The sequence below is a fragment of the Muntiacus reevesi genome, chromosome 3 (genome assembly GCF_963930625.1).
Source record: "Muntiacus reevesi chromosome 3, mMunRee1.1, whole genome shotgun sequence".
NCBI classification, from domain to species: domain Eukaryota; kingdom Metazoa; phylum Chordata; class Mammalia; order Artiodactyla; family Cervidae; genus Muntiacus; species Muntiacus reevesi.
The window spans coordinates 105,683,761-105,754,350 of record NC_089251.1 but is presented as its reverse complement, the minus strand read 5'-3'; the positions used below and the strand labels follow the sequence as shown (position 1 = coordinate 105,754,350).

The following is a 70,590-nucleotide window of genomic DNA, read 5'->3' as shown; positions in this document are numbered from 1 at the left end:
TCAGACCTTGTTGGTGAAACCCTGAAACTGTGTCTGCTGGATGGGAACTGCAGTTTAATAAAACCCAGGGTACTGTGCCCCACCCCCACCTCACCCCCAAAGACTGATTTAAAGGGTGGTGCAGGGATCTGGGGTCCCTCTTCTGAGCTGCAGTGAGCCAAGTGCATGTCCCTCTGTGAACACTGCCCAGGTAGGCGTGATGGTTTTCCAGAAGCGCACACAGCATCTCTGAGAGGTGACGTGACTCGCGCAGTTAGTGACAGGCAGAGGCTGGATGGAGTGGCCAGCCCAGAAGCTCACGTTTTTTTCCACTACCCAGGGCCAAACCTCTGATTGATGGTGGCTGTAATTTCATCAGGCTTCTGGCCCTGCGGGATGTTGGGGTGGCCGCAGAGCCTTCTGGAACCGAAGCTGGTCGATCTGCCTGGTTGGCGGTTGCAGGAGGCTCTGGGCATGCTGTGTACACTGGACATTCCCCAGGTCCCCAGAGCGTGTTTCTCCATGCCTGGACCAGACTCAACCTTGCCGGGTGCTGTCCCCTGAATGCTGGGGGCCTTGTGGTCCATGGGGAGGAATCCTCATCCCCAGGAGAGCTGACCCAACCTCCCCAGGGCTGAGAGTCCAGGGTTGGGGAGGGGGGAATCCCTATCACCCTTTCATCCTGGAATGTTCTGGAGTCTGGGATCAGGATGTTAAACTCACAGGTCTCAGAGGTGAAGGGAATTTTGAAGCCTGTCCAGTCTTCTGTCAATGCTGCCACTGAATGATTGCTGGGAGGTGCGGATGGCCCTGGGACTTTCCCGGTGACTCAGCGGTTAAAGAGTCCACCTGCAGTGCAGGCGACGAAAGAGATGGGAGTTCGATCCCTGGGTCTGGAAGATCCCCTGGAAGAGGGCATGGCAACCTACTCTAGTATTCTTGCCTGTGGAGCCTGGCGGGCTATAGTCCGTGGGGTGGCAGAGAGTCGGACACGACTGAGCGCACACGTGGATGATCCCTCCCTCATCTTATTTCAGCCTCGGGGATCTGGGCTTTACTACAGAATGGGGAAGGCCGAAAGATTTCTTTCCTGTATTTCCCAGTCTTCTTTCCAGCCCTTGCTCCCCTTCACCCAGTCCTCTCGGTGGCCTAGGACCCGTCCTCACTGGCCTAGATTTCTAGCTTGCGTGTATTGCCCCTCTGAAATCACCTGTCTCTAGCTCTGACCTGCACATACATGTTTTCCCACACCCAACAGGGGCAGGTTTTGCAGGACCTGAGTGACTTTGGTTCAGGCTCTACCCCTCTCCGGGCCTCAGTGCGTCCATCTGTAAAGTGGGGTGCTGTGGACATTTGGAGGTTCTTAAGCACCCTTTGCAGCTCTTCCTTCTCAGGACTCACCATGGGAGGAGCAGCTGGGATCTGGGTCCCAGGCCAGGGTGGTGCTTCCCGTCCTGGGGTGTAAACAGTGGAGAAAAGACAAGGGCCTCTGAGCCCCAGGAAGCAGCGTGAAGAACAGGGAGAGGCAGGAGCTGTTACCCATTCTGCTCCTGTGTCTTGAGCTTCCTGGCTCCTGGCTGCCTCCTGGTAACAGACAGCAAGAGCTGGGCTATGGTGGCCTTCTAGGGATGGTGTGGGCGAGAGAGGACTCAGTGGGCAAAGGGGCAGTGAGCCTGAAATCCCGGGACCTGAACTCAGAAGGGCAGTTCTTCATCTAATGTGGAAAAAGTGAAGCGCTCTGAAATAAACACTTCCCTCTTCTACTTGGCTGGGTTAGCTTAGCCTTGGGGTAGCCGGCGCTCAGTAGACACGGCCGAGTGAATGAATGAGTGGATGTCCTGGAGTAAAGAGACCTGGCCTTAGAGTTGGGCGGACTTGGGTTTGGGTCCTGTTCCACCAGTTTCCAGTAGGTGAAAATTTCCTTTGTGTCTCTGAGCCTTGGTTTCGTCACCTATAACATGGAAATGGTACTTCCTAAGGTTGTGAGGAGTGAACAAGATGAGTCAATGGGAAGGTCTTAGAATCATGTCTTAGAATCCTTATGACATTTTGGATCCCTCAAATCAGAGCTTCTATTTATTTTCACTAAAGAGAGAATGACTGGGTTGCCCTCTAACCTTGCACTTCAATCTGCAGTTACTGAGCCTGTATGATGTTCCAGGCACTGCAGAGGATCTAGGCGTGGCTGAGGCCCAATCTCTGCTCTCAGGTTGCTTATAGTCTGAGAAGGGAGACATCTGAACATACAGCCTTGAAATATCCCCTGAGAAGTGCACATAACAGCTGTTACCAGGAGTCCAGAGGGCTGTGGGAGAGGCTGAGGCTGCTCTGGGGTTGGGGAGCGCAGGTCAGGGAAGGCTTCCTGGAGGAGGTGTGCTCTGCACTGAGCTTGGAAGGAACTTTGCTTTTAGTGAACCTCCATCACAGGCAGAGAAAACATGGCAGACATGAATGGCTTGCGTGGGGAACACTCAGAATCCTGTCTTTGCTCTTATGTCACTTTCCCAGAAAGTCTTCTCTAATTGCGCTTGAATACATGGCACCCTCCCTTCCCTATTATTACCTCCCCCTATACGGCTTCATCTTTCTGCCTTCCCTTTGGCTCCAGTATATATTTATTTGATTTTGTGTTTCTTGTGTCTCTTGGCAATAGGACATCAACCCCCATGAGCCCAGTCCTCATGGATTTAATTGAGTCTCCTCCCACCAAAAACATTTTCAGATATTGAATTCCTAACCCCCACTACCTAAAAATGTGAATATATTTGGAGACGGGCTCTTTACAGATGTAATCAAGTTAACATGAGGTCATCGTGGTGGGCCTTGATCTGGTATGACGGGTGTCCTTATTCAAAGGGGAAATTTGGAGACAGGCATATACGCAGGGAGGATGCTGTTTGAGGATGGGGGTCATGCTGCCCCACGCCGAGGAATCGCCCAATGCTGGGAGAGGGGCCTGGAACAGATCCTTCCCTCGGCCCTGAGAAGGAGTCAGCGCTGCAGACACCTTGATGTTGGACTTCTAGCCTCCAGAGCTGTGGGACAACACTTTCCTGTTATTTAAGCTCCTGGTCTGTGCTGCCGTTAGGGCCGCCCAAGTTCTTTCCCGAGTGTATCCCCAGTCTAGTGAGCTGTTCAGTCTCAGTTGTGTCCGACTCTTTGCGACCCCGTGGACTGCAGCATGCCAGGCCTCCCTGTCCATCACCATCTCCTGCAGTTTGCTCAAACTCATGTCTGTTGAGTCGGTGATGCTGTTCAACAATCTCATCCTCTGTTGTCCTCTTCTCCTCCTGCCCTCAATCTTTCCCAGCATCAGCATCTTTTCCAAGGAGTTGGCTCTTCACATTGGGGGCTTCCCTGGTGGCTCAAATGGTAAAGAGTCTTCCTGAAGTGTGGGAGACCCTGGTTCGATCCCTGGGTCAGGAAGATCCCCTGGAGAAGGAAATGGCAACCCGCTCCAGTATTCTTGTCTGGAAAAGCCCATGGATGGTGGAGCCTGGCAGGTTACAGTCCATGGGGTCGCTAGGAGTCTGAACATGACGGAGCGACTTCACTGTCTTCATATTGGGTGGCCATTAAGTACTGGTTCTTCAGCTTCAGCCTCAGTCCTTCCAGTGAATATTTAGGATTGATTTCCTTTAGGATTGACTGGTTTGATCTCTTTGCGGTCCAAGTGACTCTCGAGAATCTTCTCCAGCACCACACTTCTAAAGCATCAATTCTAGTCTAGAATGGGGCCAGCATTTAGTAAGTAACACATAGTTGCTCATGGTTCTCGAATGAATGAACCTTGCTTGTGACGTGCGGTGAGGAGGACCAGATCCCGGATGACCAGGTAGCTGCAGGAGGAGACCTTCAGGACAGGACGGAGGTGTGCCGCAGACCAGGGGCTGGTGGCTCCAATCCCTCACAAGCCTCCTCTGCCCGCGTTCTGCTCTCCTTTCCGAAGTGGCCGTCTCTTACTGATCAAATCCCATCATTCTCTTGCCCAGTGTGCCAAGCTCATGGGACTTGCGGGCAACTCAGATGCCCCCACCCTGGGGACGTGGGGGAGGGGGATTGGCCCCGGTCTGCTCAGAGTCTGAACAGAGTCCTGAAACGGGGGCCATGGGCTACACCGGAGTTGCCTCAGAGAGTGCACCACCCGAGGGCGGAGACAGAGCCCTGGTTGGGAAACGCCCTGGTCTGATGGAGGAGATGAGATCGGTGCCCCTGGAGAGCCGCCCACCTGGTGTGCGCGCCCAGCCCCTGCCCTGGGGGAAGAGGCTTTCAGGGACGATGGGGAGACATACGCGCATGCGTTCACTAATAAAGCCGCCCATCAGAAGCTGCTCCCGGGAGGCCTGGAAAGGCTTTCTGAAGGAAATGGATTTGCACAGAGTTGGGGTGGGCAGGAGGGGGTTCTACGTGGTGGGGAGGGGGAGGCGTGGGCAGAGCAGGGAGGGACCAGGTTGCCACCTCTCCTTTGCAGGCCCAGGTGAGCTGTCTGGTGTCTGGACACGCGGGTGAATACGGGGCCGGCACAGCCTTTCAGTGGGCTTCTTGGCCATCACGAATCACCCATTTTTAGGAGAGAAAAAAAGACTGTTGGCAGGGGACAGGAATAGCTTCTAAAGCCTCCCTTCATCCCTGCTGCTCCTCTTTTCCCAGATGGCTCCGCAGGCCGGGGTCTGGAAGGCAGTGCATGCCCACAGCACCCTCTGCTGGACAGCCAGCCCCCTGGTTTCCGGCTCTGGGGGAGAAATGCTGAAGTCAGGTAGGAAGGACAGATAGGCCCTGGGTCCATGTCTGGGAGGATCTGCGACCTGGAGGATCTTGGGGGCTCGAGAGTAGTGAAGGGAGAGGCTAGTTTGGCTTGGGATGACCACGCGAGCCATTGGGTTGCCTTGTCCCCCCAGATCTCAGGGGGGTTCAGGAGCTGGGGTGGCCACCACCTTGGGTATCCAAGACTCCTTCTCCACCTCAGATCACGAGAGAGGATCCCCTCCCAGCAGATCCCCTATGTCTCGTTACATCCCAGGGGATGTGTGTCCCTTTCTTCCTCCAGCCTGGCATCTGGGCTGGCTGGACTTTGGGTGGGTGGTCGGGATGCTTCCAGGAGGGACTGACGGTAGGGAGACTCAGATGGGGATGAGAGCAAGTGTGCTGGATGGAAGAACAAGAGAGCTTGGCAGAGCCGGGCTGGGATTCAGTGTTTTGTCTCTGTTTCAGGAGAATGGAGTCCAGAGGAGCTCAAGTGGCATCTTGAGGATTTCCCAGATGGCGCTAGTATTAAAGAAACCTCCTGCCAATGCAGGAGACATCAGAGACGTGGATTCGATGCTGGGGTTGGGAAGATCCCCTGGAGGAGGGCATGGCAACCCACTCCAGTATTCTTGCCTGGAGAATCTTATGGACAGAGGAGGCTGGCGGGCTACAGTTCATGGGGGCGCAGAGTCGGACATCACTGAGCGACTTAGCACACAGCATAAGGGAGTTCAGAGCCTTGGAGTGGGAGAGAGGACTTCAGAGGCTCAGAGACCATGGGGTTCACTTCATTCTGTCCTCCTGCAGAGCTCCTGGGGAGACCCCGAGTCCCTGCTTCCCTGCGCATGTTTTTCCCTGTGTGAGGGACCAGGAGACCCTGATGGCCATCCCAGCGGGATGCACATGTTCACACACACACACACGCCTGGCTTTTGCACGATGAAGAGGACAAAGCAGCCAGCTGCGAATTTCCTCCAAAGGCGGAGGTGGTGCCTGGCTCACGTTAAGTCAGTGAGGTCTGAAAGGACTCCGTGTCCTCCAGCAGCTTGCTATGGTGGGGAGTAGAGAAAAGGGTGGGTCTACCTTAGTGAAAGCTGTTAACCGGGCTGAGAAATCACCCATAGGGGCTGCCCGCGAACAGTGTTTTGGTTGACCATTTAAGCTCAGCCTCTTGGCTCCTGGAATTGTTTTCATGAGGGGCTGTTGGCATGATGCTTCTGGCCCATTGGGAGTTCCTGTTTTAATCAAGTGTTCTCCCTGGACTCTGCAAAGCGATGACTGATTTTGAAGAAATGAGACCAGCTGGTAGAGGACTTCCAAAGGAGCCTTAACATCTTGATTCGGGGGGTCAGTGTGAGTGGATTCCCAGACAACATGGTGGCCCTCAAAGAAACATATTTTGTGGGATCCCCAGTGGCTGCTAAGAAAAAGCAGAAATGAAAGCTGCTCTGCAGAGATGCTGCAGCAGGTGCAGTCAGCGCCTCTTGGGGTCGGCATCCTCTCAGCTCCGTTCAGCTCGGTGCACCGGGGCTGGACACCCAGAGGCAGCTGTCCTTTGCCAGGCGGCTTTCTCCAGCTGCAGAAGTTCGCTCGGCTGGTGCACCCATGGCTGGCCACGGATGCCGAGGAATGAAGGTCCCTGGGAGGGACCCTCAAGCAGTGGCCGAGTGGAGCTGGTGCACCGCCCCCCATCCCTTCCCTGTGAGCTTTGAGATGGGCATCCACTCTCCTTCCTAGAGAGTTTGAAATTCAAAGTCCCACATCCTGGGAGGACACCCGCACCCCCAAGTTCCAGGCAACCTGGGGGTGAGAGAACCCAGGTCAAGACAGATGTAACCATACTAAGTGAGGCAGAAGGATCGCTGAACATAGTTTGAAAGCCAAGCATGAGCTCTGAGAACAAAAGAGGATCCACACCCAGAGTCACAACCTGGTTAGTAAGATCCCTGTATGGGTGTCCTCTGGGCTGTTATTTTAATTCCTCACTTGCCTAGGGTGTTTCCTGGCAGCACGTAAACACAGTATTTGCACTGAATCCTCATCTCAGGCTCTGCATCTGGGGGAACTACTGTGATCAGCTTGTCCTGATTTTCCTGGGATCGTCCCAGTTTTGAAACTCAAAGCCCCACATCCTGGGAGCCCCCCCCCCCACAACTCCTAAGTTCCAGGCAACTTAGGGGGACAGTTGGTCACCCAAGACAGAGTCCACGTCAAGAGAGATGTAACCGTACTAAGTGAGGCAAACAGATCACTTGAACCTAGTTTGAAAGCCAAGCGTGAGCTTCCAGAACAAAAGAGCAGACTCGAGTATAATTTTTGTCATATTGTCAACAGTTTTTATGAGCTACAAGCCTTTAAGAGAACAGTAGCCACCGTGTAATATACAAAGAAGCCATTCTGTTGAGGACAGGCAGACACACACAGCTCCAGGCTGGGATGTACTGACTACTGGTGGACATTGGACACTGGTGGCCAGGATTCCACAATGCCTACATAACTGGCTACTGGGCAGAAAGGTGAGACGTGGTCCAAGGACGAGAAGCGTGGGGACTAGTACAGGTGAGCAGGCAAGGGGGTGGGGGGAGCACGGTGTAGGCACTTGAGGCTCTGGGGGGGGGGGGCAAGCACCGGCCATGCCACTTGAGCTGAAGCCACCTGGGCGATTACTGAGACCACACTGTAGATGCGCCCGCATTCAGCCACAGCGAGGCACGGCGCTTTGCCTTGGGAAGCGGCTGTAGGCTCAAGACAGCTGGCTCCTAGCCAAGGAGATTTGCAGCATGAACAGGAGAAATCCCACCTTGTCAGGTCACCTGGAAGGCAGTGCCATGGAGAGGCTGGGGGCTGGGTGAGCACGTGGGTCAGGGAGCGCCATCGTGGGGGCTGGAGGCTCGGCCAGGAGATGCTGCCGAGTTCCTGACCTTGGGACGGATCTCTGTGGATCAGACTATCCAGCTGCGAAGTGCTGCACCCGCCCTGCCCTGGTTATTTTTACCCTGGCTCCGCAGAGCGTGCCACAGCTGAGCCATGCGCCCATTTTTGTTGTTTCCTCTGGTCCCTGCTAGATTGGTGGGAGAGGGGTGGTAAAAAAAGATCTTCCAAATGCCATGGCAGTGAACACAAAACCTACTTCCAGGAGTAGCAACTCCCTTCTCTTTCCCTCCCCAGGGCACCGTAAGGATGCAGAATGCATTTGTGTCTGGGGACCGCCTACATTCCAGTATGCAAATAGCTTGAGGCAGTATTTGGACCCCACAGTGGAAGCTGCCGGGAGTGTCACGCAGGTTCCAGCTAGGCAGGTGAGCTGAGTGGCCGGTCCCCTGGGGTAGGCTGCACTCAGATCTCAGGAGACCCCTCCAAATAAGGGTAGGAACAAAACCTAGTCAGGATTTGGAGGAAACTTCCAGAGGCCTTTCTGAAAGCAGGGAGAGGAGAGGGGGAACCTGGCTTTCTCAAACATCTGAGAAGCAGAAGAAAACCCAGCAGCTGGTTTGGGAATCCACCACTCTTATCATCAGTCACAGAAGTGGAGGATAGTCGGTGACACTGGTTTGGTCCTCAGGCAAGGGACAGGCTGGGAAACCATAAGTACTGGCTGGAAACTGATGCTATGTATTTCCAAGTCCAGTTCAAGTCTGCCTATGTGAGGGGCCCAGCTTTCCTGGGATTGGAGCTGGTCTCCTCGGGTGAGGGGGTCTCAGAGAGAGGGCTCTACTCTGTGTGTAGCAGCAGGTTGGACCCTTGAAGCAGGGACTCCTCCTACTTCACCGGACAAGGAGGCCCCCAGCTGTTACAGTCAGCTTTACCCCCACACACACCAATGAGAAAGCAAGCGTAGGGCCGTCTTCAGGGCCAGTGGGGCCTGAGGCCACACCCGCAGGTGGCAGGACCACAGGGAGGGGCGTGGCCTGTCAAGACACGCCCACCTGGATTGCCAGGAAGTGATGGTCTCTGTGAGACCATTCACAGAGGAGACATCCTTCAAATGCTTCTCTCCAGCCTCCAAAAAGAACAGGAGCACCGCACTGCCCCATTGTGTCTGGCAAACAGTAGGCTTTCAATAAAGGCTTTTTATGGTGACTGCAGCCATGAAATTAAAAGATGCTTGCTCCTTGGAAGAAAAGTTATGACCAACCTAGACAGCATATTAAAAAGCAGAGACATTACTTTGCCAACAAAGGTCCATCAAGTCAAAGCTATGGTTTTTCCAGTAGTCATGTATGGATGTGAAAAAAGTGATGCTTTTGAACTATGGTGTTGGAGAAGACTCTTGAGAGTCCCTTGGACTGCAAGGAGATCCAACCAGTCCATCCTAAAGGAAATCAGTCCTGAATATTCATTGGAAGGACTGATGCTGAAGGTCCAATACTTTGGCCACCTGATGCAAAGAACTGACTCATTTGAAAAGACCCTGATGCTGGGAAAGATAGAAAGCGGGAGAAGAAGGGGACGACAGAGGATGAGATGATTGGACAGCATCACTGACTCAAGGGACATGAGTTTGAGTAAACTCGGAGTTGGTGATGGACAGGGAGGCCTGGCATGCTGCAATCCATGGGGTCACAAAGAGTTGGACACGACTGAGTGACTGAACTGAACTGAAAGGCTTTTTGAATGTCAGTGCCTGAAGAACCTGAAGGGAGATCTAGCAGCATGTTCCCAACTAAATAACCTGGGGAGAGAGACCCAAATCACCTCCTGGAGACTGATAATGCATACTTATATATTCATGGGACTGAGTTGCCCTGACTTCAAGAAATCTGTTTTCTTAGTGCTTCCCTAACATATTTGCCTGCTGGACAGTTTCTCATGAATTGCTAATTCGCCTATCCACCAAAAAATAGTGCTGGAAATGCTGAGCTAGTGCCACCTCCTCCTCCTCCAAAGGATGAAATGGGGCCCAGAGGAAGTGGGCAACTTGCCAGAAGTCACACGGCACACTAGTGGTGGAGTTTAGAACGACACTTAAATCCCCCAGCTTTCAGCTCCGCATTCTTTTGAGCTGGGCCATTAAGCATTTGTATCCTCCTGATTCTTGAGCCAGGCAGGACATAAATGACCTTCCACATGACCTAGAAAGCAAGGACCAGGTTAACAAAGAATCCAGATTAATCCACATCAATCCTGGTTACAGGGGCAATGGTTCATCTACACAAGACCTTTTGTACTATTTACCGAAGGTTCTTCCCTCTTCCTTAGAACTAGTCCTTTTGGTCCTTTGCTTGGCAATCCTGGGGGCAGATTTCTGAGACCCGTGTCATGTCAATACCACTGGAGTTCTTTAAACAAAGTATCTTATCCAGATGTCCCCCAAAGCCCTTGAGTTATCTGAAGTCAAGGAGGATTTGCTCTTCTGCATCTTTGGGTGCTGGGTAGGGGAAGTGGTAAGTGCATAGGTCAGCAACTTGCTTGTGCATCAGAGCTGTCCAGGGCTCCAGCAGCTGCTCCTGGGGCAGGGTCTGTGGTGGCTTCCTGCTGGGCTTCTCAGTTCCTCCTTCCAGGGGTCTCACAGCACTGGATTTATACTGGGCAGGTACTGGACCACCTGAGCCCAGGTCACTGTCTGCACTGAGCTTAGAGACCCAGAAGCAGGCTAACAGGAAGCTGGACAGCCCCGTCCCAAGCTGGTCATGGTGGAGGGGGAAAGAGGCCCAGAAAGCACACGGGACTTGTTCAAGGTCACACAGACAAGCACGTCAAGGTCACCATCTCAGAGGTGGAGAATTTGGGACTGTCGGAGCAGGAGAAAGCCCCTGCTTCCTGGATCCAGGGCACCCCTAGAGGGGAAGCCACTTGCCCAAACTAGTGCCAGGCGTTTCAGCTCTCAGCCTGACAGTAGTTCCATTCACGGGGGATGGCATGCCCGTCTTCCCTCCCCTGAAGCTGGGGCTGCTGGCTGCATTGGTGACGAGGTCCGGAGCTAGCTCCCAGCCCTCCATCCCTCTTCGGGTGGGTGACTGCCTGACTGGGTTCTTCCCCAGCGGGTGGGTCTGAAGCACAACGGCCAGCCAAGCGGCAGATGGGACCTGATGTGAAATCTCCAGCCCCATCCCCGCCCTGAGGCGAGCGTCACCAGTTTCTAGGGGAGAGCCTCGAAGGGCGAAGGGCGGGTGAAGTGAGAGCCGGCCTGGGAGACCTTGAAGCCCAGCAGGAGGCCAGGGCGGGCTCTGCAGCGGGATGGGGGCGGGCGGGCGGGGCACCACGTCCTGAGCGGGCTGCCTCTTCTCCACGTGCGATGGGGGTCCTACTGACCCGCTCTCTCTCTCCCGCCTTGAGACCGGGCACTGGGTCTTCGTGGGGCTTCATGAAGGTGTCTGATCCGTGGGGTCATCCAGATGTCCTGAAGGGGGACGTCTGGCAAGGGGGGCTGGGTCCTGGGCCCAGGGACCACTTGGTGAGGACAGATTAAGGCCTTAGAGAGGCGGGTGGGCAAGGGTGTGGACTCAGCCTGGGGTCTCAAGCTGTGGGCTTCCCGGTGAGGTCCAGACCCACCCCCACGGGAGTCTGCGGGCAGAGGTGGCTGGGCACGGGCCACGGGGGAATCCCAGGCTGGGACCCACCTGTCCCCACAGTCGGCCCGAGGGAGGGAAGGCCCCAGGGGCTCTCTGCTTTGAAGCTGCAAGAGTCTTTCACTTCACTGACTAAATGGCGGCCCCCAGCTGAAGCCAGCATCCCCAAACGCACTGCAGCCAAGCAAGGGGCTCTGTTGCAAAGAAGGCCCCTCTCTCCCTCACCGCGCGCTATGGCAAGAGAAGGCCTCCACTATCCCAGAATGCAGCTGACACCGGGTGCCTCTCTAGCCCCTCAGGACAAGTGGATAGAGCTTGCACTACGTCTCTCTGGAAAGTGTATGTCGATTACTTAAGGACTCCTCTGACGTCTCCACTGACTTCTGTGACCATGGCTCTTCTTTTGGGACTGGTTTTGCACAGAATGTGGCTTTATGCTAAACCTCAGCTTGCAGGGAATCTTCCCTTGTCCCCTTTTTAAATAGGAAGTCACAATCTGCAGACCAACACTAAAATATAGGAAGGGCTTCCAAGCCAAAATAAAAGTTCCCTGGGTGACTGTCGTAAAGTGCTGGGGAGGATGGCTCTCCAGGCAGTTTGTCAGTGGGATTTAGGGTCCTGGACTGTCACCATGGAGTCAAGGGCCTGTCCCAGAATGCAACTGGTGGAGGTGGTCTCCCCCTGCCTAGATGCAAGCTTGCAGGTCTGGTTACTTTCAGGTTTTGGGTCTGTTTATCCATCCTTTATCTGGGTCGGGGGTCGGGGTGGTCTGCATGTGCTCCTCCTCCGGAGAGAACTGAGATTTAAACTGTATATAGTCTTCCGCAACCCCCAGTGACAGTCAATTCCGTGGCTCCCGGGAAGTCCAGGCAGAAAGGAATCTGGACATTCTCGAGACCTAGTCCAACTCCCTCCCCTCGCCCACTTCTTTTACAGGTGGGGACACTGAGGCCCACAAAGGAGGCGGGGCTGGCCTAAAGTCACACAGGTGGGTGGTAGCAAAGCTGGCGTTAAATTCAGGCCTCCCGATCGCCAGTCTGGGACTCCTTCTAGCAGCAGTATATTGGCTGTAGTTTTCAGGAGTGCTGCTTACCAGGCCCACGGGGCTCCCCTCCCTCTCCCACGCCACCCCAGCCTCCCCAGCGCCCCCCTACACGTAATTCGGGTTATAGCAGAGCATGTTGAACTCCAGGTTCTCGTCCCAGTGCCGCAGGAGCACGAAGAGCTGGCGGGCGGCAGCCTTGAGCGTGTCCTGCGTGCGGCCCTCGGGCACCGCCTGCTGTTCCAGCCACGAGCTGGCCTTGGCGGCCACCAGCTCCCACTCGATGAAGTAGGAGGCGGAGCTGTGCTCCAGCCACGCCAGCGCCACCACGGTGGCCCACAGCTGCCCCACGTGCTCCGCCACGGCCCTGGGCTCCTGGCCTGGCCTGCCCTCGGCCAGGGGCTCCTGGGAGAGGCCGTCGTGGGAGGGGTGCAGGGGTGCGGGGCTGGCGCACGGCTGGGGGCTCGGGGGCTGGCGGGCGGTGAGCGACACCCGGTGGCAGGTGAAGGGCGAGGTCCACTTGAGCTTTTCCATGGGGACGCGGACGGCCTCGCAGAAGGCTTGGTTGAGCAGAAAGGCCCCGGAGGCCCGCTGCAGAGACACCTGTGTGTGTGTAGGGGTAAGCCCTTCAGTGGGCCTCATGCTTTTCAGCCCACAGAGCCCCAGGCCACGGCCGAGCCTGGGCGCATGGAGCGCACCTCTTCACCTCCCCCGGCCAGCTCACCCTCCCCCCCCGTGGGATTTGTGGGACCCCCCAGATCAGCTGGGCATTGCCGCACCTTATCCCGCTGGTGCTCACACTGATGGCTGTCCCAAGTCCAGCTCAACGTCTTCACTCCACACCTGCCTCTTGTCCTGGGCAGCTGGACCCACCTCGGCGCCTGCGACCATCCACTGTGGTCCAGGCAGCTCACCACCAGCTTCCTCCCTCCGCCTCCACTGGTTTCCGAGTCCCAGTGGGCCCACTCTCTAGATGGCTCTGCAGCCTGCCGCCTGCCACTTCATGCTGTCCCTGACCCCTTACCTCCCCTGTCCGCCCACCCCCACCCCATCCTTTCTGCGTCCTGAGGGGTCTCTGTAAGGCACAGGGCGCGTCACTCTTTGGAGGCCATCCACTCGGTAGTTTCAGTTTTCTTCCGGGATAAATCCGAGCCATAATCCCCAGAGCTCTGGTTGTGCTGGACTCTTTCCCCTCGCCGCCGTTCCCCGGCCCCCAGGTGCCCTCTCTCCCCGGTAAACTGCCAGCCACGACTCCTTGCCCTTCAGAAGCAGAGCTTAACCACGGCATCCTTCCAGAAGCCACGCCTCATGTCTCCCCATGCTCAAGCCTGGAGGCGGTGTCTCCTCCTTCCCTCATTCTCCCCCCAGACCCCGTGTCTCCCGTCACGGCACCCAGTGGTCAGAGCTGCCTGGTTCCTCTGAGATGTCCCCACTAGACTCTGAGCGCCTGGAGCTCAGAGACCACTCTCACCTGCTTCAAGGTTATCTCCCAGGGTCTAGCACGGTGCCTGACTCAACAGACCCTTGTGACTACACGCCTCCTCCTCCATTGTCCGGGACGTTTGCAGACTCCAAGTGACCGTAAGCACTTGGGTGTGTAGGGGCTGGGACAGGGTAGGGAAGCTCCCACCATCTCCATCTTTCCAGCACCTTCTTTCCCCAGCTTGACTGAGCCCCAGACGTGGCAAGACCAGGCTCCCTCGCTCCTCAGTTCAGAGACACTCACTCCTGGCCGGGGCTCCTCACCCTGCCCTGCAGGCTGGCGTGTCGGCAGAGCCACTTGCTAAACACGGTGCACGTCCCCGGGGTGTTCTTTTTACTCGCTGGTGACTCATTTCAAGCCTTTTTTTTTTTTTTAAACGTATTGAGAAACAGACACACACGGGTGGTGGAGTAGGACGCAAGATCCCCGGGAATTTTTGAAGCCAAGACAGCAGATTGCAGAGAACGGCTGTGGTGGTGACACTGGGTTTTAGCAGCCCTCCTCCACCCCCGGCGGGGGCCCAGGCACACTCCCTCCACCCTGCTGCTGTGTGGGCAGGGAGGTCTAGGTCTTCTTCCCTTTGTGGAGGCGGAGGGGTGGCTGGCCCCTCCGCTGCGTGTGGGGCTGAGGTCTGGGGTCTAGGGCACTCACCAGTGGGATGTAGTCAGAGCTCTGGTTCCCCGGGGCTGAGTCTGGAGTCTTGGTCAGCGGTTTGCCCAGGAAGCCCTTGGCCGCTCGTGTCAACAGCCTAGACTTGTTGAGACTCAACCTGTATGGGAAGAACTGAGGAGTGACCACCGCCGTCCCAGGGGTGACCCTGGGTCCCCCCACCCCTCCCAGAGGCCCCGTGACAGCCTCTGAAAGTCCCGGCCAGAAGGGGCCTGACCGATGATCTCCTCCTCTGACAGCGGGGGAAACTGAGGCCCAGGAAGCGTGTCTCCCTGAGGCTACTGCTCGAGTGAGGGGTGAGGTAGTACTCTTTTTAGGACCCTCTTTATTTAAAAAAGAATTGTTTTTAATTGGAGGATAATTGCTCTACAATGCCGTGCCGGTTTCTGCCACACGTCAACATGAATCAGCCACAGGCATCCATCTGTCCCCTCCCACCCGAGGGCTTCCCAGGTAGCGCAAATGGTGGAGAACCCGCCTGCCAATGCAGGATCATAAGAGATGCGGGTTCGATCCCAGGTGGGGAAGACCCCTTACTGGAGAAAATGGCAAACCACTCCAGTGTTCCTGCCTGGAGAATCCCGTGGACAGGGGAGCCTGGCGGGCTACAGCCCACGGGGTCGCAGAGTCAGACATGGCTGAGCACACACACACCTCTCTCTTGACCCTCCATCCCACTCCAGGACCCTCTTTTGACAGCATGTTCTCGGTCAGCCCAGTGGTCAGACAGTCACACACCAGCCCTCCGGGGGGGACCTGCATTTGTAAAGAGACCGTGGAGGTGTGGGAAGGGAACCTGGGGCCGGGGGCGGTTTCAGCAGTGTTGACACCTGAAGACGGTGCTGTCTCTGGGCAAGGGTCCATCCTGCCCCCTTCAAAGTGTTCACATTTGTGCAGCTCTCAGGCTGGGCTCTGGCCCCCCAAACCAGGGACAGTCCCCTGAAAATGGGTGGCGGTAGAGGGATCCCCCAGTGGAAATCCCCACGTACCTGGATCCAAAGAGAGTGTCTGAGGCCTTCAAGGAAGAAAGGGTGTTGGTGGTCAAACCTCGCAGGGGACCTGGAGAGCCATAGAACGAAGATTAGGACCTGAGAGATGACCTTGTCCCACTGCTCACCGCCCCACTGGGGAAACTGCTGGGGAAACAGAGTCCCGGAGAGGGGCGGGGGCTTGCCTATCTGCCTAGGGATCCCAGCTAAGGATGACGCTGCAGGGCTGTTTCTGACCCAGTGGGCATGGGGAGGGGTGAAAGATGTGGGTTCCTGGGTAAAGAAGCAGCCCTCCAAGTCCCCTTGGCTGGCGGCCCTTGCATTTTCTGGACGTTTACCTGTGGGGACAGTGACAGCTGCAGGTCAACCCCCGCCTCAGCCCCAAGCAGGGACACTGACTTTCTTCTATGGGCACCCTGCTAGGAGATTCTCGGCAGGGTGATGTGGGAGACTGGTCCTTCAGCTGGGAAGTGGGAGGCCTGATTCCTGGCCTAGCTCTGTCACCAACTTGCTGTGTGACCTTGGCCAAGTCAGTCCACCTCCTCGGAGTCTCCGTTTCCTTCCTCTAAAGCTTTAATGCTATCGGTCATGCATGGAGCTGTTTGGAGACTGAAAGAACCACCAAGGACTTTGTTGGGTTAAGACAGTCTCTCGGCCCAGAGATCAGTCACTATTTTAACTCAAGGGAGAGCTGGCAGGGACTTCCCTGGTGTGGTCCAGTGGCTAAGACCCTGCACTCCCCAGGCAAGGGGCCCCCGGGTTCCACCCTTAGTCGGGGAACGAGATCCCAGGTGCTGCAACTAAGCATCCACATGCCGCGACGACTGCAGATCCCAGGTGCTGCAACTAATACCTGGCAGAGCCAAGTGGGTAAATAAATATCAAAATAAAAAAGGGAGCGCCGGCTGACGGCATGCTTACCTTCAGGAGGAGCATACTTGTCGCGGGCCATGTTCTCACCAAAGGGCGCCGGGGCACTTTCCTCCAGGTCTGCAACAGAGAAGCCAGTGAGGCCTGAGCGACCTGGCCCTCCCCCTCGCACCTCCTAGACCCCCCAGGAGGGCGCTGGTCGGAATTCACGGTACCTGGCGGGGGGACTGGGAGACCAATGTCCTGGTTCCCATCCTGCTTGGATGGATCTTCACCTCCCAGAGATACCGCCATGGCTGCACCACAAGAGTTGGACACGCCTGGGTTCACATCCCAACCCTCCCAATAGGGCAGCTGTGTGACCCCAGGGGAAGTTACTTCCTTTATAAGCTTCAATCGCAAACCGGGGCTAATAGTATGGCTTTGTGTTGTTGTTAGGATTAGATGAGGTAATATACAGATAGCGCTCAGTGCCTGGCCTGTGGTATGCAATCCATAAAACCCCGAGCTATGGACTCAGCAGGTTAGTGGGAGCAGGTTAGAGGCCTGAGCGTGGTGGTTGGAGGTGGTGGTGGTGGGGGGGAGGTAGGTTCATGTCAGCTCTTCAGGAGGCAGCAGAACATGGCATTGACTTGTCAGAGGGCTCTGAGCCTCAGTTTCCCCATCTGTAAAATGGGATACTGATGGCACATACTGTTTATTCAAAATGTGTACTGGGGTGATTATTCTTCTTCTTATTATTCAACAGCTGGAGAGTGATGGCAATGTACTATTCAGGAATGACCCAAATTACGGGAAAGACTTCACTCACAGATATGACCTGCCGAGCCTCTGTCTCCCCTCTGAGACTATTAGCAGCTCTTTGAGGGCAAGAAGCTCTGTTTACTGCTGGGTGCCTGTGGGCGGTGGGGTAAGGTGAGCACAAAAAAGAGTGAACCAGTGGCTGAATGACGGAAGCAACCAGCAGGCAAAGAACATGGTGGTTAATTAATCTCACGGACTCTGGAGCCAGACAGGGCTTGTTCACATCGTGGCTCTATTGTGCCTCTGCTGTGTGCCTTGTGTAAGTCACTTAACTACTCCCAGCCTCAGTTTCCTCGTCTCTTAATGTGGAAAACGAAAGAAACTCTCTCAGATGGGTGTGAAGAGTCATGGATAATTAAAGTAGTGCTGAGCACCTAGAAAACCCTCGGTGAGTGTTAGGCATTCCCTCCTTGAGGAGGGAAAGGGAGGGAAGGGCATGGGGTAGACTCTTATTTCCAAATAAGAGTTTGGAAATCATGCACACTGGGTATGATTTAGAAGACAATTAGAAAAGGAGGGATTTGTGATTTTGATGGAAATCATGGGCCACCAAGAGCAGAGCTACAGAGGATAGAAAGGGTAGACCAGAAGTTTCTTCTAGACGGGGAGCCCAGTGTGACTTGGGGGCAGAGCAGGCTCCCCTTGGAGGCTTTGAGGGACCAAGGACTTGGCGAAACTCCTTAATCTCTGAGGAAACCCTCGGATTTTCACCCCCTCTCATACTATTCCTTTTTGAACCCCTTGATGTCCGTGAGCACTTTCTAATCCCTCAGATACAACAGGGCTGTTGTCTGGATGTTGGGGCTAGCAGCCAAGTGGGACCTCTGATGTCCTTCCCTCGCGCAGAAGAAGGCAGGAGGTGCTCCGGGTACATGTGAGAGCAAGGAGAAAGGGGTTGGGATGGGTGCAGCGGTTAGGCTGCTTTCAGCGGGACAAAAAGACACGCAGACCTCCAGGACACAGGCTATCCTGTGAATGTGTGCAAGATCGCCAAGTGATCAAATCATGGGTCTCCAGGGACCCAAGCTTCGGCACAATGAAATTTGGTGATGGTTGAAAGGAAGCTTTTCGGGACTCCTAGAGTAAGCAGATGGTGGGACCTGAACAGATGGAGCTGCCTTTTCCCTTGACTTTTAGGTTTCCTGACATTCAGGGCCTGGGAGGACTCAGGGGTTGGAAGCAGGGAACAGCCACTGGGGTCGCTGGACCTTGAAAGGGGAGAGCTGGAGTGTGGTGTGGGCGCGTGGGCAGGGAGGCCAGTCTGTTTTCTGGTTCCAGGCGGCACACCTGGGCCGTGCTCAGCCCCTCTGCCCGTCTCAGACCTCAGAATTCAGGAAGCCTGTCCTTGCTCTGGCCCCGTAAGGCCTGGAGTGAAGACTCAGAGAGAGTCCGTCATGGCTTCGGACATGAGAGTGCAGTGACCCGGAGGCCTAGACGTCAGAAACCGAGGCAGTTCTTACTTAGATTCTGATATTTGCTGTCCCCTGCAGCTGAGTCTTCTCCAAGCATGGTCTGGGAGCGCCCGAAACCAGAAGTGCCCTTCCACTGTCGAGTCAGGACCCGAGAGCTGACCGTCCGCAACGCAGCACCTTCCGGAGGACAAGGAGAAGGTGGTCAGGTGGGTACAACTGTGCTAGACTTTTGTCTTGTCCCCAGGGTTTCCCTGGTGGATCAGATGGTAAAGAAACTGCCTGCAATGCAGGAGACCCGGGCTTGACCCCTGGGTTGGGAAGATCCCCTGGAGGAGGAAATGGCAACCCTTTCCAGTATTCTTGCTTGGAAAATCCCATGGACAGAGGAGCCTGGTGGGCTACAGTCCATGGCGGTTGCAAAAAGTCAGACATGACTGAGCGACTGATACGTTCAAGGCTGGCAGGAATGGTTCTAGCTTCAGCCTGTCAATTATCTAAAAGGAGGAAGGCATTGCAGAAGGCAAGACCATGAGCTTTGGAGCCAGAATGACCTGGGTTTGAACCCCAGCCCCATCTCTTACTAGCTGGATGGAGCGCTGACCACTCTGAGTCTCAGTGTCTTTACCTGGAAAATGGGGATAATAATACTCACCTTGCCAGTAAGTACTATTGGTGAGATAATGTTCAGAAAGCAGCAGTGTTGGTTAGAAAAGGTTGGTTTTCTCAGAAGCACCCCAATTCCCTTCCTCCCAGTCTGCCGTCTCAGAAACTGAGGTCTCAGTTTCCCCCTCCCCAGATCATCACCAGAACATCCCAGAGCATCACCATCAGGGATGAAGCTACAACACCAAACAGGATGTTTTGGGGAACTCCATTCTTGGAGAACATGAATTTGTAAGTTGTTCCTAAAAATGAAGAGTTCTACTGAAGAATAAATTTTGAAGAAGTTTCATACTGTTAGTTGCTCAGTTGTGTATGACTCTTTGCAACCCCATGGATTGGGGGCCACCATGCTCCTCTGTCCATGGGATTTTCCAGGCAAGAGTACTGGAGTGGGTTGCCATTCCCTTCTCCAGGGGATCTCCCCAACCCAGGGATCAAACTTGGGTCTCCCACATTGGAGGCAGACTCTTTACCATCAGAGCCACTAGGGAAGCTTTATTGACTGTGTCAAAGCCTTTGACTGTGTGGATCACAACAAACTGTGGATTTTTCTTAAAGAGATGGGAATACTAGATTACTTTACCTGCCTCCTGAGAAATCTCTATGCAGGTCAAGAAGCAACAGTTAGTATTGGACATGGAACAATGGACTGGTTCCAAATTGGCAAAGGAGTGCAACAAGGCTACATATTATCACCTTGCTTATTTAACTTCTATGCAGAGTACATCATGCAAAATGCCAGGCTGGATAAAGCACAACTGGAATCAAGATTGAGGGGAGAAATATCAATAGCCTCAGAATATGCAAGATGACACCAAACTTGTGGCAGAAAGGGAAGAGGAACTAAACAGCCTTTTGATGAAACTGAAAGAGGAGTGAAAAAACTGGCTTAAAACTCAACATTCAAAAAACGAAGATAACAGCATCCAGTCCCATCACTTCATGGCAAATAGAAGGGGAAACAATGGAAACAGTGAGAGACTTAATTTTCTTGGGCTCCAAAATCACTGCAGATGGGGACTGCAGCTGTGAAATTAAAGGACACTTGCTCCTTGGAAGAAAAGCCACCACCAACCTAGACAGCATATTAAAAAGCAGAGACATTATTTTGCCAACAAAGGTCCATCTAAGTCAAGGCTATGGTTTTTCCAGTGGTCATGTATGGATGTGAGACTTGGACCATAAAGAAAGCTGAGCACCGAAGAATTGATGCTTTTGAACTGCGGTGTTGGAGAAGACTCTTGAGAGTCCTTGGACTGCAAGGAGATCCAACCAGTCCATCCTAAAGGAGATCAGTCCTGAATATTCATTGGAAGGACTGATGCTGAAGCTGAAGCTCCAATACTTTGGCCACCTGATGTGAACAACTGATTCCTTAGAAAAGACCCTGACGCTGGGAAAGATTAAAGGCAGGAGGAGAAGGGGATGACAGAGGATGAGATGGTTGGATGGCATCACCGACTCGATGGACATGAGTTTGAGCAAGCTCTGGAAGTTGGTGATGGACAGGGAGGCCTGGTGTGCTGCAGTCCATGGGAAAGAGTTGTACACGACTGAGGGACTGAACGGAACTCACACTCACACTCACACTCACTCTAGTCCATTCTCTGGGCCTCTTGATATATACTAGCACCCTAAAGGCTCTGCGAAGTCCTGCAGTAAAGAAAACTTTTGAGCTTTATTTAATCCAGTGGTTGGGAAATGTTTTCCCCCAATCTGGTATTTCCTATCTTTTGTGCTGAATGGCCATTAACAGGACACAAAACTGGGGTTCCAGTTTCCTGGAACACACTTTGGGAAGTGATGATCCAGACCTCAGGGGGCTGTGAGACTTGGGTTAAGACACAGGCCTGGTCCCTAAAACTCCCAGGCTGTTTTTTTTAGCTATAGAGGCTAAAAAATGGTCAGAGGTGAGTGGGAGGGGGTGAACATCATTCAGGGCAACAGAGTCCAGTGGGTGAGAAGGCCAGTGAGTGACAGCTTCGGTGGCTGGTCAGAGTCTGAAACCAGAGGAAGTGAGGCAGAGGGGGAGGGAGTGAGGGAGGGCGGGAATATTGAATATTTTGGTGCCATCGATTTTTAAAAAGCAGGGCAGAGGGACAAGAGGAATGAGAAAAGGTGTATTTTAGTTCCAAATACAATTCTGTCAAGAGGTCTGCTTTAAAAAGAAAAGGCTGCTGCAAAGGACAGGAAATGAAATTCAGGAAAGAAAAAGTACATAGAGTTTATAAACCTATGAAAAGTTTTCAACAAAGAAGCTAAAGAAATTCCCCAAAGATACTTTCTTCCCCTCTCAGATTGTAGGTTTAGAAAGATAAACAATTTTCAGTGTTGGTGAGAATGGATAACACAGGATAACCTCTGAAGGCAGGGCTAGTTTGATAGCTTACGTTATAATTTAAGATGGGTCAGGACTTCCCTGGTGGTTCAGTGGTTAAGAATTCATGCTTCCACTGTAGGGGGCATGGGTGTGATCTCTGGTTGGGGAACTAAGATCCCACAGGCCCATGCAGAGCGGTCAAAAGATTTTTTTTTTTTTAAAGGGCCAATCTTTTGATATGCAATCTTAGTTCTGAATGTCAATTAACCCTGAGGAGATAACCAGACCATGTACAAAGATGTCCTTGGCAGCATAATTCACAATACTCAAAAGGGGGAACAAACAGAAGGTTTAATAATAATAGCGTTAGTCGCTCAGTCATGTCTGACTCTTTGTGACCCCATGGACTGTAGCCTGCCAGGCTCCTCTGCCCACGGAATTCTCCGGGCAGGAACACTGGAGTGGGTTGCCAGTCCCTTCTCCAGGGGATCTTCCTGACCCAGGGGTCAAAGCTGGGGGCTGGTTAAATAGGTTGAGATAGACCTTAAGCGGCAGTGGAGAGGGCTAGCAGAGGGCACGGACTCTGAAACCGGGTCACTGTGGATTAAAGCCTGACTCGGTCCTTTGTGCTGTGTGACTGTGGACAAGTGACTCACCCCCTTTGCCTCTGCTTCCGCATCTGTAAAATGAGGGTAACAGTATCTTCTCTGCAGAGCTGTTTGAGGATTAAATGATTTAATATATATAAAGTGCTTTGGAACACTGTCTAATTGGCTGTTATGATGATTGTTCCCTGCCGTGTGCTTAGTCATGTCTGACTCTTTGTGACCCCATGGACTGTCGCCCACTAGGCTCCTCTGTCCATGGAATTTTCCAGGCAAGAATACTGGAGTCGGCTGCCATTTCCTACTCCAGGGGATCTTCCTGACCCAGGGATTGAACCCACGTCTCTTGCATCTCCTGCATTAGCCGACAGCTTCTTTACCACTGGAATTGTTACTATTAAAATGAAAAGTGGAAACATATTTCCCACACCCGGAGTTTGTAAGATATAGCACATATGGGTATGATTCAATTCACGCAAAATGATCTATCTTTTGGTTTCTCTACATGTAGATACTCATAGAAGTCTGGAAGGAGGATCACACCAAGGGGGTAATTAGTACTCATTTCGGGATGACTGTCAGTTCCAGGCATTTTATGTGGTTAATGTCTTTCTATATTTTTATTTATTTTCCACTGAAGTGTAGTTGATTTACAATGTTGTCCTAGTTTCAGGTATACAGCCAAGTGATTCAGTTATATATCATTGCATTTAGGTTATTATGAAATTTGAGTATAGTTCCCTATGCTATATAGTAGGTCCTTACTGGTCACCTATTTTATATATAGTAACGTGTATCTGTTAATCCCCCACTTTCCCCTTTGATAATCGTTTGTTTTCTATGTCTGTGGTCTGTTTCCTTCTTGAAAATAAGTTCATATGTATCATTTTTTTGTAGATTCTACATATAAGTGATGGCACATGATATCTGCCTTTCTCTGGCTTACTTCACTTCGTACCATCACCTCGACGTCCATCCACGTCTTTCTATATTTTAGCATTTTCTACAGTGACACATACCAAATGGAAAAGGGACAATAAAATCAAATTCATTTAGTAGGAAAAAAGGGAGTGGGATGGTTTTGCAGCCCTCTGCAGAGCACCCCCTGGCGGGGGCGGTCAGACCCTCTCCCTGGGGCTCTTTCGCTTCTAGGCCTTTCCCTGCACCCCTTCCCACCGTCTAGGCTCCTCTGCAGCCCAGTGCCCTCCTCCGGCCCACTGGGAGGACCCTGCCTCTGCCTTACCGGAGCTGGGGTACCCCACCACGGTGGGCAGGTAGCGGCTCTTGTTTATGTCCACGGACACGAAGGCCGTGTACTTGCTGATGACGTTGCAGGCCTTGCTGGCGTGCACGGCATTCACCTGGTAGCGGCGGCTGGTCCCTGCAGGGGGAGAAGCCGAGGTCACTGTGCGCACTCGGAAAGGCCTCCCTCCACAGGGGCTGAGAGGAGGGCTAGGTCGGCGGTCCCATCTTTGGAATTCAAGCAGGCCTTACAATTAAGGAGCTACCAACTTGCCATTAAGCACCTTAAAAAAATTAACTCTCAGAATTATTGAAACCTCCACCATCATTTCACAAAATAAGGCTATTTTAATGTAAAAGAGGTAAGATAGCTAATAAAATGACAGTTACTTTCCTTAAATAACTTTAGTGTTATTAAAAAAAACCCGAATCTCTGTGTTGGCAGTATTTTCTGTTTTCATTTTGCAGCTGTGTGCTGAGAATCTTTCTGCAGGATTTCACAGGTCCCCTGGCTGCATGGGGACCATAGATCTGCCTCATAGAGACAAACCAGAAAGGGGGAGTGGGGTGCACAGGGTGCCACAGCCAGTTAGGAATGGACCTGAGATCAGGACTCAGGATGGCCTGACCCCAAAGTTCAGACTCTTCCTACTGAGCAACTGAGGAGTCTTCTTGGCATGAATGATAGACAAATGTCCTGTAAACTATAAGGAAAAGTGCTCATGGGAAAAAAAATAACATATACAAAACTACAAATAACATAAAACAAAAACCATGTAGTATTATTATATAAATAAGGCATAAATTATAACAAATAATAGAAATATTCTCTATGTATATCTGTATCTGTTCTCCAAATGCGCTTCATCAAGAGCTCAGCAATCACTGTCTTGAAAGTTTGCCCCAGTTCCTGGAGTAAATGAGCCTCCCCATCATCCCTGTTATACAGTTGCTTGAATTCCTGTGTTTCTTCTTAATAGCATTAGGACAAATTGGTCCTGAATATTCATTGGAAGGACTGATGCTGAAGTTGAAGCTCCAATATTTTGGCCACCTGATGCAAAGAACTGACTCACTGGAAAAGACCCTGATGCTTGGAAAGATTGAAGGCGGGAGAAGGGGACGACAGAGGATGAGATGAATGAGATGCACTCAATTAATGGTGTGTGTAATTATTTGATTTATGTCGGCCAGCCTCCAAGCTAGTCTGTGTCAAGCACTCGTAAGTCAGGACGGGGATGACAGTGGTCAGTATGCTGTTCAGCCTGACCCCCAGCTGATCTGCACTCAATAAATGGCCTTGAAGGGTAACTGTGCGGACTGACTAGGCCTAGAGGGCTCTGTGGGAGGAGAGGCGTGGTCCCAGAGGAGCTAGGGAGGTGGGATAGGGTGGTCCTCATGGTAGGGTCTCCAGAGTCCTACAGTCCAGTCCAGTTGCTCAGTCGCGTCCAACTCTGCGACCCAATGGACTGCAGCATGCCAGGCCTCCCTGTCCATCACCAACTCCTGGAGCTTGCTCAAACTCATGTCCATTGCGTCGGTGATGCCACCCAACCATCTCATCCTCTGACGTCCCCTTCTCCTCCTGCCTTCAATCTTTCCCAGCATCAGGGTCTTTTCTAATGAGTCAGCTCTTCACATCAGGTGGCCAAAGGATTGAAGTTTCAGCTTCAGCATCAGTCCTTCCAACGAATATTCAGAACTGATTTCCTTTAGGATGGACTGGTTGGATCTCCTTGCAGTCCAAGGGACTCTCAAGAGTCTTTTCCAACACCACAGTTCAAAGCATCAATTCTTCGGTGCTCAGCTTTCTTTATGGTCCAAGCCTCACATCCATACATGACCACTGGAAAAACCACAGCTTTGACTGCTGCTGCTGTTGCTAACTCCCTTCAGTTGTGTCCAACTCTGTGTGATCCCGTAGACTGCAGCCCACCAGCTCCTCCGTCCCTGGGATTCTCCAGGCATGAATACTGGAGTGGGTTGCCGTTTCCTTCTCCATAGCCTTGACTAGATGGACCTTTGTTGGCAAAGTAATGTCTCTGCTTTTAAATATGCTGTCTAGGTGGTTATAGCTTTTCTTCCAGGGAGCAAGAGTCTTTAATTTCATGGCTGCAGTCACCATCTGCAGTGATTTTGAAGCCCAAGAAAATAAAGTCTGCTACTGTTTCCACTGTTTCCCCATCTATTTGTCGTGAAGTGATGGGACCGGAGGCCATGATCTTAGTTTTCTGAATGTTGAGTTTTAAGCCAAATTTTTACTGTCCCCTTTCACTTTCATCAAGAGACTCTTTAGTTCTTTGCTTTCTGCCACAAGGGTGGTGTCATCTGCATATCTGAGGTTATTGAGGGACCCATAGCAGAGGGGAAGGAGGGAGGAGAGAACAGATCACGGGGCAGATCACTCAGCGGGTGGAGCCCTCGGCCGTGTGTGTGTGTGTGTGTGTGTGTGCGCATCTGTGTGTGTGTGTGTGTGTGCATCTGTGTGCGTGTGTGTGTGTGTGTGCGCGCGCATCTGTGTGCGTGTGTGTGGGTGTGTGTGTGTGTTGGGAGGGGGACAGTAGGGGTCAAGGGAGGCACATGGAAGCAGCGATGGGGAGGGGAGGTGGAGCGCTGCTGGATGGTGGCAGGGCTGCGGAGAGAAGTAAGGGGTGGGGCCAGGAAAGAGGGTGGCCCCTGGGGGAAAGGCAAGGGGCGGGGCTTCTCGGAGGGGCGGGGCCGCGAGGATGGGTGGGGAGGAGGCAAGGGGCGGGGCCACTCCGCGATGAGGGGCGGGGCCTATGTGAGGGGCGGGGCTGTGATGGGGGCGGGGCCGCGCGGAGGGGCGGGCCCAGGGCGCTCACCTTGCTCAATCTCACCCTCTCGCTCCGCCAGCTGCTCGAAATCCCGGATGATGGCACGCGCTGCCAGGTGGTGGAAGGTCTCGCTCCACAGGTCGGGCTCCTGCGCACCGCCCCTCTCCGGGCCGGGAGGCCCCAGCTCGAAGCTCACTTCCCACTGCAAATGCTGGCTGTCCCGCAGGCCCTTGACCACGGCCTTGCCCAGCACGGGGCCTGGGGTGGCGGGCCTGCTGGGGCTGGCCCGCTCCTCGGACTCGGCCAGGGGCTCCCAGTCGGAGGACGTCTCTGTCGCGAAGGCAGAGGGGTGATGGCTCGGCTCTGCGGGCGGAGGGACAAGCGGGCTGAGATCTGGGCTGCAGGACAGAGGGTCCACTCCCAGGGGACATCACATACCTACCCGGGATGCAGGCACCAAGCAAGGACACTCCCCCCTCGCTCCTCCCGCCCCAGGGAACCCACAGCTCTCCTTAGGAGAACAGGGGTCGCACGGGCTTGTCCCCAGGAATAGGGCAGATCCCCCTCCCAGGAAGCCAGTACCTGAGGGGGCCAGAGAGAGAGGGGAGCACTCTGCAGGGAGGATGTCTGGGAGCCTCGCAGGTAGCCCAAAGACCAGGTTGATTGGGAAAGAGGGGTCGGTGAGGTCCCTGGCAGGGATGGGTCACAGCAGACCCGGCTCCACCTCCCCCAGGATGGGCTCCAGCCTACGATTCCTCCCTGTCTCCAATCAGGTCTTGGACATTGTGGACACTTACCCAGGTCCCCAGGGCTGCGGCTGTCTGAGGCAGGCTTCAAATTGGACCCAAGATCCAACTCTTTCATGGGGCTCCAAGCCTGGGTCTCCTGGTTGGAGGGTAGGAAGGGCTGGCAGCCTTGGGGCAGCAGAGAGGGCCTGCGAGCCCCTGGACCCCGGAGTTTGGGACCCTGGCTCAGGTCCGGGCCACCGTTCAGCAAGGGCTAAGAATGCAAGAGGAAGAGGAGAAGGCTGAGCTCCTGGTGGTGGGCCCCCTCCCGTCTGCCCCAAGCCACAGCTCTTCCTGTCACATCACAGCTCCTCCCTGGGGACTGCCCCCATAGCGCCCAAGGACGCTGACCTGTTCTCCACTACCCATGAGAAACATCGGCACAAATCATCCCAAATCATGGATAAAGTCCAAACCACAGAAAACCATGGGAAAATCATGTACCATGGATAATATTCTAAACCCACTTTTTTTTTTTTGGTTTTGTTTTTGGCCATAAAGTTTAAAACTGTGTGTGTGGTTATAATTATCAACCTTTCCCCTTATGTCTTCCCATTTGTCATGCTAAAAAGTCTTTCCTAATAGAAAAAAATTCTAGAATTTTTGTGATTCTGTTTTTGTTTAAATCTTTAATTCACACAAAAATTATTTTGGTGTAAGGAAATAGAAAACAGCCTTTTCTTTGATTTTCTGAATAGTACAAATGTCATCACCATTTACTGACGACAGTTCATTCATCGAGTCCCTGCAGTTTATCAATTCTCTGCCTCTATCCTGACAAAGCTGTCATGAGCATTTGGTTTTATTTCTGGACTTTTGTTTTGTGGATTTAATCTGTCCAACGCTAGTACAAAACACTTCAAAAGGCAAGAAGTCAACTGGGAAATATATTTGCAGCATGCATGACAAAGATCATTTTCAACAAAATGCTTTTATGAGAAAAGTATTATATAAGCCTGTGAAAAAATGCTCAGTCTCAGGAGCATTGCTCTAAATTGAAATAAGTTATGAGTTTTCCATCTATGGATTAGCAAATATTTAAATGTTTGATGACACCCCTGTTGCCAAGGAGGAGGCAGGAGTTTCTCATGGACTGTTGATGGGACACTGCGCTGAAGCACTCCTGTGGGAGAACGATTTAGCAATGTGCCATCTGTCAACACTGAAAATGCACAAGCTCCTTTGACCCAGCGATTCCACTTTTAGGAATTTAATTCTGTGGCAACACACAAGGATGAAAATATCCATGTGCATGTGCTGTATATATATTGTGGGACTTTGAGAAAGTAAAAATCTGGAAACTTTCTAAAAGGCCATTTATAGGGGATGGTGTATACATCTTGGTTGTTGTGGTTTAGTCGCTAAGTTACTTTGGACTCTTTTGCGACCCCATGGGCTGTAGCCCACCAGCCTCCTCTGTCCATGAGATTTCCCAGGCAAGAATACTTGAGTGGGTTGCCATTTCCTCCTCCAGGAAATCTGTCTGACCCAGGGATTGAACCTGAGCCTCCTGCATTGCAGGCAGATTCTTTACCACTGAGTCACCTAGGAAACCAAAATACATTATGGTACATCTGTGCAGTGGAACATCATACAACACTGAGATAAAACTGGTGTGGGCTTTTTCTCCATACCAATACAGGAAGATGTCCAAAATAAAATTTATTTTAGAAAATTTCAACTGTTTCATATTTTGATTGTGGAGAGAGTTACATGACTACATGTATTTGTCAAAACTCATAGAGATGTTCACCAAAAAGAGTAATTTTTACTGCATATAAAAAGTTAGTTAAAAGGACATTTAAAAAGTAAATTGGAGAGCGGTTTGTGTATGTGATTATTCAAAGCATATACGTGTGTTGCAAGGTGTGGTTTTGAGTGCGTGTGGTATTTCTGGAAGGAAACACCCCACACCAAGTGAACACAAGTCAGAGGAGAGGGGTACTTTTACTTTATATTCAACCAAACTGTTTGAGGGTGTTTTTTTAAATTGAAAACACTAAGTATGTATTACTTTTGCAATTAAAGAATATTAAATTAGTTAAAAATAAAATTTGTACCTCTGGGAACATGTACACCTGCCTGGAAGGAGGAGGGTGGGGGGGGGAACAAAGCCACTTATATGCAACAGAAAGAAAAACTGCCCCTTAGTTTTTAGACTAACAGTTAACTGCAGAGTCTTTCTCATCTCCATCAAATATTTACTGGAAAGAGGACTGTGCCTCCCCAGTAGAGGGGGCTTCTTGGGGGCAGGGGTTAGAAATGTCCTTCCTGTTTCCTCTGGGCCTGAGGTCCTGGGGATGATACAAGGGTGTGGGAGATGGAAGAGACTGGTCCCTCTTAGGAAGGCCTCAGTGGGAACGGGTACCCAGACAAGGCTGCTGAGTCCCAGGACATCCTTAACCCCTTTATCCCCATCAGAAACTGGGATTTCCCCTCACTCCAGGATCACCACCACACTGAAAAACAGACTGCTGCAGTTTCCATAGCAACAAATTAGTCTAAGATTCAGCCCCCTTCACCCATCCGTAGGCTGCAGGTAGTGTGTACGTGTGTGTGTGTGCATATATGTGCATTCACATAAGTATACTGGGAATTATCACATTGCGAAAGAAATCAAGAAGGGGATAGGGAGCAAAGATGGGCCAGAAGTGAGCAAGAGAGAAGCCAAGCTGTCCAGAGCTCTCAGCAAGCAGAACTGTGTTTAAAGGATGCCATTTCACACAACAATCTCACTACTGGGTTATATACCCTGAGAAAACCATAACTTAAAAAGCCACATGTATTCAAACCTTCACTGCAACACTATTTACACTAGCTAGGACATGGAAGCAACTTAGATGTCCGTCAACAGATGAATGGATAAAGAACTGTGTTGCATATACATAATGGAGTATTACTCAGTCGTAAAAAGGAATACATTTGAGTCAGTTCTAATGAGGTGGATGAACCTAGAGCCTATTATACACAGTGAAGTAAGTGAGAAAGAGAAAAACAAATGTTACATATTAACATGTATATATATGGAATCTAGAAAGATGGTACTGATGAACTTATTTGCAGGGCAGCAATGGAAACGCGGGCACAGAGAACAGAGTTGTTGACAGGGGCAGGGAAGGAGAGGGAGGGATGAATGGAGAGAGTAGCCTGGAGACGTACTCACTGCGCGTGTAAAACAGATGGCCAGTGGGAATTCGCCGTGTGACTCAGGGAGCAAGCCAGTGCTCTATGACCACCTAGAGGGTGGGCTGGGCTGAGAAGTGGGTGAGATTCACGAGGGAGGGGACATAGGTTTACCGATGGCTGATTCATGTTGATGCGGGAGAAACAGACACAATGTTGTAAAGCAATTACCCTTCAATTAAAAATAAATGCATGTAAAAAAAGGAACTTAAAAAAAAAAAAATAAAGGACCCCTACTGTGTGCCAGGCGCTGCACTAGCTACTTTATCTCTTATCAGCAGATGCCACAGGGGTCTTCCACCTATGGTTGGCTCCCAATAAACACCTGTTGCTGATCGTTAGTCCAATCGTCTGACAAGCGAGTCTCCTTTGCAGAGATGAAAAGCTGGGGCTCAGAGAGGTTAAGCAGCATGCGTAAGCAGCAGAGTCTGTCTGACTCCAAAACCAGTGTCTTCTAGCCGCATCGAACGACTCCTGGCTGAGCACCGCAAGGCACCTTCAGGGACAAGGTGGCAGCGCTCCCATCGCTGGGGAGCGCAGAGGGCTTAGGTATATGTGGAGATGGGAGGGATAGGGTTACTGGGGGGAATGGGAGGATGAAAGGCTACTTTTATGGAACCACAGACTCACAATGACAATGCTACGCAAAGCCCGTTTTTAAGAAAATGGGCTAATGCATGTAGATCATAGCAAACATCCGTTCGGGTTACCACGGTGTTCTCAGACCTGGTGGGTTTGCTGGCCTGCCCTGGGGACCTTGGGCAGTGTCTGCAGACATGCTTGGTTGCCCCGACTGGGGATGGTAGTGTTACTGACAATCAGTGGATAGAAGCCAGGGAAGCTGCCCGACATTCTACAATACATAGGAGAGCCCCACAACAGAGTTACCACTTCAAGAGCGTGGGGGCTGAGAAACCCTAGTCTAGCTGGACGCTGGATAACTGGTCCTCCTGTGCCTCTAACTCTGAGATGATCTCCGCTGTGGATTAATATACAACCCTTGAGGTTTGCAGAGGGTGCAGAAAGGGAGAAAGAGGGGAAAGCAAGGGGTTTGCAGGCAAAAGGTCCTGGGTTGCAACCCCCTGACTGGCTGAGTGACCCTAGGTAAATCACTTTACCTCTGTGACCCTCACTTTCTACATCTGTACAGAGTGGGGGTGGCTAGCTCCTACACTACCTCCTTTCCAAGGGGTACTGTAAAATCAAACTTGAGTGCAAATGGGGTGTTCTTTGACAACTGGGAAATTCTATGAGACGAGAATACGTGATGTTATTGACCAGTGGGTATCATTATTAGGACAATTGTTTTTTTCTTTTTCCAGTTTTTTTTTTTTCATTCATTTTTATTAGTTGGAGGCTAGTTACTTTACAATATTGCAGTGGTTTTTGCCATACATTAACCTGAATCAGCCATGGATTTACATGTGTTCCCCATCCTGATCTCCATCCCCCACCACCTCCCTCCGGAAGGTGTCAATTGGAGGTCAGGTAGGCAAAGATTTGGAAACAGGAGTAAGTGACTTATGTCAGTGTAAATTGCAGTCAAGCTCCATCCTTCTGACTGAAGCAGGAGACACGACTCCTCCCATCTACAGCAATCTCTAACTCCAAAATTCCCCGCTAGGGTACCTGCAAATCAATCTGCCACCACGGAGCATCCAGGCTGGTCTGGTTGGTGAGGTCCTGCAGCTTGGTCTTCCGCAGTGGGTATCTCCTGGTAGCCGTTGCGGGGTCACTGGCTGTGAGGGTCCTTGGGGTGGGCTTATGGTTGGTGATCTGGTTGGTGCTATATGCCCGCCGTCGCTGGGAGAGGTCTAGACCTGGGCAGGAGTGATGACAGAGAAGCAAGTTATCAGGGTAAAGAAAGAGAGAGGGGCTAATAGACCCCTTGCCTGCTTGGATACTTCTTGAGTTTTCCACTACTTACCCATTGGGTTGGGAAGATCCCCTGGATAAGGGAAAGGCTACCCACTCCAGTATTCTGGCCTAGAGAATTCCATGGACTGTATAGTCAATGAGGTCACAAAGAGTCGGACACGACTGAGCGACTTGCACGTTCACTTAGCTATCGAAATGTGTGCAGGTGTCTCACCTCACCTGGCATCCAAAGCCTTGCCTCACCTAGCGCTAATCTCTGCCCAGCTACTCTTTCTCCTCCTTTTTCAGGCATTCTGTGCTCCAAATATACCAGCTGTGTGTGTCCTCTAGGCACGACACCTTGACGTCTAGCTCAGGCAGTTCCTGCTGCCTGGAATCTCCTCTCCCCACTCCTAAGCACCGGTGCCCTCATTACGTCTTTGCTAATATCCTCTACCAGATGTTCCTTTCCCTGGGATTCCTGCAGTTTGTTGAAATTTCCTATGGTCCTTGTCACTCTGCTTTCCAACAGAATTAAGGACAATTGTGTCTCTCTCGAAGTCAGAGGGCTTCTGAGGGACAGGTACCACGTTTGAGCCATCTCCGCTTCCCATTCTGTGCTCAGGACCTAGCCTTAGTAGGTGATCAGTAAATAGCCTACGAATGGCAGCTAATGCCATAAAGAGGTTTTGGGGGAAGACGGATATAGACTCTTTATCTGTACTCCCCCTCTTTCAAGTTCCATGGGGTTAGCTGAGTTGCTAAAATTCTCCAAGTCTCAGCTTCCTTGTCCGTAGAGTTGATGTAATAGTACCCACCTCCACAGCTGCTAACCACTAGCACATAGTAGGTACTCAGTAAAAATGCGGCAGTCATGGCTGCCCTGGAGCAGGGCGTGAAGCACAAACTGCACCAACTAACCAGGGGTGGGGGCAGAGTCCCCGCTGGACGGCTGGGCATCTTTGGCCTGTCTCGGGCTAAGCGGTGCCCCCGCGCTCCTGACACAGTCCCCGCTGTCTGGATTGGGCTCCTCATCCTGTGAGCGGGAGAAGACAGAGCTGCCAGACTCCTGAGAGGGCAGCATGCTGTATCGTCTTCTCTTGTCCTGGAGGGAGGGAGAGGAAAGAGGACTTAGAGTGAGGCTAGGCGTCAAGAAGGACATCCACAGGGGGGCAAGGGGTGTGAGAGGAGACGGTGGAGGCTCCACCTTTGAAGAACCAGAAGAATAAGCAATGGTTTTGCTTGCTTGGGGAATTTAGGCAGACTGCTGTTTAAGGGGTGATGAATGGAAATGGTTTTTCATATCACTTAAGCTGTTAATATTTATAATTGTATTCTTTGTTAAACTAAAAATGTAATTCTAAATGCTATTGCTGTCTCCAAATAGATAAACAAAAACAACAGCATGAATCATCTGTTGCTCTCATTCCATTCCCCATGATATACACATATAAAAAATATAAAGGTTTTGGTGGTCATCTTGTATTACAAAATCTGGACCATATTACTTACATTTTGTCAGTAGCTTGAATTTCACACTTAAAACATTTTGGAAATCTTTCACATCAACTACTCTTTTCAAGATTTGACTGTATGATATTGTACAACCCCTTATTATGAAGCATTTGCTTTGTGGCCACTTATTTTTTTGCCACCATAAAAAAATACTACAATAAATTCTTGGCCATAAATCTATTACATCACTTTTGTTTCTATGATTTGACTCTTAGGAGGTTTTGCTGGGTTGAATAGTTATGTATGTCCAATTTTGTTAGTTATTTCTAGATTGCCTTTCAGGAGGGTAAGTCGTGATCACACTCTTTACCCAACAACTCTTCTAGTAGGAGGAGAAAGCGTTGCTAGTCTCATGCGTAAGGACAAGAGAATGGATTTGATAATCCCTGCTGGTAGTAGAGTCTGTGGATGACCCTCTACCTCCCAGACCTCCACGCAGGGCCTGGTTTGTGCAAAGTCGTGATCAGCATTTGGTTTAGCACGTTTTCTCTGCAGTCAAACACCCCACTCTCCAGAATACACTTGCCATTACTGACCGTGGTTCTTGAAAGATCCCATATCTTTATAAAATCTGAAAATTTCAAGTAAAGCCCTAACTTTTCTTGAAATATTAGAAACATGTGTAACACAAGGTCTACATTCTTCCATGGCAACCCTTTGTCAGACCTGAGTAGGGGCTGACAGTTTAGACAGGGTGTGTGTGATCCGGTTTGCTATATTCTTCACCACCACTCATTTCCTCTCTGTCAGGAATGTCTACTACCCTTCACGATATTTTCCCCTTCAATTTTCATATCAAGTTCATTCCATTCATTTTATACCTGCCCAGTCCCTCTGGGCATTGAGTTCATGACTCTGGTTTAGAAACAAAATAGGATGACAAATCCTTTAAAGGGGAGATGAGAGAGTTACAAAAGAGTAAAGAGGGAAGCTAAGAGAAAATATCTGAGAAAATAGCTTCTCGGGCAATCTTATACATTTTAGCGTTTAGGATTTCACCTCCCTTTGAGAAGTTCCTCACTTTTATCCCACTTCTGCCACCACATACAACAGAATTATCCATGTTAAGGAATAAAACACAAATGCTTCTAAGGACATATGGCTGGATTAGAGTGTTTGGGGGAAGGAAACGTGAGTGTTGTTCTGAACTGAGTTGTTCATCAAATACACCCATAACCTACTTTGGGTCAGTTATGTAAAATGCATGTTCTTGGGCCTTATCCGCTAAGTTTTATTCAGTAGACCTGGGTTGGAGCAAGGGCTCTACCTTTTAAACACATTCCCAAGTTCTTCAGCTGCAGGGGACCTAGAGAACCACAGACTGAGATAGTAGTGTTTATCCAAGCAGTGTCACCATTGACTGAATGCCTATGGCATAACAGCTATACCCCACAGCAGTAAACCCAAATCCAATTGGCTCCTGGCTGCCACAAATAAACAGTCTTTCCAGCCAAGGATGGCTTTGTGGGCAGGGTTCTGGACCCCCACTGCCTCCTGGAATTTCTAAAGTACTTACAGTTCTAGGACTGGAGATGTATAAAGAGGCATCGCATACAATGCCATATCCCACCAGCCGTTCTCCGGGGAAGAGGGAGCTGGTGCTGACAGGTGAGATCAGGACCTCGGTGGTCTCGGGGAAGACCCATTCCACAGTCACATCACTCAGGACCGGGGCCATAGCCTTCTTCAGGGATTTGACCATCTGTTGGGCAAGGTCAGACCACAGGTTGGGGGTATGTGTAAGTGGGGATATGCACACGTGAGGAGCATGAAGACCATGTGAGTGTGAGCATGAGGAGAATATCAGAGAGGAAGTGACAAGAGACTGTGGGGTGGCCTGTTCTGCAGTGAACATGCGTCTGTGCTTCTTAGACTCCTAGAATGTCAGAGCTGGAGCAGATCTTTGCTGTCACCTCAAGCTTAGCATTTTATAAATGAAAAAAACCCAAGACTCAAAGTAGGATTATGATGAGCCAGGGGCATACAGAAAGTTGTGTGAAAACATGGGCTGAATAGTGATTTTGAGCAAGCCAATTTGCCTTCCTGGGCCATAGACCTTCCTGGGTCCCTTTCTATTAAAAGGAGTCGGTAATTCTCCACTCTGTGTAGCTGAGAGGATGACCTGGATATTGCATTTCAAGTATCTGCTACAAGACAGGTGCTCAACAAATGACAGCTAGTTTAGCACTTAGTGGCTTAGCATCCCCTAGAGTGATTTCCTCAAATGTACTGCAAAGGTGGAGAAAAAATGATCTGGGGAGTATGGCAGCGGTAGAGATGCACTTTCAATTTTCCCTTTGAGACAGACTGTGCTCTTTTGTTGCAAGGAATGCAGTTAGGCGGCAGTCTCCACAAGCAATGCCTCAGCTTTCAAACCAAGACCACACCTCTCCCTGGAAGCCCCCAGGCAACAAATGAGCAGTGGCTGGGCTTTCCACCCAACACAGATGACCTAATGGGCAACTCTTGCTCCAGGAATCCCTGGTGGGTTGCTTAGGACCTTGCGAGACCTGCACCAACGTCTGAGGCTCTCCCTGCTCAATTCTGTTTCCCTCCTTCCCTTTCACAAGTGCTGCATCTGCGCACAGACTAAAGAGTTTTCCTCCCTGTTCCCTCTTCCCTTCCACAGATCTTAATCCTTCAAGAAACTTCTTGCTCCTCAGCTTTGTTGTTTCTTGTCCCTGGAGGATATGGACCAACACAGAGACTCTCTAAGTGCTGGATTACTTGTGCCAGTTATGCAGGAGATGGAGAGAAGACTAATTGCCTTGATTTCTTCTGAGCCCTTTAGATTCTCCTGAGCCATCATTTATCATCATCAGGAACATGTCCAGAAAGGACCCCAGACACAACTCATATCCAAGAGGCAGTGATTCCTTTGGCAGCCCCAATCCTACCCACCCAGGATGGATGGAACGTATGACCCAGTGGATGGAGACAAGGGTGATCTAGTGTCCTGTCCTAACTCCAGAAATTGCCCACTCTGTGCCTCCACCTGTGATTCTCTGTGGGGTGCAATGTGGCCTAGTGGAGAGCTCAGATTTGGGGTGAAATCTACCCCTGAGTTGCTGTGTGGCCAGTCTGAGTTTCTGAGGTTCCAGCACCAGAAGAGATTGAGGTCCTTCTGCCTACCTTGGGTTGCAGCCGCTCCCCCTCCTCCAGGAACTCAGCGCTGCCCTTGGACACAGTTGCCAACCCTTTCACTAGTCTATGGCAGACGTTGGGTCCAATTCCAAAGCTATAGCACCTGGCAGAGGGGGAGAAAGAGACTGTGACTTCCCATCCTCTCTGCCATTTTGTCCCCTGATAGGAAAGAGACAGATCATGAACTATCTCAGAGCTGGCCCTGGCTTCAGGGAGAGGGTGAGGGAGAAGGAAGAGGGGCATCCATGGACACTCATTCACACATGGACGACTTATCACCTCCCACCCCAGTGGAGAGCCAAAGCAGGAATGGTTTCCTCTGCTGAGGCTGCTCTTTGGGACCTGGATGCAAGGTCGTGAGTATCTTATCCTTCCTGAACTGTTGTGGGGAAAAGGCAAACTTTGAAGTCAGCCACACCACCTACAAAGGTCTGTCTAGTCCACGCTATGGTTTTTCCAGTGGTCATGTATGGATGTGAGAGTTGGTCTATAAAGAAAGCTGAGCACTGAAGAATTGATGCTTTTCAACTGTGGTGTTGGAGAAGACTTTTGAGAGTCCCTTGGACTGCAAGGAGATCCAACCAGTCCATCCTAAAGGAAATCAGTCCTGAATATTCATTGGAAGGACTGATGTTGAAGCTGAAACTCCAGTACTTTGGTCACCTGATGAGAAGAACTGACTCTTTAGAAAAGACCTTGATGCTAGGAAAGATTGAAGGTGGGAGAAGAAGGGAATGACAGTGGATGAGATGGTTGGATGGCATCACTGACTCAATGGACATAAGTTTGAATAAACTCCGGGAGTTGGCGATGGACAGGGAGGCCTGGCGTGCTGCAGTCCATGGGGTCACAAAGAGTCAGACACGACTGAGCGACTGAACTGAACTGAACTGGACACCACCCTGGAAGCAAAGCTCTGGAGGAGTTGTGGGTCCTCGATTTTCCTTCTGGCATTTTCCACGTTACCCCAGGCCTGGCATCCCCAGCCCAGGGCAGCCCAGAAAAACCGAGCCCTAGGCCTTCAGCCTGTGTCCACCTGGTGGAGAAGGCGTGGTTTCGCACCAGCTCCAGCACCTTCCCCGTGTTGTTGACGGCACCGTCTGTGATCAGGAAGAGAAGCCTCGGGTAGCCTCGGAGCGCTGGCTGCCGGATGACCCACTTGAGTGGGGAGAGGATGTTGGTGCCACCCATGTCAGCTCGCATTTTCTGGATGTTTTCACAGGCCATGGCCAAGTTCTCCTACAGAGAAAGGTCAAGGGCAGGGAGGTCGTCCCCAGGTTGTCATACGGCATGGAGATGCCCGGCACCAGGAGGATGAGTGCTCTGTTGCCCTGAATCTTAGTTCAGCCTCACTGGAGTTGACTCCTCTTCCCGGTTCCATCTCTGCCCCATGTGCAGGAAGAACAGGTGGTCATTTTCTGGTGTGAGCTCCCTAATAACACCCTCTACCAATGTCCCAGATGTTACCACTCATGATGTATTAACTCGCTGTTGCCCTTTCTTTGTTCCTCTTTAAAAATATAAACATCCCTGGAAAAGATAGCACGTCAGATCCTGATTGCTCAGCACAGAGGAGGTTTCCTTGTCTGATGAGTGAGGCAGGAGGTGTGGTGGAAAGACCACTAGTCTAGAAATCTTAAGACTCGAGTCCTGGCTCGACTGTGGCACTAAATGCCTAGGGTACTTTGAGGAAACATTTCCCTCATCTGGGCTTCAGATTTCTGCCCTTGTGGACCAGTACTGTGAGATCCAGTTGGGCAAGGGTTCCTGGCATTGGATGGATGCCACTGAGCAAGGACAGATTCCTGCCGGATGTCATGTGCCCTCCTGATCCTGACTCAGGAAGAAGCTTTTCCAACATGCACACTTGGAACGATGGAATATATCAGAAGTCCTCAAATGTATATGTACCCTTTGAACCAGCAAGACTAGAAATTTATTCCAAGGGAATCATTAAGGATGGATGCAAAGCCTTTGCTGCAAAGATAACCAAATAGAAAAAAAATGGGAGCAACTTAAATGCTCAACTGTAGGGGTTTAGTTAAATAAGTCACAGTCTATCTGTGTAGTGGGATGCTAGGCAACTATTGAAATTATGTTGCAGATTAATACTTACTGGCATGGACATATGCTCAGGATATGCTGTTCTGTTAGAAAAATAGGTTACACAGGCAGTAAGGGAGGTTTAATCCTATCTTTATTGAAAATGTGTGCAAGTGCTTAGAACAAGAAGGGATTTATACTAAGCTCTTAATAGTGTTTTTTTTTTCTCTCTTTTCTGACTAATGATGGGAGATTTTCAAATTTTTCTTGTCGACTATCTAGATTTAAAAATCGTGGGACAAACAATATATATTATTTCTGTACTGAAGAAACCCATAAAGAAGTTATTTTTTGTTGAAAAGGAGTTCCTATGTCCCTCTTTTCTCCTTTCCTACACCTTCTCCCCCTCTTTCTCTCTCCTCCCTCCCTTCATTTCTTCCCTCCTTTCCCCTTCTTTCATCCATCCCTCCATCCTTCCATTCCTTCTTCCCTGTGTTCAACCAGGGATGGGGCCTGGGCCACAGCACTGAAAACTCAGAATCCTAACCACCAGGCCAGGAGGGAATCTCCTAGGATGCTCCCGTTCTGAACATCCTGCTGGGGCCGAGGTCTTCTTGTTCCAAACTGTACCTTGTGGTTTGGAAAGACTTCTAGACTAGTGGTCTTTCCACCACACCTCCTGCCTCATTCATCAGAAAAGGAAACCTCCTCTGTGCTGAGCAATCAGGATCTGATGTGCTACCTTTTCCAGGGATGTTTATATGTTTAAAGAGGAACAGAGAAAGGTCAGCGGTAAGTTAGCACATTGTGAGTGCTGGCTGTGTGGAGCTGTGTGGAGCGCCATTCCCAGCCCGCTCGCCCACCTATCCTCTCCTCTGCCCCTTGCTCTTCATGCCTTCCCTCAACCTTGCCTGAGTCTATCATTCTAATGAGAGGGAGGCTTCGGTGTGTGGGAAGCCTGAGGTACCCTGTGCTCCGTCTTCCCTGTGCTCCCTCCCTGAGCACACCCATCCTTCACCCCACGTGTTCCTTATCTTAGGGAGGGGGGAGGTCAGCAGATGGCCTGCAAGGGGAGAGCCTCCCCTGAGATTCTCTGCTCCTGGCATCACCAGCTAGGTCCTACACGGGGTTAGGGTTAGGGTCCTATGAGGACAGGCCTTGAGGTTACCTCCTCTTTCCTTTCCCTCCCTTGCCTCTGCTCCTCACCACCCAACCCCTCTTGGTCCCAACCATGCCCCCTCCTTACCTCACTGTAGGTCTGACTGGAAGGGAAGAGGGTTTTAAACGTGGATCCAAACCCAATGACGTTGAAGAGGCAGGTTGGCATGAGGCTCTTAAGAGCCACCAGCATGGCATCCTAATAGGGAAGGAAGGAAATTTTAGGATTCCAGAAGGAGTTCTTCCCTTGGTCATCACACAGCACAGAGGCAGCCTCCAAGGGAACCTTTCGCCCTCTGCCTGCACCCGACATCGCTTCCTCCCCCAGAGCAAGAAATTCACTGATGCTGACCAGAGGCTGGGCCAAAGCCATCATCATAAAACTCCTCATCCGTGTAGCAAGTCTGATTTCTCAAAGTCATTCTATTAGAGTTTGCCAGTTCCGTTTCACCTCCTACTGACCCTGAGCGGTAAGGAGAGCCGGAAGTACACATTCCCTTCTGCCAAAAGAAAATTGACATCTAAGGGAGACACATGGCCTGGTCTCGCTGGCGATGGAGCGGGCCTCTGTGTGGCTCTCATCCAGGACCTTTTGTATCAGAAATCCCCCCACTATCACGAACTAGGATACATTTCTTAAGAAGAGTCTCTGTAGCTCGTATCTGTTCAATGCCCAGAATGTACTTTACATGCATTATCTCACATAATCTTCACGATAACTCTTTGAGGCAGGTACAATATTATTCTCATTTTATTTAAGAGAAAACTGAGGCACAGAGAGGTGGAGTGATCTGTTTGTGAGCATCCAGATTGCAAATTAGTGGAGCCAGGACTCAAATGTGTCACTCTGACTCCAAGCCTGTGAACATTAAAGGGTCTGAACCGATCTGACTAGGCAACACCAGGAGACCTTCATCAAGGTATTTTTTTAAAAAAATAATGACGCAGAGAGAAGGTGGAGATGACAAATGGGAAAACGATGGCGTTGATGCTGATAACACAATGCAATGATCAATGTCAAGCAGTCGCTATGTGCTAAGCACTTTATCTCTTTTCGTCTCTATAATATACATTATAGCAGAGTGGTTAAGCATACACACTTTGAAGTTAAACATATCTGGGTCTCAATCTCACTTTTACTAACTTGACCTTGGGTTAGCTATATCATTTTTCTGAACTTCAGCATGGCACACAGTAAAACACTCAGTAACTGGTTATTATTACCTACTGTATGAAACACATATTAATAAAAACACCTCTATTTTACAGATAAGGAAACTGGGGAATTGCACTGGATCATAAAACCTAAGAACAGGGCTGAGGCTCTCAAAGCACAGCGCCGAGATCTTTAGTCACGTTGGCTCTGCCTTGGCACAGAACTCGGGAATGAGGGGCTCTCCCCACCCTCATAGAGTTTATTGATGGCATCCCAGGGATCTCGGCATAGCTTCACAGAAACAAACTGTTACACTCCAAAATCTAGAAGGAAACAGTTGCGAGTAGATCCTGGCAACTTTCAAGCCATATGGTCTTTCAGGCTCCACAGCCCTGCAGCCCCTCGCCCACCCCACTTTGTAAATATTAACATCAATGTTCTGTCCATCTCCTTTTATTACTGTGTCAGTACATTTTGTTTTTCTGCAAAAGAAGTCAATCTCTGTTTATTTTTTCATTAGCTGCTAGTGTGTATTGCTGCTAGCAGGAGACTCTGCTGATCCATACAGATTGTCTCTGCTCACACCTAGCACAATTTTTAAAGCCATGTTTTTGGCAGCAATTGGTAGTTGAAGGAGACCAGCTGCAGGAAATTAAATTGGCTGAACTTTGCCCTTTGGCGTGACTGTTTAGATTTCTATTCTCTCTTATATCCCAAAGCCTAGCTTTTCCTAAAACTTCAACCTAATGGGCCACCTAATGACTTAAGCAACCCCTCAAAGGCCTCATTGTCAATGGGGAAAGAGACCTGTGGCTCGAGTAATTTCTGTGACTTTTTCTAAAAGGGGCACATTTAGCAGAATGGGTTGTGCCAACACAAAGCCATTTGTGAAAGGATGACCTTGACCTCCCTGAGCTGAACTGGAAAAGAAAGCATGAGCGACTCCAAGAGGAAAGGGACTGAGACACGAATCAGAGCTAGAGAAAGCTATTGTCAGGGAATTCTGACAATAGGTCTTTAATTCAGGAGCTGAATTTCCACTCATCAACAAACTCCATTGAACTGGTGTAACTGCCTGGGACACCAAGCTAAGAAGGATATACAGATTGAGAGCAGGCTCAGCATTGAAAAAAATGTCATGGTCAATTATATTTTTATTTTTAAATGAAACAGAGATGAATTTTTTTTAATGATAAAAGGTACAATTCACAAAGAAGATGGACATCATAAACCGTTAGACATAATGGTCAATTATTGATGTCTGTCTGGACTTGGGAGAGGGGAATGGAATGATGTGTGACATATGCTTGCCCTCCCTGAATGAATCCTCCCTTCTCATCTTACAGAAAGAATAAATGACGTCCAGAGTTGAGAATCAACTTGTCCAAAGTAACATAGTAAGTCTGTGGCAGAATTGACCCTGCAACCCAGGCATTGCTTTTCCCACAGAGTTATGCAGCAAGAATAACAATCAGAGAAGAGAGCTTTTCTTAGTGGAAGAGTCTGTATAATTCCCTGCCAGCAATGTAAGGAAAATGAGCACTGAATCAAGATACAGAAAGCTCAGGTTCACGCACCAGCTCTGTGATGTTGGGAAGAATACTTAGCCTTCCGTGACCTCAGTTTCTTTACTTGGAAAATGGCAGGGAAAGGGGATTAAATGCTCTCTAAGAGATGTTTTAGGGATATGATCCCATGATACTCTAGAGTAACTGAAGAGATGTCTTACAAATTGGTACAGTTGTGGAATGGAATACACAGGGCCACAAAGGCTTGCAGCGTGCTTCAGCACTCTAGCCCTGTGGACAGCTCCCCATCTTGCTGCTTGCCTTTGATGGTGGGCAGGGCTGGGGAAAAGGTGCCAACCAGTCCTGCACCCGAGTGTCAAGAGGTCTCAGACAGGAACTTGGATCTGATATATGACTGCTCTGTCATACTTCAAGAGCAAACCCAGTCACAGCAAGGCTGAGGACACAGTTGACATCATGGGTCCCACTTAACCCCATCCCTCCCTGCTGATCCTGTTGCCCTGGAAACAAGAGTTTGCTCCAAGGACAGCTGGGAGAGGGATAAAATTTCAGGCGACAGCAGAGCCCTCTCCTTGGCTCCTCACCCCTTGCTCTCTTGAACTGTAATCCTTTACCCAGTTCAATAAACAGCAACCAAGCGTTCTTTATGCACGAACACAGAGCTAGACCCCAAGGGGAGAGAGAGATGAGAAAGATCTGCTCTTTCCCCTCAATAAGAGAATAATTCCAGAGGAGGAGGCAGACAGCTGCACAACTGAAAATGCAAGGAAGAGTTGGATAATGCCATAATTGAGGTGAATGATCTCCTGAAGGAGACGGACTGCTTCTGGATGTGTAGAGGGAGGGTTCTATTCTTCTTTCACCTGCACTCCTTCAGAACTCTCCAAAGTATCAAGACCACGCTCTCAGGAGCACTTGGTTACCAGGGCTACAAGCCTCACGTGACTCTGAGCTTCTTGGTTTTTTGTTTTGTTTGGCCACACCACATGGTGTGTAGGATCTTTGTTCTCCAACCGGTGATTGAAACCCATACCCTCGGCAGTGAAAGCGCCGAGTCCCAACCACTGGGCCACCAGGGAATTCCCCACTGTGAGCTCCTTGAGAGCAGAACTATATTTACAGCCTGCCCCCTTTCCAGACAGTAAAGAATCTGCCTGCAATGCAGGAGACCTGGGTTCAATCCCTGGATCAGGAAGATTCCCTGGAGAAGGGAATGTCTACCCACTCTGGTATTCTTGCCTGAACAATTCCATGGACAGAGGAGCCTGATGGGCTACAGTTCATGAGGTCGCAAAGAGCTGGACATGACTGAGCAATTAACACTTTCACTCTTTCTGGATGTCCAAGCATCGAGCTTTGCACATATTAGGCATTTGAAAAAAAGAAAAGATGAACCAAATCATTTCACTGGATTCGACACATGCCTTGATGGCAGGGGCCATATCTAATGAGTCTCTGATGTCACATGGTGGAAACAGACAGACAGATAGGGGTTTAATTTTAGACCATAACCTTGGGTACATTACTGAAACTCCCAGGATGGGTTTTCCCATTTGGAAAATGGTGACAACCGGACCAACCTCACAGGATGACTATCTGGATTGAACACCAAGCTGTGCATTAAGTGGCTGCACAGAGTCTGACTCATAGCAGGTCCTCAGCAAATGCTAATTTCCTTCCTCTCCTCTCTGTTTCCCTCTCCACTGAGTCCTTAGTGAGGCGTTTTAGCCAGCGCAGGCACACAACAGAGCTGTGGAGAATTCCAAGGGAAGCTACTGATGACTTCATCCCCTGAAAATGGACAACAGTTAACATCTGCTCATATCACCGAGCAGAGAGATCTCTGTCTAAACTGATAAAAAAAAATTGCTCATCATGTCTCTTAGCCAGAGATAGTCACTTAAGGAAATGGCTCAGCCTCAGATTGGGAGAAAATAATAGCAAATGAGGCAACAGACAAAGGATTAATCTCAAAAATATACAAGCAACTCCTGAAGCTCAATTCCAGAAAAATAAATGACCCAATCAAAAAATGGGCCAAAGAACTAAACAGACATTTCTCCAAAGAAGACATACAGATGGCTAACAAACACATGATAAGATGCTCAACATCACTCATTATCAGAGAAATTCAAATCAACACCACAGTGAGGTACCATTACACGCCAGTCAGGATGGTTGCTATCCAAAAGTCTACAAGCAATAAATGCTGGAGAGGGTGTGGAGAAAAGGGAACCCTCTTACACTGTTGGTGGGAATGCAAACTAGTACAGCCACTATGGAAAACAGTGTGGAGAGTCCTTAAAAAACTGGAAATAGAACTGCCATATGACCCAGCAATCCCACTCCTGGGCATACACACCGAGGAAACCAGATCTGAAAGAGACACGTGCACCCCAATGTTCATCGCAGCACTGTTTATAATAGCCAGGACATGGAAGCAACCTAGATGCCCATCAGCAGACGAATGGATAAGGAAGCTGTGGTACATATACACCATGGAATATTACTCAGCCGTTAAAAAGAATTCATTTGAATCAGTTCTAATGAGATGGATGAAACTGGAGCCCATTATACAGAGTGAAGTAAGCCAGAAAGATAAAGAACATTACAGCGTACTAACACATATATATGGAATTTAGAAAGATAGTAATGATAACCCTATATGCAAAACAGAAAAAGAGACACAGAAGTACAGAAGTACAGAACAGACTTTTGAACTCTGTGGGAGAAGGTGAGGGTAGGATGTTTCGAGAGAACAGCATGTATATTATCTATGATGAAACAGATCACCAGCCCAGGTGGGATGCATGAGACAAGTGCTCGGGCCTGGTGGGCTGGGAAGGCCCAGAGGAATCGGGTGGAGAGGGAGGTGGGAGGGGGGATCGGGATGGGGAATACATGTAAATCCATGGCTGATTCATGTCAATGTATGACAAAACCCACTGCAATGTTGTGAAGTAATTAGCCTCCAACTAATAAAAATAAATGCAAAAAACAGAAATTAAAAAATAAAATACTAACAACAGTGATTAAAAAAAAAGGAAGTGGCTCAGATCTCTGCCTAAACTGATACAAAAAAAATTTGCTCATCATGTCTCTTAGCCAGAGATAGTCACCTAAGGAAGCGGCTCAGGTGTTGAAGGAGAAAGTGCTGAGAAGCTGGTTACCCTGGAACCCTAGATCCTGGGGGTAAATGTACCTTGACGCGTTGGATGTTGGTCCCATTCATACTGCCACTCCTGTCGATGAGGAAGATAAACTCCCCACGGGTCTTCCTCAGGTTCGGCTGGACTGACTGGAGGTCGGGGCAGAAGTTGAGCATGATGACGGAATGGTGGGGGATGTCCTTGTGGAGGCGTTTCCGGATGATTTCTGTCTGGAGGAGAAAGGAAAACTTTCACGTGAGCATTCAAGGGGCCCAGAGCTACTCCTGGGGGCTCACCCTGGTGGCCTCCAACACTCTCCAAGTTTGATCAGACTCCCACTCATCCTCTGCATATAAGACTTCCAGGTTCCTGGCTCCTCTGCTAGATGTTCACAGGTTGCAACAGCAACAGGGACTTTGGAGGCAGGAAGACCTGGGTTTGAATCTCAGCTATCACTGTCCAGCTGTGTGATATTGGGTCAGTCCCTCCTCAGGGTCTGTTGCTTCTTTGGAAAATGGGACAAATAAGGCCCATTTCTCAGGGTGGCTCTGAGGATGAACTGGGCTGGCCTGCAGATGGGAAGGCCCTGACATGCATGCAGGCCCTCAGCTGAGTAGTGGTTTCTTTCCCTTCCACATGCAAGGATGAGCCACTCTCGGGCTCACCTTGGCTGTGAACTTGGCTTCTCTGGTTTACCGATTCTCTCCCACTGATAAACTTCCTACTCACACGTCAAGCTTTACCTCTTTGGAAATCCTGCCTCCATCGTACATGGACTTAATTACCTAGTTTCCTTGTCCATGGAACGAGGACAAGAGTACATGCCTCACCGGGCCGTATGGACTAAATGCAGCTCGTGTAGGGCGCCGCCCAGCAGAGTAGCTGTTGCCAGACAGCAGCCATCGCCACTCTTGCTACTTGCCGTGGGGACCCGGGCATTTCTCACACTGCGAGTTTTCTTGCTCATCTCTCTGTCTCCCCTCTAGTTTGGGGGCTACTTGCAGGCAGACCCTGCCTGAGTCTCTTGCATCTCCAGGGCTCCACATAGAGCTCCGTATAAAGATGGGCTCAGGAAACATTAAAAGAAGGACACCACCACAATTCTGTACCTTTTCATGGATTCTCTCAGCTGGCCTTGTCCTGCTGCTACTGAACTGCCTTTGACTCTTGCAGTCATCTCTGCACCAAATCTCTTTTTCTCCATCCTCTCTGCCGCCCTGTCTCACCATCCCATCTTTCTCTGTGTCTGTCTCTGACTGTCGCTGTGTGTACATGTCTCTCTCTGTCTATTTCTCAGTCTGTCTGGGTCCCTTCCTCAGTTCAACAGGTGACACCACCATCCACCCAGGTGTTTAAAGCAAAGACCCAGCAGTCATCCTTGACTCCTCCCTCTTCCGCATCCTATCGATATCTACTCCCTCAGGAGAGGACCGCCAGCTCTGTAGCTCAAAAACCTTCTGAACGTGTCCTCTTCTCTGTCCCCACTGTAAACACCCAAGTTGGGTTTTCCTGGTGGCTCAGATGGTAAAGAATCCACCTGCAATCCAGGAGACTTGGGTCCGATTCCTGGGTCGGGAAGATCCCCTGAAGAAGGGAATGGTAACCCACTCCAGTACTCTTGCCTGGGAAATCCCATGGACAGAGGAGCCTGGCAGACTACAGTCCATGAGGCTGCATAGAGTCAGACACGACTGAGTGACTGACACTTTCACTTCACTTTCTTTTTTCAGGACCTTGGCCTGGACCTGTGCAGCAGCCCCTTCCTGGCCTCTTTCCTCTCCTTTTCTCTCCCTGTGGGCTATTTTATACAGAGCAGGCAGTGTGATCATTCTTGTTATTCTCTTGCTTAAGCAACAGTGTCCTCTCATACCCGTGACAGGGTTCATGAAGCCCCTTATGGGTTGACCCCTGCCTGCCTGTCCACCTCGTGTTTGCCCCACACTTCAGGCCACAGGCGGCACATTTCTGTCTTCCAAGCACATCACCATTATTCTGCCTCCAGTTCTTTGCACATTTTTCCAGGATTTCACAACCCACCGGGTCTCATCCTGAGATAAGCTTCCTCTAAACACTTGGCAAGACAGCTCCCAGGACTCATCACTCATTATCCTATCGTCCTGTTTTAGGTCTTTCACGGTCCCTAGACCTTGCTCGACTGATCTTGCTCATCTGCTTGCTTCTTGTCTGTTTCCCTGTGCTAGAACGTGAGCACCAGGAGGAAAGGAAGTGACATTTTCAGTCTTCCCCGTGCCTAGAACAGAGTCTGATGCCTGCTGGGCGCTTACTGTTTGCTGAAGGAATAAATGAGAAGATGAATCTCTGTGGGCTTTTCTGTCTGCTACTGACCTGTGCACATCATTTTATTTTCAGTCTCTCTCTCTTTTGTCTCTGCCCTTCTCTGCATTTCCATCTGTGTCTCCCTCTGTGTCATTTGCCCCCACTTTGTTAAATCACACTTTTTGACAGCTCAGCCCACCCAGCTCTTCCTGATCGATGCCTCTGGGTGCTCCCCTCCCTCCCTGGTGAGGGATCAGGTCCTCCCTCCCAAGGAGGTCCTTTGCCGAAAGCTACTGCCCGACAGGGCTCTCTAGATGACAGAGCCCGAGGCAGCAATGGCCACATCAGTGACAGGAGCCTGATTTTTGCCTCTTGGGGGATCGGGGTGGGAGCCTCGGGCTCAGGATTCTCTGCTGTCTCCTTGAGCTGCCATTATCCAATTACAATAAACTCATCACTTCTTAGCAGCCGCGGGTTGATGGCTGTCATCCCTGAAGCTCATGAGAATACAGGGTATTTGCATAACCAACCCAAGGTGGCAAATTAATTCTCATTTGCTCCGGTGGTCCCAGAGCTAATTGATTTAAGGCTTGGCAGGCAGGCAGGCAGGGAGGCTCACTGCCGACTCCCCCTGCCTGCACACTGCAGTTCTTGGAGTCCAGTGGCACCCTGGCATTGGCACCCCTACTCTTGAGAACCCGGCTCCACCCTCTTCTCCCAACTGACTCACCTGGGGGCACCTCTGGGAGGGCAGATGTTTCCAGCAGGGTCTCCAAGGTAGGGGTGGGCCCTGAGCCATCTATACCTTCCCTTCACCCTCTCCCCCACCTCCCGCCAAGCAGGGGCCTTCGGGTGGGAGCTCTACCAAAGGGAAGGATATCTGCTGTAGGTTTTCTCTGCATTCCTGTCTGTTCCTCTCCACCGTCCTCTGCCCGTCAGACCAGCAGGGGCCAGAGGGGCCCTTAAATTCAGCGCAACCGCCCCACATGAGAGGGGCAAAGTCCTTAGCCTCAGTGTCACAAAAGCCAGCTCCCTTTTCCCAGCTCACCAGTTATTGTGGGTGCTAAGCTGCAGTTTTCTCATCTAAAAAGGGAGATGATAAAAAGCAGTGTGCCCTGATTCTTGAGCCTACCTTGGCACTCAGGACCCAGGGCGGTGTGCAGTGACCTCAGCAGGAGGGAGACTGCAGGGGTGGCTTGTGGCTGAGGCTCAGCATGCTCTTTCCCCCTTCCCCACCCCCAGCCCCTGCTGAGGAACCCCTTATCCATTAACTTCATGGGGTAGAGTGGGCAGAGGGAGAGGGTTTCCCTGGCTTCCCCCGGCTCTGCCTTTATTCTTTTCCTAATAGCAAGCAATGATCCCAGAGGAAGGCAAATCAAAAGACCCAGGAGTAGAGATGGAGCCGGGAGGGCACCTAGTCAGAGGGCCCTTGGTGCCTTTTAGGGAAGACTATCCTGAAGAAGACCAAGGTCATTTTTGCCAACAGCCTAGAACTTTCCTAGCTTAGGAACCTGGATGAGCTTCCCTGAGAGCTCAGTTAGTAAAGAATCCACCTGCAATGCAGGAAACCCCGGTTCAATTCCTGGGTTGGGAAGATCCGCTGGAGAAAGGATAGGCTACCCACTCCAGTATTCTTGGGCCTTCCTGGTGGCTCAGCTGGGAAAGAATCCACCTGCCATGAGGAAGACCCGAGTTCGATCCCTGGGTTGGGAAGATCCGCTGGAGAGGGAAAGGCTACCCACTCCAGTATTCTGGCCTGGAGAATCCCATGGTCTGTATAGTCCACGGGGTTGCACAGGGTTGGACACGACTGAGCGACTTTCACTCTCACACTTTCAGGCACCTGGATGGCACTAGGATCAGGTGACCTGGCAGGAGGCGGGATCATCAGCTCGCTGTGTGACCTCAGGCGAGTCCCCCCACCCCACCCCTGGGCTCAGGCTTCTCACTGGTCCAGCGAGGACCAGCGCCCAGAGCCAGCCCGGTTCTGCCCCCGCTGACGCTGCTCCGTCACCCTCACCTTCCGCTCGGCACTGCTGTCCTTCCTCATCCCTTTGATGAAATCTGCTCTTCCCTTCAGGTGCTGGTCGAACTCCCCCAGGGTCATGTCCCCTTTCTCCATCAGGACATGTGGCATGTGGGGCTCTGCAGAGACAGACAGCACTGTCGGGGCGTGAGGGTGACTCGGGGGACCTTGGTGGAGGGGTGGATCTCACTGTGGGGAGGACTCCCAGTTGGAAGAGGGGGATGGGATCCCTGGCCATTTGAGGCATGTGGGGCCATGAAAAGACTCCTGAGCTGGGAGGCAGGAGAGTGTGTGACTCGACTTTACCCATCTGTAAAATGGGAGTGATCCTGGGCTCCGATCTTTTTGCATCTTGACAGTCTATGAATTCTTAAAGAGATAAGAGTTGCTCCCTGGGGGTTCAGAACTGTTGGGGTCTCACTAAGGTTAGGTGCTCAGCTGGCCTGAGAGCAAAGTGTACCAATGGGTGGGTGAGACAGTGGGGCCTCAGGAGCTGAAATGGGGCAGGAGACGCTCAACTCTGCCAACTAGAGCCACGTTTACATGGAAGCAAGTTGTTGGTCTCCTCTCCTCTGCCACGTAGCCTACCCTCTCCCTGGCCACAGGGCGGTGGGGGTGGCAGCTGTCTGTGTGCCCTGGGACCAGCGCCTCCTCCCTCCCACCGGCAGTCCCGGGGGCCCCACCGAGGGCACAGTACCGCTGGGGTGGATGAGGATCTCCACGGGCCGGTCGAAGGTGTGCCTATTGGCCAGGGTGACAATGATGCTCTCGGCCGAGCTTGCGGATGGGGCAGCGTCAGCTCGGATCTCGTGGGTGGGACTCTCTACCCCTGAGTGACACAGAAAGGTGGGATAGGTTCAGGGGTCCCCAGAGAGAGAGGGGCTTGGTGGGGGACCTGGAGACCCAGGCCGGACATGACGGCCACTCCAGCCCCATCAGGGCTCCTGACCTGCTGGTGTGCAAAACTGTGGACAGTCCTTCTCAGTTTCCCCGTCTGCAAAATGGGAGTTTATCGAGACGGTCGGATAGCCCTTTCTGCCCTGACTGGGGGACCCAGTGGGGGTTAAAGGGGTTGCTTCCTCTTAGGGGACAGAGACAAAAGGAGCTCCCCGCTCCATCAGACGGCCCTCCATCAACACCTCACGTGTTGGGATGCGCACTCCATCAACGCCTCTCATGTTGGGATGTTGGCTTGCTCTGGGAGAACACTCATGGACGAAACTACATTCTTTTAAAGCCTTGACCGGGAAGGGGACGGGGACCATCAGAACAGTGGTGCCCGACTCTGGCTCCTGTTAGAATCACTGGGAGCTTTGCAATGGTTCCGGTGCCCGGGGCTCTCACCCCACACTGGTGTCATCATCAGAAGCTCTGGGGTGGGATCTAGATGGCTGGATTTGGAAAGTTACCCCACTGAGGAGGAGGACCCCTCACCCCCACCCCAGGGGAGGGCCGGAGAAACATCTCTGTGGCTGTGGCCTCCCGGGGAGGATCTTGGACCTCCAACCTCAGACTTCGGACTGCTAGGCCCTTGTGGACACTTCCCCAGGGAAGTCATTGGTGGGTGGGGGGGGTTGGTGGGCACAGTCTTAAAATCTGTCCTCGGGAAAGAGTCCTGCTGGGCTGTAGGTTGGCCACAGGCTGTTGTCCGCCTGGGCCGGCCAACTTTCTCTCCCTCCCTTCCTCTCCCCACCCCGGGACCTCGAATCTTCTTTCCAGCCCCATCAGGGTCTAGGCAGCGCCTCTCACCTGCGAGCAGGCAGGGCCCACGAATCTCCAGCTGGAAGTTGAACTCGTATTCCATGGGGTTGGACACGTCGGTGTCCAGGAGCGTCGACAGGCACAGTCTGTTCCAGGAGCCCAGGGCCCGGCTGCCAAAGCAGTGCTTGTCTCTGCTGGGAAGGGGGCCGGGAGGAGGGGAAGGGGAGGACACTCAGCGAGATGGGAGCACGGGCTTCAGTTCCCACACGCGCGCCTGGCAGAGCGTGCATCCTCACCCGGGTCTCTCGGACTCGGCCGGGGGACGGTTTGCCTAACGTCGCATCACATCAGACCCCCTGCTCTGCCTCTGGGAGCTGGGACCCTTGCCTGAGCCACTCCTCCTCTGGGTCCTGGTTTTCTCGTTGAATAGGGATCATAACGGCACAGCTTTCTCCCGTGAGTGCTCAGCAAAGCATCATCTGGTGCCCGCTCACTGTCGCTGGCCCTCTGTCTGTCCCTCACCCGTCCCTCATCCCGCTCTATTTCCCTCCCCTCCACAGCCTGGCCCTCTGAGGTTTTTGCTTTGTGTCCTAAAAATGCACGAAGCGTTGTAAAAGACATCCTGACATTTGGTTGAAAAGATGGCATTGTGTTAGGAATCTCATTCAGCTGCTTCCCTTTTTTTCCCCCAACGCTGCGTTTAAAGGTCTGAAAACCAAAGTCTTTGCTGCTGCTGTGGTTCAGCTTGTTCCCCTGGTGGCTCATCGGCAAAGGATTTGACTGCCGATGCAGGAGACTCGGTTCGATCCCTGGGTGGGGAAGATCCCCTAGAGGAGCAAACAGCAACCCGCTCTAGTATTCTTCCCCGGGAAATCGCATGGACACAGGAGTCTGGCAGGCTACAGTCCACGGGGTTGCAAAAAGTCAGACATGACTTAGCGACTAAACAACAATAACAACAATGGCACGGCCTGAGGGCCTCTGTTACACTGTCCCGGTTTCTTCCTGCCTCCACACCCCTGCATCTGCAGGCCCCCCATGAAGATCCTCATCTGTGTCCCCTTTTTGTGCCTTCGGAAGGATTTCTCTGGGATCCCTGGGTCAAAGGGCACACAACAAGTGTCGCCAGATTGCTTTGCACCGTGGCTGGCCAATGTTCACTGGGCCCCAGCAACGAACGAGTTTCTTTCTCTCCTCATCCTCACTAACGTTTGGTGTGGTCTATCTTTCTTATTTTTCCTCGTGTCCCTCTGTCTAAGCCACTTTTTCATCGGCATTTGATGCGGGCAGGTGTTTGCATCCCTTGCAGTCCCAAGGGTGCCTCTGTTAGCTCTTTCCTGCTGGAATGGGTGGAATTAAAAATTTATCAGGGCCACCTCAGGGGAACTGGGCACTCCTCCCAAGCCTCTTGTTCCTTGACTCACTGAGGTCTGAATGTCCCCAGCTCTGCTAGGTCTTGCCTCTCAGATGGACCAGACTTGCATTTACGAAGTATTTTGCATTTACAAATGCACTCTGGCAGCATTTACAAAGATGACACATGAGCTGGTGTTCACTGGCCTGAGACTGGCTGGTGCCACCAGCTTCTCTGCTGTGCCGACAAGTGTCCTCACTCTAGATTTCGAGGCCCTCCATGGTCTGATTCCAGCCTTCCTCCCCCATTTGCTATGTTCATACGAGCCTTCCTGCTGCTCTTCAAACACACCAAGCCTGGCACTGCCTCAGGGCCTTTGCACTTCCTGCCCACTCTACTCCCTGCTCAGACTGTTCTTCCTCCAGATGATTTCCATGGCTTGCTCCCTTCATTCAGATCAGGCCTCAGTTCAGTTCAGTCTTTCAGTTGTGTCTGACTCTTTGTGACCCCATGGACTGCAGCATGCCAGGCTTCCCTGTCCATCACCAACTCCCGGAGCTTGCTCAAACGCATGTCCATCAAGTCAGTGATGCCATTCAGTCATCTCATCCTCTGTCTTCCCCTTCTTCTCCTGCCTTTAATCTTTCCTAGCATCAGGGTCTTTTCAAATGAGTTAGCTGTTCACATGAGGTGCCCAAAGTACTGGAGTTTCAGCTTCCGCATTAGTTCTTCAAATGAACACTAAGGACTGATCTCTTTTAGAATGGACTGGTCAGATCTCCTTGCAGTCCAAGGGACTCTCAAGAGTCTTCTCCAACACCACAGTTCAAAAGCATCAAATCCTCAGAGCTCAGCCTTCTTTCTGGTCCAGCTCTCAGATGGTGCCGAACCCCTGTCTCTTCTAACCAGCACCCAACCCATCCTGTCCCTCTCCAGCCTCAACAGCGTTTATCTCCATAGAACTCATCACCTAACATGTGACGTATTTATGGGCTTATTACTTTATGGTCTGCCTCCTCCATTAGACTACTAGCTCCATCAGGGCAGGGACCGAGCCTCTCTGGCTCACTGCTGTGTTCCCAGCACCCAGAACAGCGCCTGGCCCACGTGAGCTTGGTCCTGTCCCACGGTAAGTGTTTAGTTGCTATTTGTGGGATGACTGAGGAGCGCCCTCAGGCTGGCCCCTTATGGGAGGCTGCAGTCACCCTTCCCCGCCAGCCTGGCAAATCATCCCTTTAACCTGCGGTGTCTAGGGGTCTGTTGACCTTGTCCTCTGTGACCCAGTGGGCACGTGCTCTCAGCTGTCCCCAGAGCCCGACAGGGTATGTGTATGAAACTCCTGGTTATGTACAATGTTTACATCTTCCCAGATTTCAACTTGGCTCCAAGATTCAGGACGAGAGTAGGGGAGGGGGAGATAAGGAGTTTGTTGTTTAGTCACTAAATCATGTCTGACTCTTTGCAACCCCATGGACTGTAACCCACCAGGCTCCTCTGTCCATGGGATTTCCCAGGCAAGAACACTGGAGCGGGTTGCCATTTCCTCCTCCAGGGGATCTTCCTGACCCAGGGATTAAACCCACGTTTCCTGCATTGGCAGGCGGATTCTTTACCGCTGAGCCAACAGGGGAGACCAAATGGTAAGATGCATCAAAAGACACCTTCCGTATGCAGCAGGCCTCTTAAACTGGCATCCTCTCTCCCTGTGGAGGAAACGCTGATCCCCCTGGGTCCACAGGTGGGGAGAGAGGAGGATCCCTGATTTCAGCTGCAGGTGCCTCAGGCTGTGACCCCCTTTTCCCTTCTCCCCACCCCCGGGGAGAGTACAGAGAAACTCTCCTGGAATGAGCTACCCAACCCTGCTGAAAACCCTTGTTAATGGGCCCTTATTGCTCTGGGGAGAAAGCCAGAGCTGGCCAGGGCCACAGGGTGTCCTGTATCTCTGCAGCCTCATCTCAGGCCACTTCCTCTCTGGGGCCCCATCCTTGCTGCCTCGGGGCCTTTGCCCCTGCCGTTTCCACCTATAGGAACGTTTCGCTCTGTGCCTCATCCATCTGCCTCCAGGCTCAGCCCTCAGCTCACCACTCCTCAGAGAAGACTGACCTGGCCCCTGGACCCCAGGGGTTTGGTCCCTCTTTTATTTTATTTTATTATTTATTTATTTATTTTTTTTAGTCCCTCTTTTATATTCTTAGCCAATGGACGTCTCTTCCACTGCACTTTCACATAATTAATTATGCATGCAAAGTTCACAAACAGTTCACATTAGTTGTGTTATCGGTTGGACAACGATCTCTTCCATCAAGTTCCGAAAAGGCAGGAACCGTGTGCATTTGTCCCTTCTGTGTTCCTAACACCCACCCCAGTGTCTAGCACATAGTGGGTGCTAAGTCGCGTCAGTCGTGTCTGATGCTTTGCAACCCCGTGGCCTGTAGCCCGCCAGTCTCCTCTGTCCGTGGGACTCTCCAAGCGGGAATGCTGGAGTGGTTGGGTTGCCATTTCCTTCTCCACTAGCACACAGTAGGTGCTCTGAAAATGCCTCTTGAGTGCATTAAAGTATAAAGCCTGGATATTCTGATCCTAGTTCCAATGCTTCTGATCGGTATCAACATCAGGCATTTCAGGGAGATTGTTATTTTTTTTCCCCCCTTGGCTGCACTGCATGGCTTATGGAATCGTAGTTTCCCAACCAGGGATCGAACCCATGCCCCCTGCGTTGGAAGCTCGGAGTATAGGCACTGGACCGCCAGGGACGTCCCAGGGAGAGTCTTAGGCGCTCTAGAAGTGAGCAGGGGAGGGGCAGTCGCCGCGAGGCGGCAGCTACAGCGCTTAGCATCACCGCCCATCTCTATCTCCCCCACCTCGACCCCCAGCCCCACGGCCCTGGCCTTGTCTGGCCAGGGCCCCTCACCCGTGGACCTGCTGGCTGGGGGCGCCGGTGCTGTCCGTGCAGAGCTGGGGCACGGTCGGGGCACAGACGGCAGGCAGCAGGACGCGCACGGCCCCGCTGGGCAGCGTCGGCAGCTCCGAGGAGGTGCTGACGAACACAGTGACGTTCTCCATCGGGGCGATGGTCCCCAGGTTGACCACAAAGAGGATCCGCTCCAAATCCTCATCCAGAGCCACCTTTCCTGGGATAACGGAACGTTTGCAGAATGGTTCCTACGTGCCAGGCCTGGAGGCAGGGGTCGTGGGCACCTCTCTCACCCCCTCTAAGCTTGCTGTGTGTTAGGTTAGAGGAGCTTGTGCGCTGATGGAAAACAAGCTCATTATGGGGGCACGAGTGCAAGTTATTTAACAAATAACTAATTTATTGAGCCAGGATCTGAACCCACGTGGGCCTGACACCAGGCCTGTGTACTTTGCACTGTGCCCTGCCGGGAGTGGGAGGCTGGGACCCACTAACCCCCGATGGAGGGTCACAGCTCCATCCTCAGACTCTATGTCCCCCAGGATTTACACTGGAGCGTCTCACCTCCCCCAGAATCCGTGCTGTTTCTTTCCATCTGAAAGGCCCATCCCTCGTTATTTCTTAGCCCATCTTACCCACCCATCCAATCTCCCTTGTCCCACGTGGCGCCTTCTTTTCCTCCTCTGACATGATCTGGACCGTTTTGGGCACAGTCACTTTCAACTTCCTATCATAGTCACTCCCTGGCATGCCCTAGCTGTTCTCCCAGGCTGGGATAAGTCCTAAACTCTTGGGGGGCAACTTTGCATCTTACACAGCATGGCTGTTCAAAAGGTTCTTGAACATCGATGATCAGGTGAACAAACTTCATTTCCATCACAGATCCAATGGTGAGAGTCTCTTATATCTGGACTCAATTCTTGGTTCTGCCACTAACATGCTCTGTGACCTTGGGCCGGTCACTCACCCTCTCTGAGCCTCAGTATCCTCCATAGCAGGAGCCCATAGCCGTTGTGTGAGTGCTGACTCTGTACCAGCGACAATGATGAGCTTTCTGCATGCTCTTTGTTGAGATTTCGATGGATTATTAGTTACATTCTACAAAGCAAGGCTTCACTTCTTATATAAGCTTGCAAGCCACAGGACTGGCAGTTAAATCTTGGGATGACTCACTCCACAACCTCTAAACTTAAAGGATATGCTTTTCTGGTTTTTAGAGATGTCTTAAAAACCCTTTTGGTTGCCTCCTTTGACCCTTACCACTCTTTCCAAGTGAGAGGAGAAACAATTGCCTGTTTCACAGACGGTAAGGTAAAGTTCAGAGAGGTTAATTACTGGGCCACGGTCACACAGGATTCCCGATCTTAGTTCAGTGCTCTCTCTACCCGATCCTACTGCTCCCCTTTCGGTCTGCCCGAGACTCCAGCCACGCCCAGGTCCTGCCACAGCCCCTCCACCCCTCTTACCTGTGACAGTCGCGGCTCGAATGCCGGTAGCCTCAAAGTGGCCACCCTCTATTTTGGCTTTGTCCTTGATCTGTACCGTCACGACACGGTCCGCGATGACTGCCTCAAAGCCGATCACCGTGGTGTACTCGTCCAGGGGGTACACGAAGAGTCCTGGCAGAGCGGGGCCCGGCGTCACGGGGCGACCCAGCGCCGCCTGGCGTGCCCACCCGCCGGGCCGGAGCCGGAGCCCTTGGTCTCCGTCTGAGCGCGCGGTAGCGTTCACTGCCACTTAGAGCGCCCCCGAGGGGACTCGGGCTGGGCCCCCGGCTCGAGGGCTGGACAGGATGTGAGGGGGGCAGGCTCTGCCTCAGTGGTGGGGTAGCTCAAAGGGCAGTTTCTCCCCCGTCCCGGCCATCTCTTCCTCCGGCAAGCTCCCCACGGCCACCCAGTGCTCTGCCCACCTGCCCACCCCTCGCAGCCCCGGGGTAGAAAATAGAATGAAGAGACTGAGTCTCTAACACGGGCAGCCTCATCCACCCTCTTTAGGGAGGAACTGGACTCACCGCGGGGCAGGTGCCAAGATTTGCCCCCCAGCGGCCCTGGCCTGGGGCTGCTCTCTGCAGACCCTTTGGGAGAAGGGGGCGCTCCTGCGGATGCCTCTGTGGACTCTGGGCCTCTGAGAAATGTCCTGACCGCTTCCTCCCCAGAGATTTGCCTCCACCTTCATCCCAGGTTTTAGAGTCCCCCATCCTTCTGGTTCCACTGGTGTGGCCAGGGTTTCTGATTTTTCAAGAGAGAGCGGCAATCTGGATTTTTATGTGACCTGTTGTGCGGGTCTAACAAGACATCTCTGCATGGTGTCTTATCACCCGCGGTGCCCATGAGCTGGTCTTTGGAGGAAGAGGATTAGGGTTCTAATCCCAGCCCTGCCCCTTTCCCCAGTCCGGTGACATTCAGCATCTCTGAACTCAGAGCCCCGTCTGAATATGGGGATGATGGAGTCAAACTCAGGGTCATTATGAAAATGGGAAAAGCAGCCACCATTCACTGAGCCCCCTACCCCGTGGGGTGCGTCCTACGTTATGTCTCAGCGCAGTGCTCCTCAGACTTTAAGAAAACGTGAGTCACCTGGCAGGGTGGGGGTGGGTCTGGTTAAAATGCAGATTCTGATTTGGTAGTTCTAGGGCAGGGCCCGAGATTCTGCATTTCTAACCAGCTCTGGGTGATGCCGATGGCTGAGGGACCACGCTCAGAGAATCGAGGTCCTGTCTCGTTTAATCAGCCCACTAACCCGGGGGCAGCACAGTGCCAGGACCATGGCGAGCTTTCCATAAATCCCAGTTTCCCATCCCTCTGAACCTCAGTCTCCTCATCTATAAAATGGGGGGACTGGTTTTTCTGCACTTGGAAAGCTAAAAGACTGTCTTAAAGCTATTCAGTAATATCGTCTCCTTGGTTCCCCGTGAGTCTCACGTTAAGCCATCCTCTGTAGGTTTCCTGAAACAGAGGGACAGCATCTTTGTTCTGCCTGGAAGATTTCTGTGGGGAGGAAAGTTTCCCCTGTAGGTTTCTTTTGGGAACTCAAAGGATTGCAGACACTCAGGTCAGGTTGGAGGGTGGGTGCCCCAAGACTTGAGGTTTGGGAGTTAGGAGGCCTGCACCACTGTGGATGAGAAGGGATGCAAAGCATACCTAGCCTTTATACATGACTTTCCTGGCTAGGCTTCTGGTAACTCCCTTCCTTAGGTGCAAAGACAAGAGCGCAATTTACAAACAGCTCTCACAGGGGAACATCGGTACACCCTCCTGACTGCCGCATACTGTATGATGGCTCACGTTCGCAGACTGTTTTCCACTCCATGCTGCCCTTCCTCACGCATTACCTCATCTGCCTCTCCCTCAAACCCTGGCGTCCAGATGGACGGCAGCTTCCCCAAGGTCGTGGGGACGAGAGCCACGCTGAGCACTGGGAGCTCCTGGCTTCCAGTGAGTCCAGACGCCTCTCTTGTGAGACTCCCTGGGGGACATGGAGGACTGACTATCTGACAGGTGAGCGTGACTTGTGTGCATCGAGAGGGCTGGGACGGCGGGCTGGGGCAGAGCCCAAACCTGGCTTCAAATCCTGACCTGACTTGCCACCGGCTTTAAGACCTGTTGGGCAGAAAATGGTATTCCTACTTTGCAGGCGGGTAAACTGAGGCTCAGAAAGGCGGCGTGACTTGTCTGGTGTCAGTTGGCAGATGCATGTCAGGACGGGGGATTCAGCGTGCCCGTGGTCCTGGGGAAGCCCCCCAGGGCCCCTTACCCTGGAAGGGCTGGGCTTCCAGGTTGCCATAGGTGAGGGAGGCGGTGAGCCCCAGGGCGTAACCGCTGACGAAGGAGGTGACATCGGACGCGGTGAGGGGCAGGGCCGCCCCTGTGATCTGGTTCAGCAGGCCCGGCATCTCGCGGGTTCCTCGGCCTTCAGGACCTGCTAGAGATGGCAAGGCAAGAAGTGGGGAGAGGCCCGCCCTGCCGCCCGGCTCAATTCTCCCCCTTTAGCCTCCACAGGCAAGCAGAGCATCATTCTCTCCATTTCCCCCAGCCACTTCCCACAATGACGCCCGACCACTGCTCGGAAGAGAAGGCGTGATTATTTCCTTTGTTTTCACCTCACAGGAGAGGAACTGAGGCCTGCAGACACGCGACCTGGCTGGATTCACTGTGGGTCTCCCAGCTTCCACCCCATCCCTCAGATGAGACTTGGGTGCTCTCAAACATTTGTCCCTGCCACACTCTACCTGGAAGGCTCGCCCCATGAGCCAAAATAAGCCAGCCACCCCCCATTGCCCTTAGCTGTCAACCCAGGGCCCCCTTTGCAGGGAAGCCAGTCCACCCATGCCAGGCTTTGCAGAGCCTAGCCTCTCCCCTTCCAGGAGTCCGTCGCGATTCATCCTGTCTCCATGAGATTACGTTATTCACGTCTATCATCCCCTTTAGGAGAAGGAAATGGCAGCCCACTCCAGTATCCTTGCCTGGAGAATCCCATGGACAGAGGAGCTTGGCGGGCTACAGTCCATGGGGCCGCAGAGAGTCGGACACGACTGACTGACGCGGCAGCGGCAGTCTCATCCCCTTTGCAGAGCCTGCTCCTGGTCTATGCTTTGCTTTGCATGGCATCCAAAGTACTGATTGAACATGTAAAAGCATGGGTGGGGACTCCCCTGGGGGTCCAGAGGTTAAGAACCTGCCTGCCAACACCAGGGACATAGGTTCGATCTCTGGGCCAGGAAGATCCCACATGCTGGGGAACAACTAAGCCCGTGGGCCACAACTACTGATGCCCATCTGCTCAAGAGCTCGTGCTCCACCACTAGAGAAGCCGCCACAGCGAAAAGCCTGCAGACTGCACCAAAGAGGAGCCCCGCCCTCGCTGCATCTGGAGAAAGCCCATGCGCAGCAAAGAAGACCCAGCACAGCCAAAAAAGTCCCACAAAACGATGGCTGTCATCATTCTAACACCAGTGACTTCAGAGCTCATTTCAGGGCAGGGTGCCGATTCTCTATGAGGTTCCTGAGGCCCTCCCAGGCAATCACCTGCCTTCAAGAAGTGGGGGTAGGAGCGGAAAGAGAAGCCGACCAAAGGGTGCGGAATACGAACTTGAGGTCCTTTTGGGGTCTTCTTCTGGGTGATGGATGCGCCAGACGAAGCCGCAGCGGGCTGGCAGCCTGTTGCCGTTTATTTGCAAGGCTGTTCTGTGACTGCTGATGACCCTGTCTTTTCTTGAAGAAGGGAACTCTGTGCTTTAACATCCTTGTGTTCCCAAACAAGGATCCTCGGGTGCTCCCACCCTCTCTGCCAGCCCAGGAGAATCGTTTTAATTATGTTCTCTCTGTGGCTCCAGCCCAGACAGCTCTCAGCCCCCCGGCTTATCTGCAGCAGGCTGACTGACAGCAGGAGGCAGATAAGGAGCCAGGAGAGAGGGCTGGATTCCCAGCCGCCTTCTCCTGACAGTTCTCTGTCTCAAAGCCCAGGGTGAAGCCGGGGGCAGAACCAGATGTTGGGGCTCCTTTGCTGAGAGAGTCACGTCCCCTGCCCCCCACACTCCTTCCCTCCACCTCCCCTTCCTGGTTCCCTCCTGTCCAGAAGGCTGATGGCGAGCCAGCCCCCAGATGTGTGGGGAACTTGGACTTCAGCTTGGGTTCATCCTGGGGTGGGGCTCCATGGGTAAAGAATCCGCCTGCAATGCAGGAGACACAGGAGACTTGGGTTCAGTCCCTGGGTCGGGAAGATCCCCTGGAGGAGGACATGGCAACCCACTCTAATATTTTTGCCTGGAGAATCCCCATGACAGAGGAGCCTGGCAGACTGCAAGTCCACGGGGTCGCAAAGAGTCGTATGTGCCTGGGCGACGAAGCACGCATGCTCAGGGTGGAGTTTTGCCAAGGGCTCCTCAACCAGCCCAGTCACGCTGCACTGCATTCCTTCCCCTTTCCCTCCTCTCTCACCTCACCAGCCCATTTTCCAGACCCTGCATCCCAAGGGTTGGGGGAAAGACAGGTGCTCTGGCCGATCAGGAAGAAGACGAGGAGGGTAAATGCCTAGTTACATACCGATCCACTCAGATCAGCCCCTGTCACTCTCTGGACCAATTCACACTGCTCTGTTCCTGAAGCCGAGCCTGGCTTCTCACACGGTCCAGGGGGCACTGGCAGCTTCCTCCCCATGAGGTCGCTCCTGGGTGATGCCCACCAGGCCCCAGGCTAGCATCGTTGGAGGGATGATGCTCAGCGCTCCTGGCACTGGTCCCCATCGCTCGCAGGGATGCCCCTGGAGTCCTCCAGGAGAAAGTCCCACCCACGCACCCCTGGAACCCATATGCCCTTGGGGGACCCCAAACTCATGTGCAAAACACACACACCTCTTTGAGGGAATGAATGGACTGGCAGAAGGAATGGGAGGGGCCCCTTGACCTCAGAGGAGCCATGAGGAGAGTAGTGGGTGGAGAGAGGGTAGCAAAGAGGGTTTCTAAGAGAGGGAGCCACTTTAATCCCTGGCTGTTCATTCCCTCTTTTATAAAACCAGGTGAGGACTTCCCTAGTGGTCCTGTGGTTAAGACTCCGTGTTTCCAATTCAGGGGGCGTGGGTTCTATTCCTGGTCAGGGAAGTCCCCTAAGCTGTGCAGCACAGCCAAAAAAAGAAAAAAAAAAACAGGGCGGGGAATAAACAGAAACAAAAACAAAAAATCTCACCGGCACTGCCGATTAAACCGAGTAATGTATAAAGTACCCAGCACAGTGCCCGGAGCGTAGCAGGTAGTCAATAAATATTTGTACAGTGAAATGAGCTGATGAATGCGGGCAGCCTCCCAGGGACACTGACCTTCAGTGCTCACCTACGCGCTGGGCAGATGGTGGAGGACAAGGCCGATGTGGGCTACGAACTAACGGAGGTGACAGATACCAAATAAAGCTGCAAGCCAGCAGATTCACAACCTGACTCCTTGTCTCTGCCACAGCGGCCACCCGCTTGTCCCCCAGCGAAGTCTATTCCCAGTAAAGCAGCCAGAGGGGTCCTGAGAAGTCAGGGGTGCAGTCATGTGGTCCCAGAGTTCTCCCGCCTGCCAGCTCTCCACGCCCCTCGAGACCCCCGATCCAGGCCCTGCACCGGTTTCCTCTCCGGTCTCCCCACTGGTGACTCCGCATGGTTTTTCTCCCACGGGAGAGCTTTCCCGCAGGCTGTTTCCACTTCTAGGGATGCTTTCCCCCTAGCTCCCTCCCTCCTTCAAGTCTTTGCTCAAAGGATACCTTCTTCTTAATCCTGGATTTAAACTTATAACCTGTTCCCCCAGCTTCACTTCCAAACCCTCATCCCGCTGTTTTATTTTCCCCAAAGCACGTATTACTAACATCCTCCATATAAAATATTTATTATGCTTATTGCTTATCATCTGTCTCCCCTGCACGAGGGCAAAGATTTGGGGCCAGTGTTTCTCACTGATATGTCCCGAGTGCCTTGAGGAGTGATTGTACTGTTAGTAGGTGGTGAATAAATACTGTTGAATGAATCAATCAATACGTGTAGTCACAGGGCAAAGCTGGCCATTTCCGAGTTTCCCAGTTTTCCAGGGGAGGGAGAGAAGTCCTCTGACCACGAGGTCCAGGGCGGCTCCTCAGGGAAGATGTTGGAATTAAGCCCATCATTTAGGCTTCCCTCCCAGAGCTTATCAGTCAGGGGCCCGGATACACCCTCCGGGCCAGCATGGCGGTCCCGCCCATCTTTGAACAGACCATCTGCCTGTCCACAGAGGATGCTCTGTTGCCCTCTCCCTGAACCAACCAACTTCTCCCTCTCCTTCTCCCTCTCCTAACAGCCCACCACTTGGCAGCCGGCAGGCTCCTTGAGACGCTCTCTGTGTCCTTGTCCGAGGACCTGTTTCCCTCCTTCCAGCAGGGGCCGCTTATTCCTTGCACCCCCCAAGTTCTGAGGCTGACGTCTCTCAGCTACATTCGCCCCCCATGCCGCTCTGTGTCGCTCGCCATCTTCAAGGCTCCAACCACGCCCTCCTTTTAGCAAACACTTGGCCCCTGGCTCCTGGCTTCCCTGCTCCCCAAGCCCTGCCATTGCCCAGGGAGACTTCAGCACCTGTGGGAACCGTGCACGCAGCTTCTCGGGCTTCCGTCCTCCAAACCCCACATCTCAGGAGCCACCGCTGCCTCTCCAGCTCGGCCTCCCATTGCCACGCAGTCCTTGAACTTGAGACACTGCCTGTGGTCGCTCCATCTCCAGAACCTGAGTCACTCACACTTTTAAGAGCAGCCGCTCAACACTTCCCAGCTCTCTCTTCTTATTTTTTCCTTTGCAGTCATCGCCCTCGGATAGACTGTGTCTTCTGCTTCTGTATTTGTTTAACGTGTCCCCCTGACTCTCCAGATGACGTATAACTTCCAGAGAGGACAAGAATTTTTAGCTTGTTTCTTGGCTCTATCTGCCTCCCAAAGGATATTATGGGGTACAGTAGATGTTCAATAAATATTTGTCAAGTAGCTAAAACATCATTGCGAGCGCTTTACATATACTGCTTGGACAAAAAATTCATTTGAGTTTTTCTGTATGAAAAACTTGAATGAACTTTCTGGTCAACCCAATACAATGCGGGCAGCACCCCACGGACAGAGGGGCCCAGCGGGCTATATTCCACGGGGGTCCCCAAGAGTTGGCCACAACTGAGAGGCTAAACCACCAGCACCACCTCAGAGGCGGGCACGCTTACCATCCCTGTGCTGCGGATCGAACACATCAGGGCGCAGAGAGGCGAGGTAACTTCCCCAAGGCCACCCAGCCCTGGGCTGGGGGCTGACCAGAGCAGGAGGACCCCAGAGCCCTGGTCCTCAAGCACGAGGCTACTCTGCCCCCTGCAGGAAGCGTCCCCCCGAGTCTTGGCACGTCTGCCCACACCCTCCTGGCGTCGTCTGCTCCCCATCCCCACGGGGGCTGCCTCAGTGTTCTCTCCTGGACCATCTCTACCAGCTCCTTCAAGCCTCCAGGCTGACTTCCTCCCAGTCCCCTCTGTCATCTCACGGGCACACGTGCAGGTGTGCACACACACACACACGGGCACACACGCGCCTTCCCTTCCCCCTGAGCTTCGTGGCTCCCCGCTGTGCCTGCCCTGCAGGTTAAACTCCTCAAGCAGCATTCAGGCTCCTCCCCACCAGCGCCCCGTCCCCACCGGGGTCAGCTCCTGTTACGTCCCGCATGTTCCCTGTGCTCCCACACACTGACCTCCTCACCATGCCCATCCCACACTGGAGCCTGTTCCTGTAGTGATCGTGACCTTCTTCTCTGCCTTTCAAAGTCCTCTTCACCACTCAAGACCCAGTTCCACTGTCGTCTCCTCTGAAGCCTTCCCTGACACCCCAGCCCATCAGACACACCCCCTCGGGGGCTCCACAGCCTCGGGGGCTCCACAGCCTCTGGGCACTTGTCTGCCACCTCGCACGTCATGAAGCTCTGTAACCGCCCATCTGCAATGGCTTGTCTCCCCCCAGGGTTGTGGGCACAGGAAGAACAGGCGTGCCCCTCCCCACTTTCCTGTGTCCCAGGTCCCTGAAGAGGAGGGGTCTGAAATGGAGTCATCTCCCGGGTCGAGGGCTTTGCAATCATCGTTACTGCTCACACACACCCTCACGTTACAGGTAGGGAAGTTGAGGGTTAGGGATCTGGAAGCCAGGACCACATGGCTGGTGAGGGGTCAGGATGGCTTAGATTAGGAAGCAGCCTTCCTAGAAAGCCTGTACTTCAGGACCTCCCTGGGGGTCCAGTGGCTAAAATGCCACGCTCCCAATGCAGGGGACCTGGGTTTGATCCCTGGTCAGGGAACCAGATTCCACATGGCTCAACTAAGAGTTCAAAAGCGAAAGTCAATATGCTAGCTGCTTAGTCGTGTCCAACTCGCTGTGACCCTCGTCCATCCACGGGATTCTCCCGGCAAGAACACCGGAGTGGGTTGCCATTCTCTTCTCCAGAGGATCTTCCTGATCCAGGGATCGAACCCAGGGCTCCTGCCTTGCAGGCAGATTCTTTAATCTGAGCCACCCGGGAAGCCCTGGGTTCGCATACTGCAACAAAAGGTCCCGAATGCCTCAATGAAGATTAAAAATCCTGCCTGCCATAAGTAAGACCCATCATAGCTAAGTAAGTAAGTAAGTGTTAGTTGCTCAGTCATGCCTGACTGTTTGCGACCCCATGGACTGCAGCCCACCAGGCTCTGTCCATGAGATTTTCCAGGCAAGGATACTGGAGTGGGTTGCCATTTCCTTCTCCAGGGGATCTTCCCGAGCCAGGGACTGAACCTGGATCTCCTGCACTGCAGGCAGATTCTTTACCGACTGAGCTACAGGGAAGCACAGCTAAATAATTCAATAAATATTAAAAAAAAAATACACCTGTGCTTCCCCTTCCCCAGCAGCTTCATGATCCATGCTGTGCACGGGGAAGCGGGGAAACGGAAGGAAGGGGGGAGGGAGGGGGAGAGAGTGAGGCTCAGGACTCTGGTGAGCTAGGGCTGTGAGTGCCGGGGACCCCGGGCTTCCTCTGCTTTGATGCCTCTCAACATGTGGCCGGGACCCCAACTGCACCGTGAGCCCTGCCAGCCCCGTCCATCCTCCAGGCTGCAGAGATGCCTCTGGGGAGGCCTGCGGCCTGGGGCCCCAGGTTGTCCTGGAACAGCCTGGGGTGCAGGGTTCCAGGCGGAGCGCAGAGGCTGGCTGACAGATGTCTGCAGCGGGCGCAGGTGTGACTTGATTTAGATGTGATGCGGAAAGGCTGCGTGGGGAAGGAGCGAGGAAAAGAGCGCTGCGCCCTGCTTGGCCTCAGTCGTGATGACGGCGGTGGAGAACGCCTGCACTGGGGCCCTGGGTCGAGGAGCAGGGCTGCACGCCTCCCCTGCCGGGGGACATCTACTTTTCAGGAAGAGATTGGAAAGGGAGATGCTTGTGGGGCCGCAGCGAGGTCCCAGGAGCGAGCATACGGCCTGGGGATAGTCTCTGGACGGCTACTTCTGGGCGACCTTGGGCCAGGTACTCAGCTGTGTCCTGCCAAGTACCTCCTGTGCAGCCTCAAGCAAGTGACCAGTTTTGTGCCTTAGTTTCTACATCTGTAAAATGGGACCATGCCGGTCCCCCCACCCCACTCCTAGGAAACCGGGGTGAGAAAGGAGAGAACGCCTGTCAAGTGAGAGGGTGGGAACTAGGCAGGTCCTGGTGGGGCTTCTCCCGTCTCCCCGCCTCCATCAACCCTCTCCGAGGGGGGACCTCCTGTCCCCTGGGCAGACTAGCCCATTGGAAAGGTCCCTGGGTCTCTGCCCGAGAGCTCATCTCAGTAACTCCTCTGATTCTGCCCTTGGAGCTGCTCAATTCATTTCAGTTCAGTCGCTCAGTCATGTCTGATTCTTTGCGACCCAATGAACTGCAGCATACCAGGCCTCCCTGTCCATCACCAACTCCCAGAGTTTACTCAAACTCATGTCCATTGAGTCAGTGATGCCATCCAGTCATCTCATCCTCTGTCGTCCCCTTCTCCTCCCACCTTCAATCTTTCCCAGCATCAGGGTCTTTTCCAGTGAGTCAGGTCTTCCCATCAGGTGGCCAAAGTATTGGAGTTTCAGCTTCAGCATCAGTCCTTCCAATGAAGCTGACATTTCCCTATCTCCTTTTATCCCAGGTCATTAGAGGGAGGCCTCTTCCCTCCATCTGGAAAGTCATTCTGGAAGCCTCTCGTCCCTCACCCTGGTCGGATCACCCCCGGATTACGTCCACAGAGTCAGAGGCCCCCAGCTGAGGGGGCTGAACCAGGCCTGGGAGAGGTGCAGACGGCAAGTTGGCCCACTCACCTTGAGCTCAGGGGTACGCCTTCTCTGCCCTGTGGCCGACACCTCTCAGAAGTCCAAGCCATAATGCCTTCACTCAGAGTCTGTCCCCCAAGGACCACCCCACCCACTGACCAACACTGACCCTTTCATCAAAGTGCGGCCAGAGTTGACGGGTTCCTAGGATCCAATCTGATTGTTCTAAGCTTCTAGAATTCTAGGGCTCTCAAATTCTGATCCCCTTCATGTGAACCTCCCACCTTGGGTTCATATCCAGCTGATGTGGGTAAATGAATTGGTGCTTCTGGTGTCCCCTCTCCCCACCTCATTCACCGCACGCTCCGACCAGTTAAGACCCCTTGAATTCCTTCAAACGAACCTGACGTTTCCAGCTTCCATCTCTCTTCTGAGGCTGCCAGTTTCTGCCAGGAATGCCATCGCCACGCCAACCCCCTCCTCGAGAGGAGATCTGACTCATCCTTTAAGACCCAGCTCAAATACCACCACCTGCATGAAGCCTTCTCGGGGGTCCTGTGCTGAGCAGAACTGCCCCACTCCCACCCCCAGCGCAGTCAGCCCCTGTCGCGTTAGCCGTCTCATTATTGGTGTGTTGGGTGACCTTTCGGTCCATGCACGTCGGACACTGTGCGGACCTGGGCAGGCAAGGGCTGTACCCCCAGGCAGAGACCCCACCCTCCCGAGCGGGGAGGCAGTCAGCTCCTGGAACTCAGGGCAGAAACTCTCTCTCCCCGGCGTGCGTCTGGCACATAGACCACGCGGCGATGAACCCAGGGAAGCAAACAGCAAGCGGTCCATTTGCGGAGTCAGTGAATGAGTGGGTGAGTGAACGGCTAGGGTGGGCGGGGGAGGGGTGGGAAGAGGACTTGGCGATGGGAGGAAATGCCTCTATCTCAGCCCAGCGCCGGAAGGATTCCATCCCAGACACAGCTGCGGTCCCACTGTGGGAGAGAACCAGGGGGCTGGTCGGGTCAGAAAGGCACCCGGCATGCCCATGCAGCCAGAGGGACCTGGAGGGCCGCCAGGATGGGCATCCAGGGCGGCAGCCCTGCGTGTGGCTGAGGCCCGAGCCGCCCACACCTTGGGAGACTTCCAGCTAAGAGGCTGTGTCCAGACCTGCCGGAGGAGGGAGAAAGGGGCACATTCGGATTTGAAGCCTCCAGGTCCGTGAGCCCCGGTGGGTAGGGTTACTGATGAGAATCTTTGCCGTGTGACATTCAGGAGAAGTGGAAGTGGAAGTATGAGTCACTCGGTCGTGTCTGACTCTTTGAGACCCCGTGGACTGCAGCCTGCCAGGCTCCTCTGTCCATGGGATTTTGCAGACAAGGATACTCGAGCAGATTGCTGTTTCCTCCTCCGGGGAATCATCCTGCTCCAGGGATCAAACCTGCGTCTCCTGCATTGGCAGGTGGCTTCTTCACCACTGAGCCACCAGGGAAGCCCATTGTGAGGATTACAAGTGAGTTATTGCGTACACATTGCTCACCCCAGAGTCTTCTTCTCCTTAAATGCTGAAGACTGCTTTCTTGTCCTTTTTGCTTTGGGATTTCCTCCTAGTCTTACTTCCCCCCCAACTCAGACTGCATCTGGGCACCTATGTTCTTGGCATTTCCCAGCTGTGGCCATGGCCACCCCTAGCCCCCATCCCTGCCATTCAGCCACCCCAGAGACCCCCTTTCCCAAGGCATCCAGTCAAGGTATGGACTGAAGAATACATTCATTGCCTTAGTTTCCCTTTGAGGTCCACGGTCGGTTGGTGCCGAGCTGTGAGGCTGCAACCTCACACGTGAGAGAGGCTGTGTAGATGGAGGCCACTGGGCAGGTCAAGGCCCCCAGGCCCGAGCGCCAGCTCTGCCACCCACTCCACGTGGGCCCCGGATTGGGACCCTGGTATTACGCATACAGCCCATGCCCATGTCTCAGCTCTGGCGCCACGGGTGGTTGCTGGCTCAGTGTCTGTCTTTGTCCAGCACCCCTGAGGGTGGACGCCCTAAGGGTAGGCACCAAAGCTGTCTGCTTCCTTGTTCTATCCCCTAGCATGCACAGCAGCGGCTGAAACCGTTATTCGAAAAAGAATAAAGATACGGAGCAATGAAGACCTACCAGGCATCGTTCTAAATACTTCTCATGAATTAGCTTAGGTAACCCCCCGGACAACCCTGTGAAGTAAGGCATGGTTATTATCCCCATTTTGCAGATGAGAAACCTGAAGCCCAGAGCGGTTGCATCCCTTGTCCAAGGTGATATACTCACAAGCGGAGCTGGCATTGGGACTCTAGCTTCAGAGATCGATGTCTTAACCATAAAGCTGCATCACTCCCTCAATACTTTGCAGAAGGAAATAAGAAGTCACTTCCCAACTCCACCTGAGTCTTGGCATCTTCATTTAACAGCATGAAGAGATGGGCCTGGAGAATGAATCCCCTACCCTTTCCCAAATTGACAGTCTACAGTCCTCTCTAGAAGGAAGAGGGTTCTCTGCTCTTTTAAGGCAGCTGAAGCCTGGGCATTGGTCCCTCACTTGAAGATTCCTTTTTTAAGGGGGCCGTATGTCTGACTTCTCTGGTGGCTCAGACGGTAAAGCGCCTGCCTACAATGCAGGAGACTCAGGTTCAATCCCTGGGTCAGGAAGATCATCTGGAGAAGGAAATGGCAATCCACTCCAGTACTCTTGCCTGGAAAATCCCATGGATGGAGGAGCCTGGTAGGCTACAGTCCATGGGGCCGCAGAGTCGGACCCGAGTGAACGACTTCACTTTCACTTTCATGTCTGACGGTTGAGTCCCTGCCCAGGGGCAGTCCTGGGTGTCTCTGCCCTACCTGGGGGAATATCTCATTTAATCCCCATAAAGACCCTGT

At 52.2% G+C, this 70,590-nt stretch overlaps 1 protein-coding gene across 1 annotated transcript; it reads right to left on the bottom strand.

Moving 5' to 3' along the window:
- Positions 1–12,384: 12,384 nt before the first annotated feature.
- VWA5B1 (von Willebrand factor A domain containing 5B1) lies at positions 12,385–59,808 on the bottom strand. Its single transcript, XM_065928892.1, has 21 exons — positions 59,670–59,808; positions 57,383–57,535; positions 55,917–56,136; positions 51,700–51,845; positions 50,648–50,779; positions 49,945–50,069; positions 45,701–45,877; positions 39,902–40,012; positions 37,649–37,851; positions 36,601–36,715; positions 34,985–35,170; positions 32,875–33,058; positions 31,726–31,916; positions 26,926–27,127; positions 26,177–26,491; positions 23,335–23,472; positions 18,552–18,680; positions 16,339–16,407; positions 15,418–15,487; positions 14,411–14,528; positions 12,385–12,879 (listed from the first exon to the last, which is right to left on the bottom strand). Exons 1-21 carry the CDS (start codon positions 59,806–59,808, stop codon positions 12,385–12,387), a joined length of 3,618 nt encoding a protein of 1,205 aa, XP_065784964.1.
- Positions 59,809–70,590: the final 10,782 nt, after the last annotated feature.

Excerpts from the sequence above, each read along its gene's own strand:
- VWA5B1 (XM_065928892.1), bottom strand. The coding sequence starts at position 59,808 with ATGCCGGGCCTGCTGAACCAGATCACAGGGGCGGCCCTGCCCCTCACC. Across the intron at positions 35,171-36,600 it reads GGGAGCGGCTGCAACCCAAG|ATGGTCAAATCCCTGAAGAA; the intron begins GTAGGCAGAAGG and ends CTTGCCCAACAG. Across the intron at positions 18,681-23,334 it reads GGTGGGGTACCCCAGCTCCG|GTGCTGCGTTGCGGACGGTC; the intron begins GTAAGGCAGAGG and ends GTCCTCCGGAAG.